We start from the raw sequence: 72,089 nt of genomic DNA on the forward strand, positions 1-72,089 counted from the left end.
TTCTAACTATGCTTTATTAAATCAATTGTTCATATATGTAATCATGTCATATAAGTCAATAAGTCAAGAAAATATTAATTGATTTTTATTTAACTATCATGTGGTTTAATATGAATGTATAAATGTGAAATTGTTATTTCTAGAATAAAAAACCATGTAAAGAAAATGAATTTTCTAATAAAACATGGATTAATAAATTCACCACGAGCATTAAGTAGACTGTTTAAGCTCATTCAAGAGATGGGCCATAAATGGATGCCTTTAAACTTTTTACACCATATGACATGCTTTTCCCATCAATATTAACATTTTGTAAATTTGAATTCTTAAATAAACTATTTGTACTTAAAATAATCTCATAGAATCCAACAAGACTCAAAAGTTATTTATTGAATTTCATTTAGTTATATGTATTCATATAAGTTTATAAATGTAATTTATTTTTGAAATAAAGCTATTAATGCAAGTAAAGATTTATCTTATATAAAACTATTTAAGATTAATTGATAATCAGCTTTAAGTGGTTTATTCAGGCTACATGAAAAATCAAGTGTCATAGATGAATGCCTTTTAATACATATTTAATCTTCAAAATCAATATCTTAATGATAATTTATTTGTATTTACATTAAGTATTTAATAATTAAAGAACACAGGGACTTATATAAATTTCAACTAAAATACATGAGTTATGTTTCACATTTATTTCTTCCCCATTAAAAATGCTTATCATTTTCTCTTCTTAGTGAAAGTAATGGTCAATCATGATTTTCCATACAATTGGTTGACACTAAATTTACATCGAGACTGTTATTGGTTTTGACAATGTTTACAAGGAGAGATAAATATCCACACTATCATCAACTGTGCTAATATTTGAAAACCCTTGCTTCCACTACTTACAAGAATTCACCACTAAAGTTTCTTGTTTACTTCAATTTGTGACACTGTCCATCATAATGGAATGACTTGAATACCCATTTAAGAAATATCATTAAATGTACTTGGATTTGAGTGGAGATAGATCAATGGTACCTAACCTTCTTTAAATACCTAGATCAACAATGTATAACTTTTATAGTGGATGCCTGCATGCTATGAAGATGAATGATGACCCCCTCATTAGTGCTTCATAAAGGCACAAAGGGACCGTAGGAAATTGAGCACAAGAACATTTTACTAAGGTTTTAGTAGACTAGTCTAAATGCAATGCAAGGGACACCTATCCTTGTTATTTACAATAACATCCTCACAGCACCGTCATTCAATCAACAAATCCCTCGTAGGTTGGGGGAAAGGGGGTTAGAGTTGCCAAACATAAAATTTAAACATTGAGGAATCTAGCATGTTATCCATAACTATAATATCTTTATTTTATGTTTGACATACTAATATGATTTAGCTTAAATCAATTTCTTCTAAGAGTTTGATTTCACACTCCTATTGTGTATTGATACTATTGTACATAACAACTCCATGTTTGACCTATTCATGATCTCTAATTGGTTTGAAATTACTTGCAAATTATTTTAATGTTGAATCAAGTTAATATGGCGATTTACAAAAGAATGAATGTTGTTGAAGGCCTTGTAAGAAAATACTTGCAAACAAAGGTGCTATTCTTACTAAAGAAATTATAATAATTTACTTGATAAATGTTATGTGCAATATTCACTATTCACAATGCATAATTCACTAGTAGGCTAATGAGAAATGTGTCATAGGTAAATGATTTGATATTTTTGAAGCATAAGATATGTGATTTCTCAATCGATAGTTTTCATAAATTTATATGCTTGAATCAATTAATGGTTGTAACTGCAATCATATCATATTGAAAATCAACAAGGTACAAAGTGAGTCATTCATTGTTTACATATAAAATGCACTAATATGAGCGCATAAATGTGATATGTAATTTTTGAGATAAAAATGTATTCTAAATAATTTTGCATTTCTTAAAAAAGCATATATATGATGATAATAATTGATAAGTGGATTATCAAGGTTTGATTAGACACAATCATGGATGAATTATGTCATTGAACTTTTTGAATTGTAAGGCATCTAATTTCATTATTTAAAGTCATTTTTTTGTAAATTCGTATTTTAAATAAACTGAAATCGTCACTTGAGCTAGAATTATATTATTGACTTGTACTTAGTTATGTCCATTAATATGAGTATATAAATGTGATTTATAATATCCATATATTATGATGCATTTTTTTTCGAAAAATAAGTCTTTTAATTTCTTGATAATAAGTATTAAGTTGACTATTTAGGCTAATGGGTGATGGCTCATAAGTGAATACTACTCGTTAAGTTGTAGGGTATTCAATTTTTAACGCATAATTTTGTTTTCATATATTCTTAAATCAACTATTTGTATATGCAATCATCTCATCTCATTTAATTTAATAAGGAATCCATTTATTGACTTTTATTTGTCTATCACGTAATTTATTAACACTGTATTAATCTCATATTGTATTGTTTTGAAACAAAACTCTATGCAAAACAAAATTCTCTTCTTAATAAAACATGGAATAATTAATTAACAAATTATGTGTTAAATGGACCATCTAGACTCATTAAAGAGATGGGTAAAAAATGGTTGTATTTAAACTTTTTGCACCATAGGACATTGATTTTCCAATCCATATTAGCGTTTTGTCATTTTCAATTCTTAAATAGTTTATTTGTGGTTTAAATAATTTCATTATTAGAACCCAATATGACTTGAAGACAAAATCACTGCTGATACTGGACATGAATGGGAAGTTATTTATTGTATTTCATTTAGTTATTTGTATTCATATAAGTTTATAAATGTAATTTATTTTTGATTTCACACTCCTATTGTGTATTGATACTATTACACATAACAACCCCATGTTTGACCCATTCACGATTTCTAATTGGTTTGAGATTACTAAAATTATTTTAATGTTGAATCAAGTTAATATGGCAATTTACAAAAGAATGAATGTTGTTGAAGGCCTTGTAATAAAAAACTTCCAAATTTAATGAAATATGCGTTTAATGTGTAAATGTGAGATTATTAAAAGGTGCCCAATGGTGCCTTCAACCATTTGTTTATAAATGTTGCCTCAAATTTCCTTGTGGGTCCCTTATCCAACTATTTCGACCTCATTTCCCCAAAATGGATTTTTCCTCCAAGGGTGTGTATTCAATGAGGGGTGGCCCCTTTATTCCGCTAATATTGAATTTTTCGATTTCTCCTAAGTTCCACATACAAAAGTGTCTCCAATGCTTAGATTATAGAATTTATCTATGATTAGCACTTCCCCAATAAACTTAGTTAATCATGTTAAATAAAAAAATCCAAATTGGGGATATCACAGTACTCTCCACCAAAAATTTCTTTTCCTCAAGTAATGCCTGAACAAGCACACTTTCTGGTTGTTGATCCCCACTATCACTGGAAAATATTCTAGGGTCCCAGATCTGCCACAAAATCGTCCCCGATGTCTACACTATCCTCTCATGAAGGAATCCCTCAATACTAGGATCCCAAGCCATCCTATCCAACATGAAACTCCCCTTGCTCCATCCACTACCCTACCAAGTGTAATTACCAAAATCCCTCTACATACGATCAATGAGTAGGAAATCATGATAATTTGGCACGATATCCAACCCCTCACTAAGCGGACCTACCAAGTAGTCCATCTCATACACTCTAAGAGTAAACTCTTGAAGATACCACCCAATCCATATGGAGCTAAAGTCTTGATCACATGATCTTCTCTAGATATTAGCTTGCTAATCAAACTTCGATGATAATGAAGTTATCGACATCATCAATACCTCATTAAATCACAATCGAATATCTAAATGATTTCCCCATGTAGTAGCAAGCTCATCCTTAAAGGTCATTGAGTCGTGAAGTATTTTGTTTCTCGGATCCCCTACTAGTCTCAAAAGGGTGCCACCATGCTGGCACTCCGCCACTCTGACTATGACATACTCCCCATCGTGGCTAGTTTCTTCCCTCCTCTCTCGGGACCTGATGGTGAAAAATTTATAAATGCCAAGCTCATCCTTTCGAGGCATCTCCATGATGTCAATGATTAACGATGCATTATCAACCTTGGTCTTGAGCAACAACCGGTTAAATATGACTCGCCATAGAGTGGATGTCTCATTGATCCCCCATGTTTCAAATCCAAGGTGAACTAGATCACCCTCTTCCATGTCTCTGATCATCACAAAGTGGACAAATCTGTCAGCTGACTGACTCCCCCGATCCCATAACAATATTCGTTGCGACATAGTCGTGATGACTATTGGAACCCTCCTGTTCCATACCATTTCCCTCTTTATGTAATAAATTTATAAACTCCAAATTTCATGAATCAATGAGGTGAACTCAAAATTTCCCTGTGCCTACCATGCCACATTATGAAATCTTTGATCTTGCATCCTAAAAGCGTACCTTGATACTACTTGGCATGGAACATGTGCCTATAGATGATGTCTATCATCCACTGCACCTCATGCTAATATAATGCCTCAGATTGTCTCACTGAAAGTGCATCATGCAACACCTTCAAAACCATCCCCCCAAGTGTGAGCCCAGGGGTGTAACATATGCTACCTCGGCAATAAACCATGCCATCCATGAGCATGTATGTGTCGGCTAATGCACCAACCAAATGTCTCAACTAGAGAGTCTCCCTATGTCTATGACACATTGTCCCTCATCCATCTCCATAGGGTGGGCCTTTCATGTCTCGCTTCCTATAATGAGAGCATCAAAGGGCAACAACCAAAGTCCCTGTGACTATAAGCAATATCAAAGAGTAATAGATGGGGATGTCCCCAAGGGTATGACCAAGAGTCTGCCAGGATATTGGAGAGTAACCCTATGGAAGTTCCTCCCTTCACCTTATATCTTTTGATAACCCAATCGAAGACCTATCTCTGTTGAAAATTTTGTCCTTGTATGTTGTTATAAACATTTTTGTGCCTTGCATCACTGAGCATGAAATGTCAATATTCAAGGGATCCAAAGTCCCTAAACATGTTGTTCCTACCCCTAGAGGAACAAGGCCAACAAACCACAACAATTCACATAAGTTCTCCACCTGAAAACACTCAAAAACAGGCCAATTCTGGATCATGTCAACTGCTCCACTGAGCATTTGCATTGAATGTCAACTGCTCCACTGTCTACCTGCGTTGAATGTCAACTGCAGTAAAGGCTACCTGCGCTGAGCATAACTGGACAAGTGGCAGGCTCATTTCTCAATGTGTCAATGCCTAGGAAGCTTCCAAAATGACACTTGAATCAGGGAATTCGACTGGTGATGAGTAAGAAGTTCCAAATCTTCGAGTGGAAGCAAGAACCTCCAAGTGGACTCAAGAACTGAAGAGGGAGAGGACACTAGTCAGTTTCATACCAGCCTCAAGCTGACTCATCCTCTCTCTAAAACTCCTATATATAGATCTCTCTCCATGAGGTCAAGGAGGCTGGAATGTTGTGATTGCAAAGAATTGCTGTTGGTTTGTGGTGGGATCATTGGGTGTTTATGCTTTGAAAGGGACTGAACAAGGAATTCCATTCTGCTGGGAAGGAGATGCTGGGTTGGAACCCTATGGGTTGTATCTCTTCTAGAACCTTGTTTATCAATCAATAAAGCTTCTTGGTTCTTTCCTATATGCTGGTGTATTTTGTATGATTTGCATTAGTATATTTGGTTTACTTCTAATCCTGAATCATTTATGAATATGTATATTTGCCTTTGTGTTGTGTCCTTCTCTTGTCGCAAGTAGTTGTTCTCTTGTCACAGGTAGCTGTTCTCTTGTGATCTCGTGGGAATCAAGTAGCTGTTCTCTTGAGCAAGCGAGGAGGCAAGTAGCTGTGGACACCCAAAGAGGAGAGGATCTAGATCGAGGGACAACCGGAAGATAACGGTAAGTCTACCAATCTCCTCTCTTTCATATTTCATAAAGGAAGAAATCGAAGTGGCTGTATTCGTTTGTTGCTAAGGTACTGTCACACCTTAGGTGGATAGGATCGTCCTGCATAGGCATTTTTCCCCACAACAAATTGGCGACTCCACTGGGGACATTTGTTTTAGTCATTTTGTTTGTGTTTACATCATTTTTTGCTTCATAGACTTACAACAACAATCGAACTGCTTCTGCAAAGTAGAATGTTGCTGCCTTGATCCTTCATTGGATTTTGTCTATGATATGAACAATGGACTCACAAATGACTTGATGATCCTTTGTGATAGTCTTTAGTACCCTCTCAAAGCATCCCTTTGTTTATACCTTGCTTGTGTTTCTGATTTGGCCTGAAACAGTTGATTTCTGAGCATTTTATGACCCGGAACCCAAGAGAAACGAGAGTTTCTCCTTTAGTGCGACTGCTGTGAAGGCATTCTGCATTTCAGCACAGGTCCCGTGAAGGCTACCTGCACTGAATGTCAAAACCACAGTGTTGAGGTTGCACTGAACCAGTTTTGCCTTGTGCAGCTGGGGTTCTCTGCTGTCTTTTGCCCTGTTTTGATCTCTGTTTTTGTAGCCTTTAACCAGCATAGGTACCAGCCTGATAACCCCTTTTCTTTTCTTGAATTCCACCTCATTTTTGTACAAAAATACTGTAAGTGTTTTTATGTGTTTGTGGCGTCATTTACAGTTTTCCTTTACATGAGTAAAGTAATCATCCTATAGCCCTTGATTCAGATCTGATTGATTGATTGATTGTGATCTTAGGAGAGAGTTCATTGGCTGTTTGCAGTTTGATAATACATTTGCTTTTGCTTATTGGTTTGAGTTTGTCACTTTTGAATGTCAAAAAAAGTATTAATTTCAAAAATCGCAAAGTGATTGTAATATCTTCTACCCTTGTTGATTTTGAAAAAAGTAAACTTGTTTGTTTCAGTCATTTAAAAGAAAATTCAAAATTGTACAAAAAGCTTTCTTTGTAGGCATTTATACTAAGAAAGTGGAAAACAAACACCTGCATTGTGCATTTGCATTTTGATAAGTTTGCATGCTTGGTTTAGGAAGAGTGCATTAGAGTGTGCGGATTTCTCTTTGAGAAAAGATAGTCGCTCTCTTTTCCCTTAGTAGCTATGATTTTCAAAGTTGAAAGATTGTAAAGCTTGCTTATCATCTTAGACTGCATTTAGGAATTTGTACCATACATCTCGTGGTGATCCTGAAAGACAAAATTTAAAAAGATCAACTTAAAATAAACTGAATTAACCTAACAACGCTTTGCAACATAACGCACAACATAGAGGTCTAGGCTAGAGACGTGTTCCGGCGTCGTTAAGCCTAGTGACTGTCGATCTCGTAGAAGGTGGGTGGTTCCTCCTGAGGGATGATAGCACTAGTACGGATTTGTGCTCCCACGTACCGTCGCGTATATATTGGGAGACCCCTATAGGCATATATCCTTTATCCTTAGGAAGCTGTGTCGGCCGCCCTACTGATCGCAATGCAGTGAACACAACATTCATGAAGATCGACCACCCGTATCGTAAAAAGTATTCTGTGGTTTTGCGAAAAGTTTGGCACACCCTCTGCCTAGATCTCCAGAGCAGTTTCTTTTGGCCTTTTTCAGACTCTATAACAGAAAACGTCCATCCGAGCATTTTTCACTTCGGGCTCGTTAAAACATCGAAGGAGACTAGAGTCATCTTTAGCTTTTTCTCGACTCTTTAAAACTGAAAAAACAAGTTGTGTCTAAAGCGTCGTTAACAATTTATTTTAAACGGAACAATCACCCTTTATTCCTACGTTGATCTTCGAAGTTAGTCTACCTTCATCACAAAGTTCTTGTATAATCGCTAGGAAATCTTTTGGATAGACTAAATATATCTGAACAACCGTCGACATCCAGGACTGTGTCATCCGACACAGCAGCGGCAGAGCCTCCTGCTGCTACTCCAACGATGTTCGCTGGTATACCATCTATCCCGGAAAATTGTCAACAACAAGCTGGAGTCCAATCAAAGACTGTTTCGACGACATGGTTAGTTCCTATTTCTTCATCCAGATTATCATCTGGTATTTCTTATGTTGAAACTCAACAACTTGATCCAATGTGTCTTCAAAGGCCAATCTACCCTTTAAGCACTGGATTGCCACCATATGGAGGGCAGTATGCCTTTTCATTGTTCCCCCCCAGAGAACAACCATATGGGAGTTTACAACAAAGTTCAGGTCAAACTGGAATTACATCCAACAGATGGGTACCAATGCTGCCTCAGCAACCAAGGGTTGCATATTCAATGCAACCAGTCCACCCTATGTCGAATGTTGCAACTATACCTGGCATGTTGATTGCGTCGCAAGTACAAGCGCTACCTGTTGTATGTCAACCCCAAGCTTCTCAGGTTGCCATACAACAGCCCCTTGTCTCGACAACTCAATCACAACCTCCGGTTAGTGCCTCCTTATCTGGAGCGACTCAGGCTCAAACAAGTACTATGACTCCTCATCTTGGTCAATCATCCAGTATTGGATGACAACAAATGGTCCAACAACCGGAGCTGGTTCAAACTCAACAATCGCAATTCCAGCAATCATATCAAGGACCCGAGCAACAAGTCTTTGTAAGTGATGGGCAACCGTATAATAACAATTATGCCCATCAAACTTGTCAAAGTTGCCAGCATCAAATACATTATGCTGGTATGCAAAGACCCACTGCTCAGGCGATTCCATCTTATCCTGGGTATGCTCCGCCTAACCTGAATCAACAGTTGCCCTTTGTAGCAACTCTAAAATTACCAGATCTAAACCGGCTGACGAATGATCCAATTGCTTATGTCCCTTGGTGGCCAGCGATTCCGAATAAACTTCCATCGGAAATTCCTAAATTCAATGGAAATCCAGGTGAAGACCCATCGAATCACGTCATGACTTTTCATCTGTGGTGTTCGTCGAAAACCCTGAACGATGATTCGATAAGGCTTCGCCTTTTTCAGAGGACATTGACGGGTCCAGCGGCTAAATGGTATATTGAATTACCTAGAGCCTCTTTCGACAATTTCAGTTCCCTAGCCACGACTTTCTTAACCCATTTTCAATTACCGATAAGGTATGAAACTGGAACAAAAATCTTAACCAACTTCAAGCAGACGACGGCCACACATATATCCGATCATATACATGAGTGGCGTCGTCGTCGCAGGATGGTAAAGACTTACGTTCCAGATCAGCTGTTAGCTGAATGGTTTATAAAGTAGTTACTTCCTGCCATAATGGAAGATGTGGCCAAGGGGGGAGTCGTAATAGAGGAGCAAGTTATTGCTCGTGCACAATATCTAGACTTAGTATATACTCAGTCCAGCACGCTCTATGATAAAATACCTGATGCCCCTAGACCAAAATTTTCAATTCCTCATCCTCCTAAATCAAATAGTGACTCTCATGTCGGCGATGGCGTGATTGACGCAACAGACATGAAATCGACAAAGGCTATATCTAAAAAGGCCCGTATGATTTCCGGTCAAAATGCAAATGAGGAACTTCTTGCCTCGGAAGTAAGTGCCATGTCGGATGACAAGGGAAAAATACTGAAGCAACCAGGGGGCAAGGAGAAAAAGAAAGGGAGAAAAAGGAAACCCCCTACGGGGTGTCATATATGCGATGAGGATCATTGGACAACAGATTGTCCATACAAAGCTGAGCTTAAAAAATTCTTTAAGAGTTCGAAAACCTCAGCTGTGTTGACTGATCCGTTTCCAAGCCCGAGAACCGAACTGGTTGCTAATCAAAATTCTTCCCAATCCCAAGAGCTTATGTTGTCTGTATCAAAGCAGCAAAATGATACTTTGGCGAGGAATAAGGATTACAGGAATCCAAAGCTGTCGAACAAAAAGGCTAATGAACAACCTAGTAGTTCGACAACAACTTTGACCGAAGTTGTGCCACCCATCGTCTCTGAGCCAATGATAAAGTCGCAAAAGGGATCAGTACACAAATCAACATTTAATCCTTGTGCAAAAATAGCACAGATAGAGGACCTGGCCCAATCGCCGTCCATTATGTCGACACTTGAGGTACCGCAAAATTGCTTCTCCCAAGAGCAAGCTTTATTATCAGCAATAGGTGGAATTGACCCAATGGATTCCAATCTTGTGGCCTTTGATCATAAAGGATATGACCCTCAGTTACCAGCTCAACTAGCTTTCCTTATTCAAGTGAAAGCCCTCAACAAAGCTGTTCATCAAACAATTATTGATGAGGGGGCATCTACATCCATTATGTCGATGAGTTGCTGGAAAACTTTAGGATCTCCAACCTTGTCGAGGTCTACGATGATGTTAAAAGCATTCGACGGAAGGAGATATACCCCATATGGTATACTAAATAACTTGAAAGTTGAACTAGAGGGAAAAATGGTAGAAATAGATGTTGAAGTCATCGATGGGAATCTTGATTACAACATCCTACTAGGAAGACCATGGATATATGCCATGGCAGCTGTTGTGTCGACCTATTTTAGGAAGATTGCATTTCCCTTCCAAGGAGGAATTACAATCGTTGACCAACAAACATTTCTCCCCAACAATTCGCAAGTTACGGGAAGCATTCCAATGATCCATGGAAGGAATCATTCGCTCCAAAATATCGGAGTAGGTCTCCTAAAAGACCCTGCCTTAATGGGTACTTTTGCCCTACCACCTCCGAGTAATCTGGCGGAAGTGGCCACAGTGGAATATGAAACCTTCTACATCTAATGGATTTGGATGCCGAGGATGGTTCTTATCTCGTGTCAACCTCGTTAAAAAATGAAACAAGGAGTCATGAGGATAGTTCTTTTACTATGTCAACCTCATTAAAAAATGAAACAAATCCCCTTTTCGAATCTCAAAGGTAAACCTTCATTCCAACCACCAAGTTGAATGCAATGAAGCTTGGGGGGCATGCACCTTGATTTGCGTTATTATGCTGGGGGCATGAAAACTTATCATCGAGCAGTTTTACCATGGAATTTATGCTCGTTAAAAAATAGAAAAGCGAGATCCGAGTAGTTTTAGCACATAGTTCATGCTCGTTAAAAAATAAACATAAGATTGAGCAGTGTTTTGCCGCATTCGAGCTCGTTAAAAAATGAACCCATCCCGGTAAATAACCATTAAGAATGTAACCTGATCAACCATAAAAGCCTTGGTCGTGTTTGTGTACTGTCACCTCCACTTTTCATTTGGCTGATCGTTTACCTCCATTTGATTGTTTACCCATTTTGAGGAACAGCTGCGAAGAGTGATTTCACCTAGCCATCCTTGTGACACTGCCGTGATTGGAAAATTCCAACCTGTACCTGGAATCAGCTGCTAACGCTGTTCATCACTCGTTCATCAAAAGACGAGTCTTCTTTAAGCTCTTTTCAATTGACTCATAAATAATGAAAAGATTGCCGAGTTTTGGCCTTCCAGCTCGTTAAACGACCGAAAGAGCTATCCCTCCTCTAGATTTTAATCTTTTTTGGACCTGGGGGATTATTGCACAAAAAGATCGAGCGCTTGTTTTGTTCGGCTCGTTAAAACTATCGAAAACTCATCCCTTTCATATTGTTTTATACTTTTTTGGACTTAAGGGATTAGATGACGAAAAAGGAATTTTGGAGTTAACTTTATCTACCTTTTCAGACTCTCTAAAAATGAAAAGGGCTGAGTTTTCCTTGTTGTTAGACTCGTTAAAATCACTAAATAGCGAAAAACTTGTCTTTAGACGAGAACGAGTTTCACTATCGCTAGGCTCGTTAAAACATAGCGATGGGCTTGCCCGAAGGGCAAGTTATAGAACAAGCATATGTTATCCTCCTCAAGCTTGACAAAAATAAAGAGGTACTGGTCAGAAATGACTGGGGAAAAATTGGGAAAAAATCCAGAAAGCTTCGATGGTAGCAGGTCGCTCTTGAACATGACACTTTTCCTCCGTACCACCATCGGGTTGGGTTGTTTCATTCACCGGTCACATCACCATGGTCTCGCCATACCATCCATACTTGGGGTAATGCTACCAATCCATCGCATCAGTGTTGCCATATGTTCAAGAGAAGTCGTTCAAAAAGAGTCAACCGGGTCCCATCCACTGCCATACATTATCCTTAATCCATTCATGACCGCCACCCTGAATCATATGTCACAGATTGTTTTCACCTCTATTAAAATCATTAGCTCTGTTCCATGTCACTGATGTGGGATTCATTAAGGCCCTCCTTTGACGGATCGCTTCTTGTCGACATCAGCTCATTATCCAAGAAGTTGATCTAGGAACAACCCCTTCAGTACTTTGAAGCTTGCATGCCTCAATGGCAAGTTTCTCACTTCCGGCGACAGGTATACATCAATGACCTTCGACCAGAAGATTTTGCGTGGTGTTCGACGCCAAGTCCTTTATTCTCACCACGTGAATTGTACTACAGTACCTTGAGGGTCATTATCATTATCGGTGATTCCTCTCGCGCTTGTTATCGGTTTACATCATTGACCGGTAATCAAGCGATGTCTTTCCCTGTTCGACTTCAGCGCAATTCTCACATGGATCGACTTGTACTTAGAGTGAAGATCGAACGAGTTTGAAGACCCCGGATATAGTTTAATCCATCCGGGCTGCGATATATATTCAGGAAAATAAATACATTTGACATGTACATCATTGCAGCAGATGATCATCCTACTCAAAGGATGATAGTTTCGCCAGAATTATCAGTCTACCATCAGACGATCGTCTGTTCTATGTACTAAAATGTATTTATAAAGCTGAGCATGGGAATGCCCGCCTCAGCTAGATCATGAAAGCAGTATGAATCATAATGTATTGTATTGTATCTTATTACAGGTCTCCTCTCAGCGAATGGATGAACTTCGGACCCTCTTGGATAAAGCATTTCACCCGATAAACGGCCTCATACTTTAGGGGGCAACTGTTATAGACATTTTTGTGCCTTGCATCATTGAGCATGAAATTTCAATAATCAAGGGATCCAAAGTCCCTAAACATGTTGTTCCTACCCCTAGAGGAACAAGGCCAACAAACCACAGCAATTCACATAAGTTCTCCACTTGAAAACACTCAAAAATAGGCCAATTCTGGATCATGTCAACTGCTCCACTGAGCATCTACGCTGAATGTCAACTGCTCTACTGTCTACCTGCGTTGAATGTCAACTGCAACAAAGGCTACCTGCGTTGAGCGTAACTGGACAAGTGGCAGGCTCATTTCTGAATGTGTCAATGCCCAGGTGTTGCAGGGAAAAGTATCCGACTCGGATGACCCTATCCCACTCTAAGGGTGACAGTTCCTTAGCAACAACTGTAAAACAAACTACTTAAGGTTTACTTCTTTATGAAAGCAAAAGAGAATGGAGAAAGCACTAACCGTTGCCTTGCGCTTAATGTCGAATCCAAACTCTTCTCTTTGGCTGCTTGCTCCTAGCTCTTTGTCTTTCTGCTCGCCCAGCTACAATGAGATCCTGCAAAACAACAAAGGAGGAAACTACAAGAGGCATGCAATCATAACTGGTTCATGGATTAGTGTAAACCAAACATGCAATCATCACAATATATAATTGAAACAAGAGCACATAGAAGAACCTCAATAGCTTTTATTAATGTAGAAGAAAAGGTTCTGAGAGTATTACAACCATTGAAGGCTCCAACCCAGTAACACCTCCCAGCAGAAAGAATCTCTCTTCTTCACCTCTCTCAAACAATCACCCAATAACTCGAGAATGAAACCAACAGCATATCATTACTTTGCACAAAATTCCAGCCTCCTGAGCTCATAGGAGAGAGCTCAATATATAGATGAATTGAGAAAGGATGAGTCAGCTTGCAACTGATGTGTAGCTGCCTTGTGTCCTCTCTCTCTTCAGTTAATCTTTAGTTGATCTTCAGTTCTTGAGTCCACTTGGAGAACCTTGCTTCCACTTGGAGAAACAGAGCCTCTGACTCATCACAAGGCGAAATCCCTGATCCAAGTGTCATTTTTGGAAGATTCCAAAGCAATGACTCATTGTGCCACTTGTCCCATCCCGCTCAGCGCAGGTGGCCTTCGTTCCACTTGCTTTGCAACGCAGGTACACCATGGAGCAACTGAGTTTCACCGCAGAAACCTAGTGGAGCACCTGCTTTGATTTCAGGATTGCTTGTTTTTGAGTGTTTTCAGTTGGAGAACTGATCTGAGAGCTGTTGGTTTGCTGACCTTGTTCCTTTAGGGGTAGGAACATCATGTTTAGGGAACTTTGGATCCCTTGGATTATTGACAATTCATGCTTGTTGCTGTAAGGCACAAAATTGTCTATAACAGATGCCCCCTAAAGTATGAGGTCGTTTATCGGGTGAAATGCTTTATTGAGAGGATCCGAAGTTCATTCAATCTGCTGAGAAGTGTCCCTTAATAAGATACAATACAATACATTATTTTTTCATACATTTTCATGATCTAGCTGAGGCGGGCATTCCCATGCTTAGCTTTATAAATACATTTCGGTACATAGAACAGACGATCGTCTGATTGTAGACTGATAATTCTCTGCTGAAATTATCATCCTTTGAGAAGGATGATCATCTCCTGTAATGATGTACATATCAAATGTCTTTATGTCCTGAATATATATCGCAGCCCGGATGGATGAAACTAGATCCGGGGTCTTCAATCTCTTCCGATCTTTACTCGATGTACAAGTCGATCCATGTGAGAATTTCTTGAAGTCGAACATGGAAAGACATCGCTTGATTACCGGTCAATGATGTAAACTGTTAACAAGCGCGAGAGGAATCACCGATAAGGATGATGACCCTCAAGGTACGGCAGTACAATCCACATGGTGGGAAATAAAGGACTTGGCGTCGACCACCATGCAAAATCTTCTGGTCGAAGGTCATTGATGTATACCTGTCGCCGGAAGCGAGAAACTTGCCATTGAGGCATGCAAGCTTCAAAGTACTGAGGGGGGTGTTCCTAGATCAACTCCTTGGATAATGAGCTGATGTCGACAAGGAGCGATCCGTCAAAGGAGGGCCTTAATGAATCCCACATCAGTGACACGGAACGGAGCTAGTGATTGTGATGAGGTGAAAACAAACTGTGATGTATGATTCATGGTGGCGGTCATGAAGTGGATGAAGGATAATGTATGGCAGTGGGTGGAACACGGTTGACTCTTTTACAGAACCACATCTCTTGAACATATAACGACACTAATGTGATGGATTGGTAGCGTTACCCCAATTGCGGATGGTGTAGCGAGGACCATGGTTATGAGACCGGTGAATGAAACAACCCAACCCAATGTGATACGGAGAACAAAGTGTCATGTTCAAGAGCGACTTGCTACCATTAATGCTGTGAGGTTCTCCCAATTTTTCCCCAGTCATTGCTGACCAGTACCTCTTTATTTTTTTCAAGCTTGAGGAGGATAACATATGCTTGTTCTATAACATGCCCTTCGGGCAAGCCCATCACTATGTTTTAACGAGCCTAGCGATAGGGAAACTCGTTCTCGTCTAAAGACAAGTTTGTCGCTATTTAATCATTTTAACGAGTCTAACGACAAAGAAAACTCGGTCCTTTTCATTTTTAGAGAGTCTGAAAAGGTACGAAAAGTTAACTCCACAATTCCTTTTTCGTCTTCTAATCCCTTAAGTCCGAAAAAGTATAAAACCATACAGAAGGGATGAATTTTCGATTTCTTTAACGAGCCGAACAAGACAAGCGCTCGATCTTTTTGTGCAATAATCCCTCAGGTCCAAAAAGATTAAAATCTAAAGGAGGGATGGCTCTTCTTGTCCTTTAACGAGCTGTAAGGCCAAAACTCGGCAAACTTTTCATATTTTATGAGTCAGTGAAAAGAGCTCAAAGAAGACTCGTCTTTTGAGGAACGAGTGATGAACAGGGATAGCAACAGATTCCAGGTACAGGTTGGAATTCTCCAATCACGGCAGTGTCACAAGGATGGCTAAGTGAAATCACTCTTCGTAGCTGTTCCTCAAAATGGGTAAACACACATATGGAGGTGAACGATTGGCCAAATGAACGGATGGAGGTGATGGCATATAAACACGACCAGGGGTTTTTAATATGGCTTTCAAAGGTTACATTTCTCCAGGTTATTTACCAGTTCATTTTTTCTGGATGAGCTTGAACTGCTAGGGAAAGATTGCTCACAACTTGTGTTTATTTTTTAACGAGCATGAACTCTGTACAAAACTGCTCGATTCTTGCGTTTATTTTTTAACGAGCATGAACATTGCTAAAACTGCTCGATTATACCAGTCTTAATACAAGGAATGCCTTAGGTGAGGTAATCCTATTTAAGGAGCGATACCTCACTAATTACTCCAATTTGGCAGGTTTTAACTTTTGCCCTTCATCCTTTCTTTATGCAAGCTGGAAACGGCTAATCCTACGAGTTTAACGGGTTAGACCTACAGGTTTAAAGGGAGGACCTAAAAATTTAAAAAATAAATAGTCGTCCCGTGCTTGCACTCCAAAAGGTTTGCATGCCCCCAGGTATAAAGTATAATTTCAAGGCTCTTCTTCTCCTCTGTCTCACCTCTGTTTTTCTACTTGTCGTCTTGCTATATTTTTAACGATACTTGTCTTCTCGTTATTTTTCGGTGCCGACGGTACTTGTCTTCCCATCAGTTCACTTTTTGATTTTTGCAAGATCGCAACAGATAAAACATTGGTGTTACGGAGGGAGGTCCTCTTACTTATTATCCGAAAAATGGCTTTGTTTGCTGCCGCAAACTAAACTCTCTTTTCGGCGATGTCTATCATTAGGTTGCTAAGGATGGTGACTACTTGTTACAGCAATTTCCTCCCTTTCTTTGAAGACTGCCCCTACTTCTCTTTTAAAACATATTGTTTTAATGGGTGAGGCTTGACATTCAAAGATGGTGCCTTCTTGCTGCCACAAATAAATCCCCTCCTTAGGAGAGCCCACTTCTTTAGACAAAGGGAGCGATTCTTCCGCTTCTACATAACTTTGACAAAAGAATTTTATCCTAGAACAACCCTCTCTTCCTTTTTCGGACGGGGTACGGACTAGTCCATTCTTCTGCGGAAATTAACTTTATACCTAAGGTTTTCTCTGCCCAAGGCAGGCCAGGGTGCATGCCCCCTGGGTCCCAGTTCTTCTCTTCTCGAATTACTCGCATTCATCGGGAAGTAGAACCGGGGGCGGTGGCATTCCTTGAGTGAATAGACCGTTAAGGGATGGTATTTGACTATTTGCAATGCGTGATCCTGGAAATGAAAGTTGGTCTACGAGCTTGACCATTCTTCCTTCGTGCGGAAAACACATGACTCTAAAGAGCGAGGACACTATTGCCTCCATGCAATATATATAGTCTCGTCCAAGGAGTAAGTTATAAACCAAGGGTCCTTGGATGACCATGATGTTCATATGAACTGTCTTCCCTTTCAATGTAACTGGAACATTGGGGAGAATCCCTAACGGGTGACTGGTTCCTTTATCAAAACCTGATAGATTTCTCATCTCAGGTAGAAGCGCCGGGCAACCCAGTGCTTTCCAAGCAACAGAGGAAAGGATACTCACAGATGCCCCTTCATCAATGATAGTTCCAGCCATCACCATTCTGTAGATTTGGACTATGATTCTGAATGGGATACTGGCTGGTAACCGGGGTCTGCCTAGTTGATTCCAATCAAAGGATACAACTAGGTTGCTTGGTGGTGGGAGCGAATATACGGCCGGATACGACCCTGACGATGTTCCTTCCTACGATAAAGGAATGGGCGCATTGCCCTGATGCTCATCAGAGTCTGTGCTGATGAAAAGAATATGGACGGTGTCATCCTTATCCTCTTCAGTGAGGGTGTCATTTGAAGATGGGTCTTCAATGACGGAGTCATTGGATGATGAAACCTATGAAGGAAGAACCGGGTCAACTGCCGTTTCGCCCTTCAGACTTTCGTCTGGTCTGGATTCAGCAGGTTCATTCTCAATGACCGACACTTCAGCCGACCACTTGAGCGGGTCAGCTGGATTTTCAACTATCGAGGGATTAGGCGCGAGTTTTTGGTATCCAGGAGGAAGTCGTAACGGTGAAACCGGGCGATCTTCCAAAACTCTCTTTGCCTCATCTAAGAATGGACATTTGTGGATGGCGTGATCGCCTTCACACAATATACAGGGTGATCTTGGTCTCCCTCTTCGTCCTTCACTCTCGCTAGTTGATGGACTGTAATCAACATGACTACCAGAGGTTGATGCTACCAGATTGTGCAACCTTGGGGACCAGTCCCTTAGTATTCGGGGAATACAAGGACAATCACGAAGGAAGTGAGCCCCTTTGCAAATGACACATGGCGATTTAGGCCCGGTCGGTGCAGTGTGTGGGTTTTTGTCAGCTGTCTTTTGCTTGCCCCCAGTCGCCTTCGCCATAGGCTCCTTCTGCTTCTTTTCTCTCTTCTTCTTTTCCTTCTTCTCCATGGGAGGCTGACTTTTGCCGGCTCTACCTTGTGAAGATGAAGGATGAGAGGAAGAATTGTAAGAAGTGGAAGGCTGGTGGGTAGCTCTAGATTGGTCTGACTGTTGATTCGACTGCTCAGGATTAGTGGCGATCTGGACTACATTAGTTGAAAAGAGCCATACAGGTAGGCCAATTGTCAATCCTCGAAGTGACAATGTTGCCATATGAGGCGCACCAACATCTCCCCAAGAGGAGAAGGGATTTGGACTTCCGCCAAGGTTACTTCCTTGGTTGGTGGGCTCCATACTTTTCAACTGGAAGATCAACGTGGGAATAACAGGTGATTATGTTCCGCTTAAAATAAATTTTATTAACGACGCTTTTAGACACAAACTTGCTTTTTCATGTTTTAAGAGTCGAGAAAAAGCTAAAGATGACTCTAGTCGCCTTCGATGTTTTAACGAGCCCGAAGTGACAAATGCTCGGATGGACTTTTTCAGTTATAGAGTTTGAAAAAGGCCAAAAGAAACTTCTCTGGAGTTCTAGGCAGAGGGTGTGCCAAACTTTTCGCGAAACCACAGAATACGTTTTACGGTACGGGTGGTCGATCTTCGTGAATGCTGTGTTCACTGCATCGCGATCAGTAGGGCAGTCGACACGGCTTCCTATGGATAAAGGATAATTGCCTATAGGGGTCTCCCAATATATACGCGACGGTATGTGGGAGCACAAGTCCGTATTAGTGCCACCGACTCTCAGGAGGAATCACCCACCTTCGTAGAGATCGACAGTCACTATGTTTAACGACGCTGGAACACGTCTCTACCTAGACCTCTATGTGTTTGCGTTATGTTACAAAGCGTTTTTATGTAAATTGGATTTATTTTAATGTTGATCTTGCTTAACAGTTTGCCTTTAAGGATCACCACGAGATGTATATAACAAATTCCTGAATGCAATCTAAGATGAGAAGCAAACTTTTCAATCTTTCAACTTTGAAAACCTTAACTACTGAGGGAAAAGAAAGGCAAATCTTTTCACACAGATCATAGAGCACACACTAGATGCAAATTTTTTCTAAATCGTCAAACAAACAGTCAAATGCAAAATGCACAATGCATGTATTTTCTTTTCCCTTTCTTAATGTTGATGGATTACAAAAAAGAAAGTGGTTATATAACTTTGATTTCGATTTAGAGCGAAAACAAACAAGTTTGTCCAAAATCAAAAGACACCTTAAGATTCACTTGCTTAATCACTGGAAATGCATGAAATCAAACCATACTGACGAAAGTAAAATGACTAATCAGCTATGGACAGCAAAGAAGCTAACTCTTTAGACCAGCAAAATGCCTAACACAGGTTCAGATCTAAGAGGCCAAAAGCAAGACTAGTTTACTCTTCGTTATGGGAAATTGTAAATGAGTAAGAAATACAAAGAACAAGTACAATTTCATTATATAACAGAGGCAGAATGATGGCAAGTAATATTGGTTTCAGAACAAGTACAAGACTGACACTTAGCAGCAAATCTAAGTGAAAACAGGCAAGAGAAAGGAGGAAACCCCAAATGCACTAGGCAAATTTGGGCCAACGCAGGCTCTGCACAGCCAAACTGGCTCTCAGCACAGGTAGCCCCTTCGGGACCTGCGTTGCAAAGCAGGTAGCCTGTGTACTACCTGCTTTGGAAAACGAGAATTGCATTTTCACAGTTTCCGGGTCCTAATTTTCTCAAAAATGCACGGTTTTTGCTCAAATCAGAGACATTCAGTCAAGCACACTCAAAGGGATGATCAAGATGGTGCAAAGCTATCACTAAGAGCTTACAAGGATCTTTGTAGATCAGCTCTTCAAATCATGAACTTGCTCAGAAATGAGCCAGAGTAGCTGCCCTCTACTTCGCTTTTGATATAGTCAAAAGCTTTTCGATTTGGTACTCTTCGGTTCAGGAAATGAATAGCAAAAATACTAAAAACACAATCAAACGGATACGATCCCTAGCGGAGTCGCCAGTTTGTTGTAGGGAAAAGTATCCGACTCGGATGACCCTATCCCACTCTAAGGGTGACAGTTCCTTAGCAACAACTGTAAAACAAACTACTTAAGGTTTACTTCTTTATGAAAGCAAAAGAGAATGGAGAAAGCACTAACCGTTGCCTTGCGCTTAATGTCGAATCCAAACTCTTCTCTTTGGCCGCTTGCTCCTAGCTCTTTGTCTTTCTGCTCGCCCAGCTACAATGAGATCCTGCAAAACAACAAAGGAGGAAACTACAAGAGGCATGCAATCATAACTGGTTCATGGATTAGTGTAAACCAAACATGCAATCATCACAATATATAATTGAAACAAGAGCACATAGAAGAACCTCAATAGCTTTTATTAATGTAGAAGAAAAGGTTCTGAGAGTATTACAACCATTGAAGGCTCCAACCCAGCAACACCTCCCAGCAGAAAGAATCGCTCTTCTTCACCTCTCTCAAACAATCACCCAATAACTCGAGAATGAAACCAACAGCATATCATTACTTTGCACAAAATTCCAGCCTCCTGAGCTCATAGGAGAGAGCTCAATATATAAATGAATTGAGAAAGGATGAGTCAGCTTGCAACTGATGTGTAGCTGCCTTGTGTCCTCTCTCTCTTCAGTTAATCTTTAGTTGATCTTCAGTTCTTGAGTCCACTTGGAGAACCTTGCTTCCACTTGGAGAAACAGAGCCTCTGACTCATCACAAGGCGAAATCCCTGATCCAAGTGTCATTTTTGGAAGATTCCAAAGCAATGAATCATTGTGCCACTTGTCCCATCCCGCTCAGCGCAGGTGGCCTTTGTTCCACTTGCTTTGCAACGCAGGTACACCATGGAGCAACTGAGTTTCAGCGCAGAAACCTAGTGGAGCACCTGCTTTGATTTCAGGATTGCTTGTTTTTGAGTGTTTTCAGGTGGAGAACTGATCTGAGAGCCGTTGGTTTGCTGACCTTGTTCCTCTAGGGGTAGGAACATCATGTTTAGGGAACTTTGGATCCCTTGGATTATTGACAATTCATGCTTGTTGCTGTAAGGCACAAAATTGTCTATAACACCAGGAAGCTTCCAAAATGACACTTGAATCAGGGAATTCGACTGGTGATGAGTAAGAAGTTCCAAATCTCCAAGTGGAAGCAAGAACCTTCAAGTGGACTCAAGAACTGAAGAGGGAGAGGACACTAGTCAGTTTCATACCAGCCTCAAGCTGACTCATCCTCTCTCCAAAACTCCTATATATAGATCTCTCTCCATGAGGTCAAGGAGGCTGGAATGTTGTGATTGCAAAGAATTGATGTTGGTTTGTGGTGGGATCATTGGGTGTTTATGCTTTGAAAGGGGCTGAAGAAGGAATTCCATTCTGCTGGGAAGGAGATGCTGGGCTGGAACCCTATGGGTTGTATCTCCTCCTGAACCTTGTTTATCAATCAATAAATCTTCTTGGTTCTTTCCTATATGCTGGTGTATTTTGTATGATTTGCATTAATATATTTGATTTACTTCTAATCTTGAATCATTTATGAATATGTATATTTGCCTTTGTGTTGTGCCCTTCTCTTGTCGCAAGTAGCTGTTCTCTTGTCACAGGTAGCTGTTCTCTTGTGATCTCGTGGGAATCAAGTAGTTGTTCTCTTGAGCAAGCGAGGAGGCAAGTAGCTGTGGACACCCAAAGAGGAGAGGATCTAGATCGAGGGACAACCAGAAGATAACGGTAAGTCTACCAATCTCCTCTCTTTCATATTTCATAAAGGAAGAAACCGAAGTAGCTGTATTCATTTGCTGCTAAGGTACTGTCACACCTTAGGTGGATAGGATCGTCGTGAATAGGCATTTTTTGCCACAAAATATGCTCAACAACATCCCCATCGGTTAAGCGTGAGTTGCTCCTGATGGTAAATATAATGTACATGCTCATAAGTCTGCTTGGAGGCAACACGCTAAGAGCCCAATGTGTCTCACCATATGTCACTTCATACCACCAAGTATCATTGTACTCAATGTGATGTTAGTTTATCGTCCTACTCCACCACATAATCCAACACACTACAACACCCCAAAATGCACCTCCATGTCCACCTGCCAACCGCTATTCAACGTTGGATGCTCCTACACATCCTTGGTGTCATGTCCTAAAGTTGTGATAGTACGCTTCGGTGTGCACCTAACTGACGTCATCACCTCTATAGTCACATGACCTAGTCCTCTGATTAATGTATCTCCATAATCTCGCATAAGTGGATCTCAGCTCCTTATCTTCCATAAGAGATATAACATGTGAATCTTCTAATGTAACTCTAGGGGCATCCCTAAGGTGCTTCTGCTAGAAAACCATTGTGCCCCATATATACATGTGAAGTCCTCCTCTCCATACAAGGAAGTATCTGGTGGCTTGTCGATGCCACCACCTGTCAGAACCTCCTGCCAAGGTACACTGATCATCCTATGCCCTCATAGAAGACCAACATGCCAAGACAACTCATAGAGTCTTCTTGCCCCTCTATCATCTTGACTTGTCAAGGGTGTTTCCAAAAAATATGGTGGGAATATTAAAATTGGGGGCTATTCCAATCATTGTATCCACCATCCTACTTCTACCCTGATTGACCAAATCCATGGAGTGGTGGGGAGCCCCACCTAGGTCCCAAAAATGATACAACACTTGAGCCCCTCTAGAAAACCACGAGCCATGTTGAACTATGCTCTCGACCATGGATGTATCCAAAAACCTAGTCAGCCCTATCAAGCACAAACCAGATAAGTCATGCCACCTAAACCCATGAGAGGTATCACTTAATTCAAGGGTCCCCAAATACGTAGCAAGTCCATCATGCGAGTGTTATGCCCCGCGCAACTCATGTCACCTCATCTCATTGGCCTAGTCAACATATACAATCTGTCTATGTAACTTAGGTACTCTCCCTCCAAGTTGCATAGGTAGGCTAACAATACTACATGCCCCATCTACGTAAGCCCAAAGAGAGCTACTAAATGGAAGTATTGCAATTATGCCGGCTTCCTATGCATCTATCTGCTACACAGGGATGGTAGACCCAAAAGATGATTTCCCATCCTCCTCCATCTTTGACTCAACCAGAGTCCCGAGATACCCCACCACAAATGCCTCAAGCATAACATCCTCATCTATGTCACACTTCTCAAGGTTCTCTCCATGATGATGTATGTAGCTATCATATGGGAACTCTGTCACATATCTGGGTACCTCTGTGCCTACTGGAACCCCGTCAATGGATGGTCTCATGGGCGTGTGTCCAACCATCTCCACCAATGTGTCAATCGGGTCTACCAAAGCAAACTCCCTCAATGGTGGCTCCTGTGTCATGCTATGTGTATCTACATGCTCCTCACAACCCTGTGTGGCCCCAACCTCATGTTTGACCTCATCATTTGTCTCCTAATGTCTAAAACCAGGTCTCCACCATCAAAATCATCTTTGGGTCTAATCCTCTAACTGGGCACATGTACATGATGGTCCAACCCTTGAACTTAATTCTCCTTCTCCTATGCATCCAAGGAATGGGGCATGGAAGGATGGTTAGATGGACCATAAGTGTGGGTTTTGTACTGTTGTGATGTGTGTGTATGTGCTTGCCTTTTATGTTGGTTATGTATTAGTCATTGCATCCCGTATATAATATATTGGTTCTGTGTCACCAATTTTTGGCTCTGTCTCATCACCTCCTCCATTATCATGCTAGCCTCCCCACTGCTGGCCAAGATAATACTATGACATCACTATAATAGTCCTAGCGAATATTTACAATAAATAACAAATCAAGCATAAACATCAAAACCATGAAAATCAAACACATGAATCAGTCCATGAAATTGCACCAAAAACTACTTTGTTGAGCCATTTTATTAATGGAGTGGAGTAAGTACAATAGCACGGAAAATGCACCTGGGATTTCCTCAAGGTAAATTTTGATAGAACCTAGGTGTCAAGTAATAATCTCATTGCTGGAAAGAACTGCTCCTCTAATGCTCTGCGCTATTTCCTAGTAACTACAACTGCTACTTTGAAAGGAGATCAAATAAACCCCACCTCTGGTGCCCATAAAATGATGAAACTTCATCCACAAAATCCTTGACAAGAACCTACCAAAATCCATAAATGTTTGGCCCAATTTGGACTTCCCAAAATTAATCCCCAAAGGCACTATGCAATCCCCAACAATTCTACACTATACGCTGAAAAGATGCAACTGAAAGCCCCACCCCATGAATTAGAAAATTCTGAAAATTTACATTTGGGGTGCTTGTCAAAAGCCTATAAAAATGGAGAAAAATCAAGAAAGTGTTTTCCATGTTTCCAGACATGAAAATTTGACCCTTCAAAAATTGCCCCTCTATGAAATTCAAAATTTGTAAATGTGGTTGATCCTATCAATCTTTGCTCTGCAAAATAGAACAATCCTCCTCTAATGGCCCTCCAAATGAACTCCCAACAAGTCAACTACTAAATCCTTCTATCAAGCATCCCCATAATCAGCTCCACCAATGACTTTGTAATCCATGGAAAAGTCTATGTAAGCCCAACCAAAGAAATATGTCTTGTTGAGAAGGGCGCTCTCAAGTCCCATAAATTCTCTTCCTTCACCTGTAATTTGGATAAGGAATTTCCCAGTAAATGTATAGACTCTAATTTCAATACCCCACTTCACCCAAGGAATGTGCGGTTCTTCTGCATCCATGCTAAAGATAAGGCAAGTTGTACCACTTGAGACTAGTCCCCCAAGTCTCCAAAAAGTCATGAAAATACCTCCCTAGCATGGAACTCATGGTGCACCGAGGAAGAGGGTCAGATTTCCCCTTGGAAACCTCTCGTGCTAAACAACACTTGTGACTCAGCTGAATAGCTATAGAAACAATGTGTAAATTTCAAATTATCAAAAGGTGCCCAATCCTGCCTTCAACCCTCTATTTCTAATTGTTTCCTCACCCTTCCTTGTGGGTCCCTCATCCAAATATTTCAACATCCTTCACACAAAATCCATTTCTCCTTCAAGGGTGGCCACTATATTCCACTAATATGGAAGTTTTCAATTGCTCCTAAGTCTCATGTACCAAAAATTTCTACAATGCTCAGATTACAAAATTTTGCTATAGTTAGCACTTCCCCAATAAACTTAGTTAATATTGTTAAATAAAAAATCAGAATTGGGGATATCACAAATTCCAAATGATTGAGTGCTTTGAATATAGTAAGTCTTCTTAAGCTTGACTTTGTCTCACATTATGTGGATATATCCTATTATCGTGAACATGTATTTCACAGGTATATTAGGTAGTTTCCAGTTGTGGATGGATTGGTTAAGTAATTGGAGTCCCTTGAGATATGGCATGGATGTGTCTAGTTGCAAGACAATATGCGAGGCACCATAAGGTAAGGTAACAAGTGTATTTTTATGTTTATTTATGCACTAACATGTATTTATTGATGGGAGTATGATGCAAGGGATCACATGGAAAAGAGATTGCGATGAAAACATGTAGAAGGCTCAAGATGATATTTTCCTTGGAAGCATTGGTAACCCACATGGATTGAGTCATGGTGTTTGCTGCTAGTCTTATGTTTTTGTTCTTTACACTTTATTTTTGCCTTATTTGTAGTTTTATTATGTCTAGTGCCTGATCATCCCACTTTGTTTGGATTGTCATACTACTTTTGGATTTCATAGTTCTCTTCTTTGCCTCTCAGCCTTGCCTTAATTGTTTTGGGACTCTTGGTAATTGGTTGGGAAAGAAGGAAGTTAGTGGAGCTTGAGAGGAGATGAATGAAATCCAATAGGTGATGTAAGGTCAAGATGAATTTCAGCACATGTATAAGGAAAATTGAAGGCAAGCATATGACAACTAGTCAGATTGGTTGGGTCCATTGAGGTAAATGGACAACATTAGGAAAATACTAAGAAAGGTAAGAGAGTGGGTAAAGTAAATGGATTTCAGGTTTCATATGCCTTGTCTATGTTGGGAACATTTGTTTTAGATGTTGTGCATGTGTAGCACTCATAAAGGGAGCTCTCCTAACCTTGACAATGGGATATCTAGTAATTATGTTGTGATCATGATTATGTTGATGTCTATATGCGTATACATGTATGTATGTATGTATTTCATGTATGAAAGGGTCATCATGGATCATGATTATTCATGCTAATATGTGTGTGTCTGTGTGTGTGTTGTTGTCTGACAAGGTCATTAGGAATCATTATTGCGGAGAAATGATGACATGAAGATGTTCTTTGTTTATTAGGAACAAATAAGAAGAGTAGTCATGAAAACATTATGAGGTTAGTATCATGTAGTTATGAGTTGATATTATGTGATTATATTATTTCTATGTTATGGACAAGCTATACCAAGGGATACTTCAGTGAAATGAAAGCAATGTGGTCTACAGTATGCTGGGATAAACATGGATGGGAGAGAGAAACTGGATGCAAGGTTCCTTGGTAGAGTCAATGTGGTTTTGGATGTGTGGTACTACTGTTACGCATATGTTGTATATGTTGTACTTGTTGCTTATATGATATTGTTCACATGCATTGTTGTGTATATATAGTGTGTGTACATGTTGTTTATGCAATGTTATGTATAGGGTGGTAGAAATGGTGTTATGCGAATATTGCATATGCAGTGTTAGGTGTATGGTCGTACATACATGTGGGATATGGGGTGTTGTTTACATATTTTTTTGTGAGGATGATGGATATGTGGTGTTGTATGCATATGGTATTGTGTGCATGTTGGATATGCAGTGCTATGAACATAGGTGTTATGTATCTGTTGTATATGCATTGATATGTACATATGGTGTTGCGTGGATGTTGTAAATTTGGTACTGTGTGCATATGGTGTTGTTTGCATGATTGTACGTGTTTTTGTGTGCATGTGGTGCCGTTTACATGTTGTACATATTGTGTTATGTGCAAGTGGTGTTGTGTATATGTCGTGCATATGGTGTTGTGTACATGCAGTGTCGTGTACATGTCATGGATGTGGTGGTGTAGGTTTGGCATTGAGTACACATTTTACTAGTGGTACGATGTACATGTAGTGTTGCATACACATTGTGTAGGTGGTGCCGTGTACATGTGATGACATGCACACGTTGTGTAGGTGGTACTGGTGTACATGTGGCATTATGTACATGTTGTACATGTTTTGTTACTATAATCGGGTATTATTTATGTGCATTGCGTAGTCATGGTACCTTGACATGTCTATTCAGTATATTGTACTCTCTATATGTATATGTATTGTGCGGTGGTGTACACCGGTTGTAGGTGCATGTATCTTGTTTTTTTGTACACTCAATGTAGGTGTATGTATTGTGTGGTGGTATATATTGGGTGTAGGCGCATATATTGTGTTGTGTTGTACACTGGGCGTAAGTGTATGTGTTGTGTGTCAAGTGTAGATATATGTATTGCATGGTATTGCATGTCATGTGTGGTTGTATGTGTGTGATGTACACTATGTGTATCTGCACGTGGTTGAGGAGAAGGCACTAGTTGTTTGTCAAGTATCGGAACCAATCGAGTGTGCATACAAAATAAGGAAAAAGGTAGAAGCTAACAAATTATTAAAGGATAAGTATCAATATTTTATTTTAGTTTTATTATGCATACAATTTATGATTATGACTTATGATCGTTATATGTGATTTATGATTATCATTTATGATGATTTCATGTGATTAATAATTTTAATTTATGATGGTTGAGTTTAGTTAACCAAATGTGATATGTTTATACATGATGATTTGATGAAATAGTTAGTTTGACATGTTGTGACATGAAGAAAACTGAATTCCAAGTATAGCTTATTGATAGCCACTGGAGTTATTTCAATTTATTTTCAATCTAATGGAAGTTAGGTGCTTGGTACACGAAAGCATTTATGGGTATTTCATGCTTTTAGCATTTATTTATGAAAACAATGGAAATTAGGAGAAAAGGAAGGTGAAAGGACACACATTGCATGTGAGGAGGAAAATGAAAGAAAATAAAGGAAAATAAAGAAAATATAGGCCTCATTAATAAAAAGGCTTCTCAGAGTTAGTGAGCAAGCCTAGTAAGTTAATTTTTCATGGAGCTCTCTTATATTCTCTCTCTCCTACTCTTCCACACATATTTTTGTTGGAGCACTATTGGAGGTGAACCATGGTACTACTTTTGCCTTGCCTTGCCATTTCCTAAATAGCCATGGTGTTGTGGTTTTATTTTTATTCTTTTCAAGATGGTTCTCATGTTTCCTTTAGCTTGGGTTGAGTTACTATTTTTGGAGCCTTGGTTGGAAAAACACTCTCGATCCCTTGGAGGGTTGAGTTACTAGTCCTATATCCTTGGTTGGACAAATGCTCTCAAGCCCTTAGTGGGTTGAGTACTAGTGATAGAGGGTTTGTTGGAAAAATAATCTAGAGCCCTTGGTGGGTTGAGTTACTAGTTCTGGACCGTTTATTGGACAAACACTCTCGAGCCAAGTATAAGAAGAGGGCTGAGTTACTAGTCGTGGAGCCTTGGTTGGAACAAATTCTCTAAAGCTCTAGAAGGATTTGGTAGAGATTGTTAGCGTCAGTCTTACCAGCCTTCCTCCAGTGATCAAACATGCTCTTGCAAAGTGATTTTAAGGTGTCAAGGTCAAATTTTTTCATCTCATTGAGTCTTCAAGAAAAATTTGGTCACTAGGCATTAGGTCTAGGGTTTGTTTTACTCTTGTCAAAGTTGTCCAAATTTCGGTCCTTTTCACCGTTCAGATGAGTGTGCCATCATTCATAGGGTTGTCATCATCATGTCAAGTTCCAATGGGTCATTTTACGCCTTGCCCATGCTTCACTTGCACCTAGGTAAGGTTCATTTCCCTCTCCTAAGGTTTTGAAGGCAATTTCTCTTGGATGGTCAATTCATCAGCAAAACTTGTATCTTGATGTTCATACACCTTCCCTTATCCTTAATGTACCTTATTAAACATTTCCCATCACTGAGATTCCCATAATTCCTCATTTTCGCAGAAACCCTAGTTTCTTGCTACAACTTGACAATTTTCAAGGCTAGGCCTGTCTTTTTCCCTTTTAGAACACTTCCCCTCACTGAGAGATTACACTTTCCCCTACTTCCTAACATCCCTCGACACTTCCAAAAATTTTCTCAAGAATTTAGAAGCTCCCTATCCCCTTCATTTCGCTTCACTTCGGCAAATCTCTTATTCCACACATCGAGGTAGGTTTTACTAAAATGATGTTTCTGAGCAAGGAAATGATGACTTTTGGAAAACTGGGAGAGATTTTTGTCCAAAATAGGCCAAGGAAGAAAAACCTCCTTCACATTTTACACAGGTGTCATGGTTTTAGAGAAATGTCAAAAATACTATTGCCTCAGGAGAATTGAATGCACCTCTAAAGTGACCTAGGTAAAATCAAGTTTTATCCTAGATTGGTTGGTCAAATGACTTGCTTTATGAGTCAAATGATAACTAGACACAAATATATTTCCAATGAGCTATCATGAGCTCAATTTGGAGTTGAGGAAGGCATACAAAAGTTGACTGCAACAACACTCTGCCTTTAGGCAACCTCATTTGGCACATTTTGACCAATCTTGGGAGATTTCCTTTTTGACAGGGAAAATGAACTCCAAATTGAAAAATTCTAATTGGGTTCGAAATTAGACTCAAGGCCCTTTCCAATGAGCTATCCTACGTCCAATTTTGACACCGCAAAGGCCTCCAAAAGTCGCTTGGAAAAATGCGTGGTGCAATGGGGAGGTGCGACGCACTAGGAGAAATTTTCCAGTGTAAATTTACACTGGTGTGGCGCACTGGGAAGGCACGTCGCATTGGGCTAAAAGGCCTGTAATTCATTGAAATCTTCCTCCAAATTTCAAATTCTTCATTCCACAAGTAGGTAGAGCCTCCATTTTTGTGTTTCATCCAAGTTTGTGCTAGGGTATGGTGGTTGATGGATGCTAATGATTGAAACAAAAATTCAAACCCTATCATTTTGAATTCCTCACATGTAAACTGCTACCTAGGGTTTCAAAACTTGTTTGCCATCAAGGTTACTCTTTTCCATTATTTCTCTTGTCCTTAATTCCTTTTGTTCCTTTACTCCAATGCTCCCCATCCCTTAAAGTTACTAAACCCCTATCCTAAATTCCCTTTCCCAAAACTTTCAAAGGTGAAACCCTAAATCCTATCCCACACATAAAACCCCTCAAACCCTCCTACATTTCCCTAATAAAATTTATCCCAATAGTCCCTAATCCATCACTATTTTTCCCTCCCCTTACTGTCCCTCCTGTCATTTTTTTCTCTTGGTGACAAAGGTCAAGAACATCATCAAAGGCATTACAAGGCAGTGTGACATATCAACTCCTATTTGTCCAAGACAGTTTGTCCACTAGCAGACATGACATTTGATCCATCATATGATCATGAAGAAGAGACACACAATTATTCTCAAACAAAGGTACATGCACCCAAGAGGCCTCATAGAGGTGGCAAACATATTCGAGAATCACCGAGCTGCCCAAAGGAGGAGGGTGGAGTTTACTTCACTTGAGCAGGAGATCAATGTCGATCGACAAATTTGGCTCGAGGGGATCAACATCCACTTAGAGAAACTATTGGCGAAAGAAAACAAGGACAAGTACATGCTCAGGAACATGAAAAACCATTATTGGGCACGAAATCATGTTTGCAAGGCACGAATAAGGAATTTAAAGGCAAAACTATAAAAGGAAATAAGGAAGAAAAAGAGGCAAAGGGAGCTTGATTGTCTTCAGATATTGGACAAAGCCTCTTTAGCCCATCATAACACTTAATGAAGAAGCTCCAGCCCAAATTTCAAGAAATTTGGGACATTTTTGGTAATTTGGCAAATTTTGGTACAAAAAATAGGGTTTTTCTCCCTATGTGTCGTGCCACCTGGTGCGCGCTTTTGCTAAGGAGCTCCAAATTGCAAAAAGTTAACATTCTTGGATTTGGCATGAAAAATCATGACTTCTGGTGCATGGCCAAGAATTTTGGGCAAGTTTTGAGTTCTCAGGAGGTCAAAAGCACTCAAAAAATTACCTCACTGCCCCTATTTTGACACACAGGAAGCAGTCTTGGGAGATTGAAGTTTTGGTGGGGCAAATGACATCCAAATTTAGAAATTTGACTTGGGTTAGAAAGTATACAGGTAGGGATTTCCAACAATCACACTTGGGCTCAATTTGGACTTTAGGAAGTGCATCAAAATCAGCCTCAAAATGGTGTGACGCACAGAGAAAGTGGCAGAGTGGACAGAGGAGTTTTGCTCAATTTTTCATCTTCGAGCTCAGAAATTCAACCAGTTTGACTAGTTTTACTTATTGATGCAATTTTTGATCTATCTTGATGCAATTGGATAAACATGATGTGATTTGGGCACTTATTTACTTGTTCTAGAGTATTCATTCACTAAAAAGTGAAAATTTAATGAATGAATCAGTTTCCTACCTTATAGAGGCAAGTTTTGATTGCCTAGATCTTAGTGCTTTGTTTAGAATTGGTTGAAACAACTCCTAGAATGATGAGCTCAAACCCTAGAGGCAAGGGAATAGGTTTGGCTTGTCTATATTATGTAACTTCAAAGTCATTTTCAGGGTTGGACACTTGGGATTGCTTTGGTATATCATTGTACATTGTATCTCTGCATTTTTGGCTAAGGAAAGACCAGGGTTTTACAACACTGTTTGGGATTTATGTGGCTTTATGTTTTGATGGTGTGCTTCTCTAAGTAAGTGTAGGTTCATTAGTGTTATGTGTGTCAATTTCCTCTCTTTTCTTCTGAATTTGAACAAATGAGTGATTAAGGTGGAATCCATTAACTGTTATGCTCTGCCTTTGAATTTGTTTAAATTTCCATGTTTTCACCTGTTTAAGGAGAATCCTTGAGACTTTCTTGCTCTCCTTAACTCCTCACCAGTCTGATCTATCCATTCACTCATTTAAAATCATCAAAACGATTGCCTTCCTTACCCCAATCAGAACTCTACAAAAACTGTGCCTCGTCCCCGAGCCCAATTTTCCTTTCCCTGTTTCCAACACAAAACCCCCAAAAACTCACAACAAACCCTTGTACTCCATACCTAGCATAAAATTAGCTTTTATTTCGGTCATCTCGAGCCCCGCCGCTTATCTTTTGCCGAGATCGACCTAGAGAGAGCTGTCTCCTCTCCTCGTAGCTACGAGGCTGAGCGTGGTTTGATGTGGACCTAGAACCTTGTTTTTTCAGCCTTAGAAAAATCTAGGCCCTAACATAGTGACGACCGTATTGGGGAAGAAAATGGTTTTCTTGTTGATGTCATTTGATTTATAAGCTACAGACGGAGCCTGAAGTCACGCTAGGTAGCCTTCAAAATGATTTTGCTATGCATCAGCGAAGTAGATAAACGCTACTTCATTTAATCTCCAGTCTAGCTTATAAACGTGACATCTAACTTGAAAATTCCCTCAGTACATGTATCAAGTTCAGATTTGATTATTGATGGTGGAAAACGATCAGACACTGGCAAGGCTGAAATCATTCACCTGGCAATTCTAAATTAGTTTTGAGATCAGATATCAAGACTCCACTGGAGGATGATCGTGACCAGCAAAAACATGAAATGACAATATGGACAGATCAATTATCCAAGTTGGAATTTCATCCAAGAGATTTTGTTCTTTGTTATAAATTATTTCTTCTCTTTTCTCGAGAATGTCAAGAAGTCTTTGCAAAGTATACTATGTTTGAGAAGAGATCCTCGGGGTGCATTTGATTCCTTCCCTTTGCAGCATTGTTCGGGGTTCATGTGGCTTTATGTTTTGATGGTGTGCTTCTCCAAGTAATTGTAATTTCATTAGTGTTATGTGTGTCATTTTCCTCTCTTTTCTTCTCAATTTTAACAAATGAGTGATTAAGGTGCAATCCATTAAATGTTATGCTCTGCCTTTGAATTTGTTTAAATTTCCGTGTTTTCACCTGTTTAAGGAGAATTCTTGAGACTTTCTTGCACTCCTTAACTCCTCACCAGTCTGATCTATCCATTCGCTCACTTAAAAGAATCAAAACAATTTCCTTCCTTGCCCCAATCAGAACTCTGCAGAAACCGTGCCTCATCCCGGAGCCCAGTTTGCCTTTCCCTGTTTCCAACACAAAACCCCCAAAAATTGACAACAAACCCTTATACTTCATAGCTAGCCTAAAATTAGCTTTTATTTCAGTCATCTCGAGCCCCATCGCTTGTCTTTTTCCGAGATCGACCCTGAGAGAGCCCTCTCCTGTCCTCGTAGGGCTACCTACGAGGCTGAGCGTGGTTTGATGTGGACCTAGAACCTTGTATTTTCAGCTTGAGACAAATCTAGGCCCTAACAGAGACCAATATAATGATGTTTTTGAGATTTCTCATTATGAGGTGGAATCATTGTTTGATGGGTAAGGTGGTTTTCCCTCTAGAAGCTCTCAATGGTTTTGATTGGTGTTTTTTATGAGATCCCAAATTCCTGCTTGGAATATTGCAGAAGGTGACAGGCTAAAAGAAATATTTGGTTCAGTCATGTCTATAACTTGGTGGTATGTTGAAGTCATAAACATAGTGACATTTTTCTATGTTTAATAAAATCCATGTTCTTCTCTTACTTTTGTACTTATTTATATGTTAATTTAATGGTTGTTATCTCATTTTTATTTTAATGGTTTTACGTTGGTTATAAGCGGTTGATGTCATGGTTATTTCATGTATTTACTTGTAATTCTTAAAATAATGGATGCAAGAACTAATTGATGTCATAAAATTTTGAGGGACAAGGTGGTTATACTTCTTGTCATGTGTCATAAGAGTTTTCAATCATTAATGCTATGTCCTGTATCCTACAACTATAGATTACATTAGCTTCGAGTGTTTGGGATAATTTCAGTGTTGGTTGGGGATGGTGAGGCCGAGCCTTAGAGTTAGTTTTTGGATTATTAGTCTTGTCATCATGTGTTTAATGGATTTCGAAAGTCAAAACGACTTTTTGGGAGTGGCCTAAACTTTGGGCTTGAAAATTGCCTTGAATCCTAGAAACTAAGACAACTATGCTAGAAATAGTCCCTAGGCTTGCAGGAACATCCATATCTCTATGAAAAGTCAATAAGGACAATTCATGCTAATCCTTTTAGCCAATATATCTTCATAATATAATTCCACATACATTATAAAGCTACAATCCATACCCATATATTAGTACAACCTAGGAAGACATCATCAAATAGAGGTATTGTTTTTAAAGAATTGTCCAAAACATTAATTTTATATTGTTCGCCTTATTTTCACTCTTATATGAATATATAACCAATTGTCTTGAATACTTTATCATGACACTAATGCCTATCTTCAAAAACAAATAATATTTTATTATATGATTGGTCATACCACTGAAAAACTTATTGTTCAAACAAGTCAAATAAATATTGTATATTATAATTTGTTAATTTTTTGTAATTTTATTACCTTATTTAAAAAACAATTCAATTATTTTCTTAAACGGTGTAAAAACGATGTGTTAATATGTTAGTCCAAAATTTCTAATTACACATTAAAAAAATTTGATTCCTTTGAACTCATTTATATATCCATACTAATATTACTACAAAAATATATAAGTATTTCCATACTAATATTATTACAAAAACATTTTAATAAATATTTAGTTTAGAAAATCTTCGGCAAAATCAGGGAGAATTCTATGAGCAGACTTGCGGGGTTGCCATGGGCTCCCCCTTGTCCCCCGTCGTGGCTAATCTCTTCATGGAGGAGTTTGAGTCCAGGGCTCTGCCTCCTCACGCCTCTTACCTAAGCTTTGGAAAAGATTCGTTGATGACACTTGTGTTGTCTGGTCTCATGGTCCTGGCGAGCTGGATCGTTTCTTCTGTCACCTCAATAACCAATCCGCTGCCATTAAATTCACGATGGAAAAAGAAGTTAATGGTTGTCTTTCGTTCTTGGATGTTCTCATTTCTAAGAAAGTGGATGGTTCCTTTTCTCATCAGGTGTATAGAAAGAAGACGCATACTGAGCAATACTTGCATGCGTCTTCGCATCATTTCCCCGCTCAGAAGTTAGGGGTTCTTAGCACGCTTGCCACCCGTGCGGTCAGAATTTCGGATGAGGAGAGCCTGGAAACGAAGAAGGCCCACCTCCTAGAAGTCTTTGAGAAGATTGGTTACAATAGGCGCCTAGGTCAAAAAGCCTTCCTCAGGGCCAAGAAAGAGCCTTCGGTCCGAAGGGTTCCTAATGATCGATTCGCAGGTGTGAACTTTCCTTATATCCAAGGAATCATGGACAGGATTGCGAGGATTCTGAAGAAGTTTGATGTTCCCGCAACTTTTAGACCTCTCAAGACTATCCGTGGCTCCCTCAGGTCTGTGAAAGACCCGATTGACCCTAAGGACATGAAGGGCGTCTATGTCATTCCTTGTTCCTGTGGGACCCCTTATATTGGTGAGACTGGTCGCTCTTTCAATCAGCGGATTAGTGAGCATTCTGCTGACTTAAGGCATGGTAGGGCCAAGTCCTCAGCCCTGGCTGAGCATGCGGAGAAGACTATGTATCATGTATGTATAGAAAAGGCTCAAGTCATTGCCAAAATTGCGCAGTTTCACCATCGCAAATTTAGAGAGGCCCTGGAGATTGAGAAAAGGCCGAACAATCTTAATAGGGATGATGGCTGGAAGATTAGCAGTTGTTGGGTCCGAGCCTTATCTTCCTAGCCTCCTCATTCTCCCTTTTTGTTTTGTCTTAGGGTGTCTGTCTCCCCCCTCCTTTTTTCTTTTAGCAGGTTTGTCCGATTTGTTGGAGTTTTGGGTCTTTATTAAGTTAAATGCTATTGGGCTTTTTTATTAGATTTGATTTTTCCTTTATTTCATTTCTTCTATTATAACCTTAGAATTATGTTTCCTTTTTATACCTTATTAATAATAATACATTTACCTAATAACTTAGTTAACTTCAATATTTTTGGAATAAAGAAATATTGAGTAAATATTGATGATTAATATAAATTGACCATTAAGTTTAAACGATAAATTATGACATACCTACAATATTAGTTATTCTATTGGTAATATACATATAGGTAATGATATAATTACCTAAGGACTTAGTTCCTTTAATATTTTTTGGAATAAAAATATTGATCGATTATTGATTAGTTGACCAATATGTTTTAAGGATGATATTATATCTATTTATTTTTAATTAACAATCTAATTCCCTTATTTAGCTATTTCTAGAAATATTAATTTACTAATTTACTAATTTATTGGTTTGACCAGGAGCTGTTGGAGTCTCTGCACTCTCTATTTATTCAAGCTTTGCCGGTTTGGTTCTTCAACTTGTGATTATGTGATTTTGCCGAAGATTTTCTAAACAATGTTATGGATCACAGAAGTCTAAATTCCTTAATAAATATTTACTATTAAAACAAATAAAATTTTATATGATATATTATAATTTATTAATTCTCTTACCATTTCATTACATTATTAAAAAGACATTTCAATTATTTGCAAAACAAATTATTAATCAAATTCAGAAAATTTTATATGATATGTTACAATTTGTTAATGCTTTTACAATTTCATTACATCATTAAAAGATATTTCAATTACTTGATAAAACAAATTATTAAATCAAATTCAGAATTTTCGAAACTTCACATTTCAAGTTTCAAAAGTGAAATCTCATCGGCATCTTCTAAATCAGAACTATTCAACACTTCGCAACCATAATTTTTAACACCATCATCCTTATTGAATATCCACCACGCATACCTTGCAGAGAGACCGGAATTGAATCCCATAGATTGTACAACAACTAGGAGTATATCGTGCTCATTTATATCCCAACACTTTATCTTAGCACTTAGATATTCACTTCCAAGATATTCAGATTCAGAAACCTTGCGTTCGAGTTTTGCGAGTCTTGGGAGTTGAAGTTTGAAAGGATCAACTTGTTGAGTGTGCTCACTTTTCCGGCATTCAATTTGCCTCCATCCAACGGTCAAGTCGTCCATTGCGTAAATATTTCCAATGGGATAGTTACCCATAGCCTTAATATTATCCATAGCGTTAATATTAATCTTATCAAGAGTATAGTAATATTCTGGGACGTGAGATATTGCACAGAGTGTCCCTGACTTGGAGGATATCATACATCTCCCTCTATCTTCCATAACCAGTTTACTGCGTCCGTGCAACACAGAATGTCTGGGAAAAAAACCCTTGAAACTACGAGCAAAAGCTGTGTTCTCATCGCCTCCAATCACCCACATGTTCCTCTGAAAATCGAAGTGCGTAGGAACTACCCAGTCCATAATATTTACTATATACAACTTTCCTTTCCATGGGACGGCTGTATGATAGCGTGTGAACCACGTTGGATACTGTGGGAGAAGTGACCATCTTTCAGTGTTTACGTCTAACGACAACATTGATGTACCACGTACATGGTGCAACAACACTATCAGCCGATCCCCTACTACTACGTTCATAATCGGTTTCAAAAAAGTATGTGGGAGTTGTTGAATTATTGCGGAAGTATCCAATGCCCGGAAAGCCCTATCGGAATTAAGCTCTGCATTGAGAATGTAACAAAAGGGACCCTCCCAATCAAACTTATTCCACCAAATAATTTTATGTCCGATCACTTGTACAAAGGTTCTTGAGAGGAATCGATCTTCTTCTGTCGGCGACGTATGCGGAATAGTTAAAGACGTGAACTTATGTGGAGGGAAGGGTGACAACCTCTTGTCGCGGATGGCGCACTCGATAAATTTCATTTCACTAACGTCACCGTACTCGATCAAACGGAACAGAAGACTGCATTTTTTTGGCGACGGAGGGCTGCTTCAACCAAATGTCGAAGTCTATTTGCAATAAATCCGGGCCTGGCGTTCGCAATGATGCTCCTTAGACGCCCATCAAGAACTGGAATAATTCGATGGGTTATGAGATCATCGTTCATAAGATTGAAACTTTCCATGGCCGTTGAACTTCCACTAATTTGTCGAAATCTTGGAGGCAGCAGATCCAAAATCTCTTCCGACTCGTGGTCGTCTTCTTTCGCATCGTGGATGTTAGAGGTTTCCATGTTATCACTTATAAGTTATCCCTTGTCCTTGTCGTAAAAAGAATCTCCAATCTGATTGCGAGCGATTAGTATGAAATATATCAAAAATCACCAATATATCTTCTATAGGGTTTTAATATTTGTATCAAGCGGGTCCAGGTCCGTTAAGAAGAACGTGTCGGTTCATGTAACACACCACATGGTGTGCCTTTGCCGGACAAGTCCTTTTAAATTGTGTGCGTTATTTAGTTTAAGTATTAGTTTTTGATATGTGATTTTCTCTATTGACATTATAAATTTGAAGTGGGTTGATATGGTGTAAAGGGAATGCAAACGCAAATCCTGCTTTGTAGGTTTGAGATGTTGCAATTTCTCATCACTGCTCCTGAATTCGCAAGCTAATATTGTGTTATTTTTATGTGACTTCAATTCTAAGCAGATCGTCTTACGGAAAGGGCTCCGCTCGGTGATTTCAACTAGAGGCCGATTTTCTCCTCAGTGAAGATTGGAGGTTGGTAATCCTTCGGATTATATATATCTCCAAAACAAAACCACGGTTGGACGGATTTCCCAAATCCTGAGATTGAATGACTCTTCCTCTAAAACAAAACCACGTTGTACGGATTTTCCATGGCAGTGAATATATACCATGAAACAATGTTACGATAGCTTGGTGTTAGGGGTTCCGATGCATTAATGATCTTTTCTTCATGACTTATTCATGACAAATTCTTGTAGACAAAAACGATTTCTCAAAAGAGGGATTCCGATGGGTTTTTTCTAGTCTCCTCCTCCTTTTGATGATCTTCGCAGAGCGTAAATTGTTGTATTAAGCCGTGCTATTATTTTGAATATATGATCATCGCTTGGGTGCATGCATTGGAGCAGGGTATACATGCTTCCAAATTTCAACAACAAAAACTATCCAGGAAGATGGTTTCATGTGCTTGTTCATGAGAGAGTTGATCATATTATCCTTTAGGAATTCCCTCTTTCTTTGTAATTTTTTCTTTCTTGATCATATTGTCCCTTCTGAATTCTCTTTTTGTTTGTAATTTTTTATGCCTTAGTGGATTTTTCTGGTTTTATCTATTTCCATGAATGCTTAGATTTTACTATCCCTTTTTTATATCTAGGCTTATTACTTATTAATTTACTCATTAGGAGCATATCCTTGGCACTCCTTCTAACTTGAGCTACATATGCCTTAGTAGAAATATTATCTTTGCAAGCATACCCACAAAGTTAAGTTGCCTCAAGAAATTCACGGTGGTTATTGATTGATGTAACATTTTTCTTATAGGTAATTCTCCATTTGAGCTCAAGAAGGTAAGGTTGGAAATTTCAGGTGTCTCAAACTACTCTCTTTTTGGGGTCATTCCCTAGATATTGGTAACATGTTGAGTTTTATTAACTTGTATTTTAGAACAAACTAGTGTTTAGGCCTATTTCCTAAGAAATTGGTAACAAGTGAAATTTAAAAAAATTATGTGTAACTACTTTCCTCGGGAACATTCCCAATAACATATCTAAAATATTGTAGTCTCTCAATGTGCTATAGTTTTCCAACCATCCATTTCAGTCCCCTATTCCTAAAAGCAAGGGAAATCTTAGCTAGTGAACAACTCCACTGAACTATGAATTTTGAATATAAAAAATGCACAAATCTTAGAACTTTGATTCTCTCCAATTTCTTAATCAACACTATTTTAAATATAGAGCTTACCTATATTATCATTGTTTGTAAATAAAAAATAGCTTGGTAGATCTCTAACTCTTTGGTTACAACAAAGGGATGAAACTAACTCTATTTTGTTGACTAAACCCTATTATACTCTTCCCATTCCTCTAGAGTTAGGAAATTCGATCTCTATAAGTAATACTAGCCTTAACAACAATTAATTTAATATGATACATTCTTAGGGAGCTTTGAAATGCCAAATCTCTTAGTGAGATTCAAAATACCTTCCTATAGGGGGCATTAGAAACAACTTCATCAAACTACAAGAACATCATAAAACATATAGTAACAAATATGGTAACTCACAAAATAATTCATTATCATGTAGGGGAATATCCATTGATTGTTTTGGATGCAGATACAAACAACTTGGCATTCCCAAACCTTCAAAAATTATGGAATTCAAGCACCTTTATGGAGTTGGAGTTACATGCACAGAATGTTTTTCTTAATGGAAGTCTTCCTTCCCATATAAATGAGGTAAGTTCATTGCTATCATTAATTCTTAGTGGTGAGAAATTCTTTGAGAAACTTTCCAATGCATTAGTCTCATCACTCTTAATTTGGGAAATATTCATGTCATTGGATTAATTGCCAAAGATTTTGAAGATCACCCACAAAATTAGATATGAGGATTTATCCCTTCCCAAATATCATCATATTCCCAATAGATTGCAATATCTTATTCAAGATTTGTGTAGTATCATGCTCTCTTTGATATGACATGGAATCTACTTTGAGGGCCCATTATAAATGAAATTGGAAATTTCATTTTGGTTGTAGATTTTGGTTTTAGCAATAATAGGTTTACAAGTGACCACATAAATTTATAAATGAAATTGGAAATTTCAATTTGGTTGTAGATTTTGGTTTTAGCAATAATAGGATTACAAGGAATGTGACCACATAACTTTAATGCTTGAAAAATTTGACTACACTAGATCTCTCCCTTACTACCCCATTGCATAGATTCCAATAGGGCTTGAAGATTTTTTGAATATTTAAAGGATGCACTCGAATTAAATTAGTCTACTAGCCAAATTCCTACTACTTTAGGAGGTATTAGTAGGTTGGTGAAGTTGTACTTTATTAGCAATAAACATAAAAAGTCATCAATTTGATGGTTGGATTCCTACAAATTTTTGGAATTTAATGAGCATAACTCATCTTGATGTGGGTAACAGTAAGATTGCAAGTGATTATCCCCTCTTTGTCAAACATCAAAAATATTTTCTCCCTATATGTGTAGCATGATAAGCCTTTTGGAAATGTCCATGGGTTGTTTTTTTTGTTTGTAAACTTGGTAGTACTTTAGCTCTTTGTATTAACTCACCAAAATCAAGTTTTTCCAATTGTTCCACGTGGCTTCAACCTAACCTTAGGAAACCAGGTTGGCCACTTGTAAGTGTTAAAAATTAACCAAACTTTGTATAAGTCTTTCTCTATCAACCTAATAGCATTGTCTATTTTATCTATAACCTAATAGCATTGTCTATTTTATCTATACTGCAAATCAAATAAAAGCTAATCGTAATAAAATAGAAACAAAATCTATCTAGATTGTTGTTTTACTAGTTCGAGGAATGGGCTTGAGCACTAGATCCCGACATCTCACTTCTCTTCATATCTTTGTTTAATCCTTTAGAGTGATAGGTTGTTTAAGTATGTTTGCATCTTAATTGTTTCTATCTCCTTCAAAAGCTCTCCTCTAATTGGATCTTTCTCTTTGGTGTCCTCATGTGCCTGGTGACCTTTGTTTTATGCATGTTCTTTGTTGAGAGTCATGGCCCTTGCCACAACATTCTTCATGACCCAGTATTTCTCAATCATTTGTCTGAAGATGTGCAGTTGGTAGGTGTTGCCAGGTCTTGGACCATGTCTTCCCATTCCTCCATGGGAATATCTTGGTTGGTAATACTGTCATTTAATTTCCATTCTCAACCTGCTATTTGGGCTCTGACCTTAGGTGGGTTCCCTGCCATATAAGCATCAATGAGGGTCTTCATATGCTCTCGTCCAATCTTTCTCCCTCCCTTGCATTGTTCTCTGCTAGAGCTTCCCACCTGCCCTCCTTTCACTTGTACCTTTATTGCTCTTCTTAGTCACTTATTTTCTGTCTCTTCTCATCTTGCATTGTCGCAGTTACCATTGCTTTCTCCTAGTTCGCTTTCCTTTGTGTTCTTTCTGGCCTTCACACTCAACCCAGATTATGATTAAACCTAAAATATTACCATGAGAAGTATATAACACCCAATCTATCTTACATTTAGTTGAGCCATGCTTGGTATCTGGCTATCATTCCCCTGAGCTTCCCCCCCCACCATCTCTTGGTTTTTCTCTTTGCTCACCCTCAATTCTTTTTTTCTGAGGTTAGTCTCTCCTTGTAGACCTTCACACGAAAGGTTTTCCATAGAAAACCTATCAGGAAGACCACTACAGGGGGCTATGTCCCTATTCTGGACATTGCGAGGTATTTTTACCATAGAAAACATATCTGGACAACTATAGGGGAGGACCATGTCCATGTTATGGACTGCACAAGGTAATTTCATTCCATTCTTGCTCCTCTCTAGTTTCTTTAATCTAATTGAACCTCTGCTTTTCCTCTCAGTTTTAGTCACGAAATTCCAGGTAGGTTTCTCAGAGGCCACATTATCCATTTCCTTATCTCCTGAGGTCTCCATGGTGGATTCCTCCCTATTCGGAGCCTAAGGAGCCACCTCACCGGAGTGGAATTCCTCAGACCTTCTCCCTTACCAGACCTTCTCCCTTACCACCTTCGCTCTTCTCTCGCCAGCCTTCCTCCATCTCTTTGTACACCTTCTTCAGGCCAGAATTTTGACTTTTGCTTCTCTCACTCTTTCATCCTCACTCTCTACCCAAGTGGTTTTCCAAGAGATATTGGTTTCAACTCTTTCAGGGTCTAGACCTTTCCGAGTCTCTTTCCCAAATACTATTGAATTCGAAATAACTATAATTCTGTGGTTTAGGAAATGGAGAGAAACATAGTGTCTACAAGAGTTGCCGGAGCTACTCCCCCGTTCATGTTGTCGTCTTGCATTGGCCACCTTTCTCTACTCCTACTCTCGCCCTCACATTCAGCATGCAACTAACATCTATCTCTTTGCCCTTTTGTTTTACCTCCGTTTCCCTAATTCCTTTCAACGCACCTACCACTTGCCCTTCTAATTTACTCGCCACCCTTTTCCTCATTCATCCACCTCAGAATGACGGCCCTCAATCCCTTCCCACTCTGACTCCCATTAACTCCCTCGTGCCTGTGACTACTCGTGCCACGAGTCCTTCTCCATTATCATGCCACTCGCTGGCATCTTTCTGCCTGCTCTCCCTTTGGCTCCCATGCCTTCCTCTCTGCCTTCCTTTCTTGGCTTCACCTACCTCCTCTCGGGCCTTGCTCCATCCCTGCCCTGTCCTTCCACCTTCCCATGCTATTATCCTCTTCCTCCACATCCGAAAGAGATATCTATCCTTGTGCTCGTGTGGATGATACATGTCATCTCCACTTCCCATCGCCGCTGATCCACCTCCTCTTCTATGCCACACCCTGGTCGGGGGCTCTCCTTGTTCTCCTTGCCTTTTTCTAGTATTTACACTAGTTTCTTCATTTCCTCCATTCGTGATAACTCTTCTTCTTTTATATCTATGTTTCTACCTACCTCGTCACATCCCCAATTTTCGAGATTTTCCTCTCCCACGTTGCCCATCCTTCGGACCTATGTTGGGACAATGTATCCTCTCTGTCATATTAGCTTGTTAACCTCTTGGACCACCCATGCAGTCCTCGAGATTTGGCTGATTAATTCTCACTACGTTCCTTGACGTAGCGTCTTCACCATTTCTATTTCCATTTTCAAGTCTCCTTCTAACTATAATCTTTGGAATCGTTCTCTTATTGCAATTTTCAATCTCGTTTTCAGAGCATGAAGCTCTGCTTCATTGTTTGTCTCATTGCTACAGTCCATGGTGTAAACTCTAAGTGTTTTCCCCTTATCATCTCTAAATAATCCTCCCGTACGTGGGGTTCCCTTTTGTACCTCCATGAAAATTAAGTTTGATAAATTATTTCTGAGGCCATTTATAGCAATTTGCAGACTTTGCATTGGGGGTATGGTGCTTCGACCAGGATGTGTTTAGCATAGTAGGTTTCAAGTTTGGGCCTTTCATTATTCTTTCTTCCCATGGATTGCTTTTCCAATCCTCCTCATATCATTCCTCTGCCAGTATTGTCTATCTTATGTTGTGGATTATCTCATTCCATTTTCCTACTTCCTGTTGGCTTGTGGGGGCCTGACCTAGGTTCAGAGTTGATTAGCCAAACAAATTCATGTAATATTAGCCCTTTTGGCAACAGTCTACAGAGCATGGACTGAGGTCTCACCCAAAGTAGTATGGAGGGGTGCTGGGACCAGGTTTCCGCAACCTTGAGATGTATGATCGGTTGATGAAATCCAACTGAGAGTTTCTTCACGCCTATTACTTCGCGCACTTTTGTGACCTTCGTGCCCTGATGTACTTGCCTTCAGGTATCCCTAACTGGGGCCAAGGGGCCGTCGCGCCGCTGAAGAAGTGCTCTGCATTGTTACACCCGAGATCTTACTTATTGTTTTAGCACAGTTAGTTATCTTCGCATAACAAATGTCTTATATTATAATTATTGATTCGACGCATTCATAAGAGCTCGCACAGTAAATAAACACTAAACATGCTATTCATATCAATAATGTATACATAGGAAAAGTTACACAAAAATATGGTAAAATTTCTCTTTATAAATCTTTCCAACAATTACGGACTCAACTCGCCCTACACACTCAGCTGGAGGGGTCTGCGCACTCAGCTGCAGAGCCTTCTCTTACTCTACGACCCAAAAATATGATCTACACTCAACTCAATCACCTAGACTTGTCATCCTTCATCTTCTATCTTCTACTACTATCTTTTACTTAGAGCCTCGCTCTATTTATACAATCACATGGTCCGCGGACCATAGGTAGATCTTACAAGTCAACATTACATTACAAAAACAAGGGCGGACAACCCTGTGACTATATTATGACTTCGCGCTCTATGCCCACAAATCGCAGAGCCTTTACAATGGACTTGGTCAAAACATGGGCTTTAAGCCCCAAAACATGCCTTAGGGGATCTCGCACCCAACAGGCCCCTAACACAAATGTCATGACTCGACCTCAAGTCACTCTGTTGGTGCGGAGATCTTTGTGGGGAGTCCCTGCAACTCTGCTCAAATAGATGCAAGCTCGAGAGCACACTGAGCGGCTACCTATTGAATCTCCTGTACACGTTGTTCCAAGACCGCGGAGTCAAAACTGCTTCCCTGGATCTATTCATGTGTCACCTATATTTGTGTGACCTTGCCTTCAATTTTTGCTATAATGATGAAGGCCTTGTCGATCCAAGGCTGAATGCGTGCCTTCAAGATTGCTTCTTTGTGTCGTTCTGTGTCCACTTTCTCTTTCAGTTCTTTGGCCTGTTGCATTCGCATGAGCCTCTAAGTAAGGGCCACCTTTTGCGCGATCCCTTTCATGTTGTCATATTGCTATTGGAGCTCATGTGCCTCTGTCTCTAGGCATTGCATGTTAGGGTGCTCCTATAGATTGGTGAGGACCTCAAAGGATTCTTCCAATATCCTGGTGCACTCCCTCACTTCACTGCTGATCTCTTCCATCCTTTATGTAATAGCGTTGGTACACTATTCTCTGACTTCTGGAGGAGTGCATGGCTGTACCTTCAGCCACAACTCTGCTATCTGGAGGTTCAACTCCTGCTGAACCTTATCAATTTCATCTCACACCTCACACACCCCTGTTGTTAATCGGTGGATGCACTCTTCTACAAGTGCATCTGTTGGGATGGGTAGCTCATGGACCATCTGAAAGGCTTCTTCCACTACATGTACCATCTACCATTTCTACAACACAACCTCATCACGCTGCAAGCTCAACTTGTCCATGTTGATGTTCTGCTCGTTCAGCACTTGTGACACGTGGCTCTCCCATGCTCACAGTTCTGTAGTGATCCCATCCTACAACACATAGAGCATCTCCAACGGGAGTGCAACCATGTTGATCCTGATACCCTTGATGGAACTAACCATAGGCCCGTCAACCTTATTTGGTGTGACTAGTGCCCGTTCTGGTAGCACTATTATGTTGGTTTTTAGAGTGTGTAGCATTTTCTCTGCTGTAGCTATCCCTACTGCGAGGCTGGTTGAAACAGGACCAACCTACAGAGTACACACTTGCCACTCCTGAAGCTATGCTCGGAGGGCCCCAACACAATCTAATTCTCTTTCACAAAACTTTGGAGGGTCTTGGTGGTGATGTCACCCACTATTTCACCTATGTCGTGCAGATCACCATCAGCAAGGGTGATTGGGTCGATCAACAACTTGGATGCTTTCATCTTTTTGAGTGGCCCTGCCCACTCGCTTGGGCATTGGAACTTCAATAGTGTTGACACTAGCTGTGGGTCCACACCGCCCTCTTCTTCCTCTATTTCCATTTCCTTTTCCTACTCATGTGAAGGCGACTTCTGGCCCTCGCGCACCTTCTCTGTTGCCTCCTGTGTTGCTACTGCCTATGCAGTGTCATGTGCCTCTTATGCTTTTTTTGCCACTTCTTCCTTCTTTCTCTTTTCTGCCAACTGCACCATGCACAGTTTGGTCTCCTCTTTCTTCTTCTGCGGACTAGACTTCTCCATCACAGTGATGTCTAGGCCATGCCACTCTAGCCGCCATGTCTCTAGTACATCGAAAATTACATCATCTATGGCTATCAAGGGTAGCTCACTCCATTTCTTAGTCGAGTCCTTATGCTCTCTGAGATATATGTGGTAGAAGTCTGTTTTAAATTCTGCAAAGGTTTGTAGGCTGTTGTAGATAGTGGGGATAACCATGGCTTGCGGTTAATCCCCATTTTGATGTTAATCTCCATTAACACCCAAAATATCTTGCTATCCTGGATTCGGTGCACATCCTTGGTGGCCCACAGATAAGCATACTTTGCAACCTCTGCAGATCCCTGTCAACATGGGGGAACTGGTCATCCTCAGACTATTCTCCCGCTACTAGCACTATGGATGACAGAAGCCATGCATACTGGAATTTTTTTCCTTATTCTTGTGCCTCACGGTAACTCTCCAGGAACTCCCAGCATAAGAAATCACACTAGTTAAATTGGACCCCCTCCACACATTGTTCAGCCAATGCTACTACTAACATAGGTACATTATCCGCATGGCACTTCTGCATGGCCTTTCCTGCCAGCATCTAGGTCACCACTTTAACTGCTTTGTTGTTGATACTGGATACAGCATAGTTCCTGTTCTTCTTTTCCCGTTTGTATTTTGCTTTCATGGCCTCCGCGATGGCCATATTACCACCCTTTTCGTCCAAAATATCACTAGGGTCTACTCCTTTACATGGGAGCCGAGTAATGCGATGGATTAAGTGGTCTATGATGGGGATAGGCTCCGCCAACCATAAGCACCCATCACGAACCAGGCAGAGCAACTGCCTGATGATGAAGATTGATATTGGGGTGCGTTGGTAGTGCGACACCCTTAGGAGGTTCAACAATCCTGCTTTTTCAACTTCGCTTAACCACCTCTGCGACTATGATTCTATAACCCCTACCGCAGTGTTTTGTTTTGGCTTCATGAGTTGCGCATTCGCTAGGTGGGGAAATTTCGTGTGGTCAGCAAGATCCCAATCTTCAAACATCAAGGTTGGCAATCATCCCAAGTGCGTGCCTTCAAAAATAATATCATCCAGGAGGAGCGAGGTCTACAACGAGCTTTTAGTCTTATCAAGTTCCTTGGGTACACTTGCTTTCCCCTTCCATGGAGGAATGTACATGTGTAACTTGGTTGGAGGGTGCCCAACCTCAGTTTCTACCTCCATTCCCTCATCCTCGTCTTCTTCAGTTCTGAGGTCTTATAGGTATTCCTCCTTGTCGGTTTCCACGTTAACAACTTTTCCTTTATCCTCTATCCTTAATCTAGTGTGCATCGGATTTCACGGGGACACACACATTGGAATCATCAGCTATTTGTCCTTCTTTGGCCTCAGTGTGCATGGTGGTTTATGGATTTCTTCCACAATCCCAACGCCTTCAGGGGTGTCTTCCACAACTAGGGCCTGCCCGGCCTCTTGAGTGGTTCTCTACAATTTCCCTAGCTTCCTTAGATGTTGCCATATTCCTTGTCCAGAAAGCTCTCACTCGCTCAATGAAGGGCTCAATCAACACTCGTCCCAGGGAAAATAGGTATGAGTTCATAATACGTGGGGCATACAATATCTCAATTTACAAATGACCAAGTGTTGTTTGCTAGGTAGCGTCGTGTAATTTATAGTGCCTTTTGAATTTGAATTTGACCGTTCCCCCAAATTTGATTCATTAATTCTCCCTTGGCAGTAGATTTTCCCAAATCTTTTCCATAAAGTTCATCTTAAATGCTTGCCTCCCACTCCATTTGGTCTTAACTCAAGTATCACATTATGAATAGTGACTCCAATGGTAATCTTCCAGCCAACCTGCGTGGCAGCGCAAGCCCCCTTGCACGGTCGCGAACCTTGTGACACTTTACTCCTGCGTGCAGCTCTAACATCGCACAGCCTCCGGGCAGAGTAGTTTATAGTCCCATGCCTCCTTTCAACTACCTGGAGCGCTAAGATTGTATTTTCCACGGCTAGTTAGTCGGTTGTGCCACCTGTGTAATGTGCCAACAATCCTCCAACAATTTTTCTGGAAAGCATCCACCTTTCAGTGTTACCGTCTGTGTCCCGCACATTCTCATATGCAGTGAGCCACCATAGTTGCTATGTTTAGTAATATGTTGTTCAATCGAAGGCACTAGGATGATCAAGTCTCAACAATAGTCCCCAAACTTACGAACGTGATCGTGTGCACCCTGTCTTATCACCCTGGTCTTTTTATTGAGAAAATCTTCCTTTATCCCGTCCTCAAGCTTCTTGACTTCTGCTTCCACCAGAGTTCTTTTCTCCCTTAATCGCATCTTTTCTTTCATATGTTCTTGGAGCCTAAGAGCATTTTACAGAATGTTTTCCTTAGGTTCCAAGCGTTCTTCTTCAATTTATTCTAACCATGTAATCCCCTCTTCTGGGGCACTGCGACCCTTCATGTCCCATGACACTACTATGCAGTGACTAGGCCTGTAGTAGTTCATTGGGAGTACAACGTTTACTCCACAACCCATCCTAGAAGGCAATTGTCCCATCAGTTTCTTGCACGTCAACCTGTAAGCCCATAGGACTATCAGTATGCGCAAGTCCCAATTACTTCGGTGCATGTGACATGCCTTGTTCAATGCTCTGCACACTTCGCTAAATGCTTCCATATGGATAACCCTCTGCGCGATCATCTATTTTCACTTTTTTGCTTCAATTTCAGGATCTTTCTAGAACATGGTGCCCCCAACACCTGCTCATCGACTGGATCCCTCAACGCGAAGTTCGCGTGCATCTGCGTAGGTTGTTTTCCATATGCTCGTACCCACCTGGACAGATGCATGTTTGGACCATCCCATCAATGGTTTTCATATGTTGATCACACTATAGGCTTCCCAAAAAGTTTCTCCTACATGTGTGCTAGTCTCCAAAGCTTCCTTGGTGTGTACCCCACCATCTTGCGGGCGTAGTGCATAATGCCCAATTCAAATCCTCGAAGCATTGTTGTTCCGACACTTCTCTTTCAAATATGTTCAGGAAGTCATCTATCTCGCTTATCCCATCATACATGGGTGATACGTAGCGGAGTTATCTTGTCATCATGTTACAGTTCAGCATGGTTACCACGTGTAACCGGTTCTGCCATCATTCTATCTCCTCGTCAGAATTTGATGTATAGGAGCTTTTGCGCTCCCATGAGATTCAACCATCGGTGGCTGAATTTACCCAATATTGCTCGTGCGTGGTTATCTTGTAGATGAAATCTAAATCATTTTCATTTTCATAGTCACGCACGGGCTCTATGTAACGTGATCCTTTTGCAGGGTCCAAAGGTACAATTATGCGCAGGGCCTTTTTCTCAAAAATCATCTTGTGCTTCTTCACATTTATCACCCCATTCATGTCAGTGGCCTGATAAATTCCTAAAAGTGTTGGGTAGGGATTGCTGTCATCAACAATCTTTATTACTTTAAAATCTGCCAGCATCCTTGCTCCTTCATTGTCAACGGTGATTCCCTGCAATCTTCCCATATGTGGGATCTTTTTTTGGTTCATCATTCGCAGTTGCATAGGAGACCATTGTAGCATAGGCCTTCCCATATGCTCCCATGTCTGTTTCGGAAGAACGTTCGTACCCAATCATAGGTCCAGAATGACTTGGTTCATCTCATATTCCCCAATCTGTGCAGTCAGTCTCATTTCTCTTCATGTCCTCATTGCATGCTTTACAATCTTCCAAACTGTGAATGGTCCTCTTGTTGCGATCCCATCACATCTGTTTATCAGTTCCTACAGTCCTTTTATAGCCTTTCTATTGCGCAGCAACTTCATGCACGTTTCCAGGAACATTGTGAGCATTGAGGGGTCCATTTACAGCTTCAGTTTGCCTATGCTTCCTGAAGTGGAGGCATCAATGAAACTCTCCCTACCTTCCATGAAGGTTTCCTTAGCATGCTCCAAATCAAACTTTGGTTCTTTCGTTCAAGCCTTGTCAACTAAAGTACTTTCCTCAGGTTTCTTACCTTTGTCATCTCTTGTCATAATTCCACTTTGGAGCACAATGTTTATAATAGGGTGTTTCTCATGCAGCTTAGACCTCAACATTTGTAGGTTCTGAGTCGGGGGAGGTTGGAGTGCTCCCTTGTCGTGCAACCTTGCTATTAGTGTGGGAAAATCCTCCATATCATGGTCAAACAATGTACAATATAGAAATCATGGACAGGGAGGATTCATACAATCATAGGCATAACGTTGTGTCCCTCCACAATTGTAACATATTAGCTGTCCACGACCTCTTCCAGGCCCTCCTCCACCTTGACCTCGTTTGTGGCCCTGAAATCGGGTTCACGCCATCCCTGCGTTCTGGTCAAGGGGCCATGTTTCGGCCTGAGCTTTGTAAGTAGGAGCCCTATCCATGATCAGCTCATAGCTTCTATAGGTGTGCTCATCATGTCCTACTGACCTATAGAAGTTATAGAACAATTGCTGCAAATTTTGTGTGTACTTTTCTAACAAATGGTAGTTGTTTGTAGCATGCTTTCCCCCTATTTGACAAATCACACAACATAATACTGGTGTTGCGCTAGGTCCTACCTGTGCCTGTGGTGTCAATGGAATTGGTCCTCCTCCCATGAGGTAATTCTTGAACACTGGGTAGTGGTCCTTGTCATGTCCCTTACCCTTACACTTTACGAACCACACTTCTCCATGCACCTCCGGGCGAACTGTTCAGTCTTGTTTTAGACTTTGCATCTCAAGGCATAAGTTTTTCAACTGCGCATGGATCTACTGAACTCATAGGTTAGGATCATGTATTAGGGTCTCATACAGCCTCATTGTGGTCTCTAATGCTTCGGCTTGAGTTGCTAACCTTTGTTGTGATAGCACATTCCTTAGATGCAGTGCTAGTGATACTACAAACCATGTGCGACATTGTCCATCTATCAAAGTCATGTTGGCTTTGCGAATCATACATTTCAGCCTTTGATACAACTCCCAAGGAGTCTCACCTAGTAGCATCATGATTTCTTTGAACCCAATTATCAACTACGCTTCTGACTTCGACCTATTAAATTCCTTAGTTAGCACAGCTTGAACCTCTGCAATTCCTGCATTTAGATGGTTGCTTGAGTGCTTAATATACCAAGTTAGTGCACGATCCTGCAAGGCAGTAACTAATGTAGATTTCTTGATAGCATCATATGTCACTCCCTATGCTTCCCATACAACTTTTACTATGAACCAAAAGTGGTCCGGATCTTCATTCCAACTCCTTTGAACACAGGTAACATTATCGAGCTTGCCATATTAAAATGTGGTGGTGGTGGAGGTGGTGTGGGTGAGGACGGAGGTGATAATGGGGAAACTGGTGGTGGTGTGGGTGGGGGTGTTATAGGTGAAATCCTTTGCCTTATCAATTTGATTGTGCTGCGTAGAGATACATGCATGAGCTCTTCCTCATCCCCTTGTGGAGGTGAGATCAAGGGGCTAGTTTCTAGTTCCGTACTTCCTTCGTTTCTATAGATTCTTCCACTCTGCATAGCCCCGAACATCAATGTAATCACATAATCCATTTTTCACACAATAACATTTTAATCCAAGTGTTTAAAGACTTAACGTACTTACCTTGTGGTCCTTTGAAGAAGCATTGCTCTGCCTCGCAGTAGCTGACAGAAGTATCTACCGTGAATTCAGTAATTAATCCCCCTATATTTTCGATCAAGCCAGTGATCAATAACACCCGTGATCTTATCCTCTGATGCTTCCAACCTATGCACCAATTCAGGGATCCACACAATAGGACTGTCTAGTTTGTACCTCCCTTGGCTATCTTCTAGCTTCAGGATCAACTCGTATAACTCTGCAGGGAAATATGCGAAGAAAATTTCGTGGATATCTGTGTATAGGTAGCAGTTTAACCACCTTTCTTTTGTTATTCATAGATTCCTATTCCCGTGCACTACGAACTCGTGGATTTTTCTATTAATCAAGCCTTCGATTTCCTTTTTAGTTCAATTCCAGTGATGCAACATCATACATCACTATGCAAATTCTGGTTTCGACAATGGAACAATTTGTTGTATTGTTGGGGCGTAACCCAGGTTTGGAGTTAATTAGTCAAAAAAATCCCTATACTATTGGCCCTTTCAACAACAGTCCATGGAGCGCAGACTTAGGTCTCACCCGAAGTAGTATGGGGGGGTGTTGGAACCAGGTTTCTACACCCTTGAGATGTTTGAGCAGTTCACGCGATCCAACTAAGAGTTTCTTTGAGATATTTACTTCGTACACTTCCCTGACCTTCACATCCTCATGTACATGCCCTCGTGCAACCCTAACCTGGGCCAAGGGACCTTCGCACTGCTAAAGCAATGCTCTACATTGTTATCCCCGACATCTTACTTATTATTTTGGCACAGTTAGTTATCTTTGCATAACATATGTCTTATATTATAATTATTCATTCAACACATTCATAAGAGTTCGCGCAGTAAATAAATAGTAAACATGCTATTCATATCAATAATGCATACACAGGAAAAGTTAAAAAGAAATATGGTAAAACTTCTCTTTATTAATCTTTCCAATGGTTACAGACTCAACCCACCCTACGCACTCTACTGCAGGGGTCCACGCACTCGGCTGCAGACTACTAGGTGTCTGTGCACTCAGCTGCAAATCCTTTTCTTACTAGATGACCCAAACATATGATCTACACTCGACTCAATCTCCTAGACTCGTCATCCTTCATCTTCTATATTCTACTACTATCTTTTACTTAGAGGCTCTCTCTATTTATACAATCCCATGGTCCACGGACCATGGGTAGATCTTACAACATTAGATTAAAAAAACAAGGGAGGACAACCTTGTGACTATATTATGACTTCGTGCTCCGCGCCCCCAAATCTCGGAGCCTTTACAAGGGACTTGGTCAAAGCTTGGGATTTAAGCCCCAAAACATGCCTTAGGAGATCCTGCGCCCTACACTTCAGTTCCTCTTTCTTATTTGAAGATTAGGTTATTTCTTTCCTTCCATATTTCCCACAGGATGAACCCTAATGAAATTCTCCAGGCTCGGTTCAGGATTTTGTTTTGGTAAGGATTTTCTTGCCACTTATCTATTGTTGTATTTAGGTTGTTTGGATTACCATCAATAACTCCGAAGAGTTGATTATTTTTTTCCATAGGTTATCATTGTATCTCCATGTATTGGTCATGTTCTCCATTGTTTATGGTTGTTCTTTACATAAGTTTCATATCAAGGGTCCTTGCAGCCCTTTTTTTTGCAATTGATCCCATGTAAATTGTAAGTGCGTGCCCATTGCGAAGGATCCACATGAAGAAGGTGACCTTCGGCCATGTCTTTTCTTACCATATGCTTTCCCAAATATATCTCTCTTAACGCAAGAGACTTTTTGCTTGTATTTGATAACCCTCTTTAATTGTGAACATCCCTTTAATCCTGTAACCCCATCTTAGTATGTATGGCACTTCTGCTTTTGCATTTTTCTAGGTTGCCATTTCATTTTCATATAACTTCCACTGGTGTTTTTCTGTTGCATCTAGAAAGTCCTGTTTTTGTTTCCACTTTCTCTAGTATTCTCTAGGTTCTATGCTCTAGAATTTTTTAACTGTTTTTCCCCATGTATGTTGGTATATTCGTGGACTTCTTCAAGCTCAGGCCTTCTGATTAGTTTTTCTCTTTGTTTCCATGCTTCTTCGGAGAAATTGGCTTTGTAACCTCCTCTTATCTACCAGAAACTATGGTTTCTGATCAAATTTATATTATCTGATGTTAGGTTCCATATTGATGAACCTTTCGTGTTGTCTTGGAGTCTCAGCTTTCCTTCTGTTGATCTAGGCATGTCATCCTTCCTCTTCCATAAATATTTCCATAGGTCTACCCCTCCTTGGATCCATCTCCACCATAAATTTTCCCCCATGACCTTATTGATTATATAAGGATCTTGGAGTCCTAGTCCTCCTTCTTTTAGGGGTTTACTGATCTAGTTCCATGATAGGAGAGCCCAATTGTTTCTGTTCTAGGCCCTTGCCATAAAAACTTTTTAAATATGTCTATCATCTTTTGGCATAATATTTTAAGAGTCGCTTGACTAATTAGTTAGTAAATTAGGATAGATTGTAATACTAATCTCAATAATATTATGCAACTTGGCATATTCAGTGCCCTGAAGGTCCAATTTGGCATATTTCTTTGGATTTTTCCCAAAAGGTGTTTCGAGTGTGCCACTCTATTTTGTTGATCATTTAATTGGACTCCTAAGTATTTTGAGGGGAAATTTCCTATTCTGGATCCCAATACTCTTGCTAAGAAATATTGTGAGGGTGATGTTTTGTTGATGAAAAATATATCAAACATCTGTTTTTTTATCCCCATCCTTGAAGCACTAGTGAAGTCTGTGAGAATATCCATTATTTTCCTGCCTTCCTTGAGTGATACCCGTCCATACATTATTATTTCATCTACAAATTACTGGTGAGTTAATGGTAGATCATTCCCCCATAGTCTAAGGACAGTGTACTGTTCACTTCGAAATTTCGCCTTCATGTCCCTTCCGAGGCCTTCCACAAACATGATGAAAAGAAGAAGGGGAAAATGGGTCACCTTGCCTCATCCCTCGGGTTGCGTTAAATGCCTCTATCATTGATCCATGGAGTAGAATTGACAAAACTAGAGTTGATAACATCGACATTATCCAGCTTATCCATCTTGCATCAAAGCCGAATGCCTTCAATATTCCTTGTAAATAATCCCAATCTAGTTGATCACGTGCTTTTGACAATTCTAATTTAACCAACATTCGTTTGTTTTTGTTTTGTTTTTAATGAATGAATTGCCTCTTGTGCCACCCCTATGCAGTCTGTTATTTGTCTTCCTTTCACAAACCTTATTTGTTCCTGAGATATCAACCCAGGTAGTATAGGTTTTAAATGATTAACCATAATTGTAGCCATAATTTTGTATATGACATTACAAAGTGCTATTGGTTTGAACCATTGCAGTTATTCTGAATGATCTATCTTTGGAATCAGAACCATCAATGTCAATTCAAGGCAAGGTGCATTCTTTTGGTGAGCCTGGACTCCTCTGCTAGTTTCATTATTTCTTCACCCATGAATGGCCATGTTGCCTAGAAGAATTCAACTATGGATCCATCTAGCCCCGGTGCTTTGTTTCTCGCCATATTCCTAATGAATTCTTCTACCTCTGTTTTATATATTTCTTTTAGTAAGGCCATGCACTGATCTTTGCTCACCAGGTTATGGATGTGCTGTATGATTTTGTTTTTATTCTCCTCCCTTCTTATGTTTGGTTCCATTAGCAACCCTTTGAAGTGTTACACTAACATATTCTCCATGTCTTCATTTTGAGTAAGACAATTGCCTTACTGATCTACTAGGGAAATATCCTATTCTGTTACCTATGATAGATCATTGCTTTGTGAAAAAACGTTGTATTTCGTTCTCCTTCCTTTAACCATTGCATTCTAGATTTCTATTTCCATAGTATTTCTTCTTGTTGTCTCCTTTCCTCCATTTTATTAATCAGGTGCCCTTCCTCCTCTACTATCCCTTCATTTCTTCCTTCGTTGATTATTTTCTACTGTACTTCCTTCATATTTGTTTGGATAAACTCCTATTCCTTCTGTATGTTATTGAATTCATCCTTATTCCATTTCTTTATTTTTCCTTTTGGATCTTTAAGTCTGAGTTGAAAGGTGTGCATCAGGTTTCTCCCTACTATCTTGCTCTCATTCCACCACTCCTTCATTTTTCTATGAGGGTCAGTTCTCTTAGCTAAAATGCCTCAAACCTAAAAGGTCTGTTTCGGTTTCCTTGTTTCATTTCTACTTCAAGTTTAATAGGCTAGTGGTCCAACCCTAGACATGAAAGAATTGATGCCTCGTAGTATACATCTTTTCTAATGAATTGTTTTTTGGCCAATAATTTGTCAATTCGAGAGGCTACTTGTCTGCTCCCTCCCCTTTTATTATTCCATGTATATTTTCCTTTTCTTGTTGGGATGTCTACCAATTTTAGCTCTTCTTGTAAATCTATGAATTTCTCCATTTATGACTCTTCTCTTCAAAGTACCCCTTTTTTCTCCTCTATTGTTGTTATTAAGTTGAAGTCCCTTGCTACCAACGACAAGTTTTGTTCGTGTAGTTGGCTAAACCACTTTATTTGCTAGAGGAAATTTTCCTTTTCCACTAGAATGTGACAGCCGTATACTGCAGAGACTAGGTACCAATGTTTATTTCCTATCGGGCGAAACCACCCCGTGAAGATTCTCTTCATACCTATCTATTACTCCACTACGATCTATGATGGGTTCCACAGTATTGTTATTCCACCCGCGCTACATCTCGCATCTATGGTCATGCATTCATACCTTGGTTTTATTTTACTTGATATTTATTCCATTTTCCCTCCTATAATGTTTGTTCTTGTAGCAGCATGAGTTTAGGTTTTTCTTTTCTTAGTCTCTCAGTTAAATTTCTCTGTTTGCCTCTACTATTGAGGCCTCTTATGTTCCAGGATGTAATTATCATTGCGATACTTCTTTTATTTGTTGGAATACCATTGATAGTGGTACGACGCTGCCTGTATTCACAAACATTTCTCCCATAATCCGTATAGATTCTTGTAGGTTCGTTCGACCTATTTTCTTTTCTCCTTTCATTTTATTTGAATGTTCTTGGCAGTTGTCCTGATGCATCGCCAATTTTTCTGCCATCTCCACCTGTCCCTGTCCCTGTTTAGCTTGATATTGTTGGAATGTTTCTCTATATAGTATTTTCTAGTCTTCTTGTATAAATGTTTCATCTAGGTCTCTCCATTCATTCAATAGTTTCTTCAAAACCTCTTATTTCATGCTTAGTTCCTCTCCCTTGCATGGGTTAATTTCCATTTTGGTGTTATCCAGCTTCTCCCTATCTTCCTTATCCTCTTTCTCTACCAGCTCTCTTTGGGCTTTCCTCTTAGGGTTTGGTTTGTAGGTTTTAACACCATATAGAAATTACCTGCACACGAATTCTAAAACATAGAAAATAAACAATGCGAGAGCATAACACATAAAACACATATACATAGAGATTTTCCCTTGGATCCTAAAACCATGACTACCAGCTTGATTTTTCATTATATTCCTTTTAATGTTACAATACATATCTATATATGCTGAAGCATCCAATACCATGGACCAAAAACCATGGCATCCACCAACCATCGCATCCAAAACCACGGACTGAAAACTGTCACATCCAAAACCATGGACTGGAAACCATAGGTAGGTCTGCCGGACCTAATATAGGGTCCAAAAAAAATCTCGGGGCGCTGCCATTGACCACGTAGAGGGGAGCTACCTACCCCCCTGAAACCCCCCCGCTACATAATCAGTGCAGTGAAGGGGGGCTCCACCCCCCCTCTAAGCCCCAGTTCACTACATAGGTCACTCATGGAAAGAATATTACACAACCCAACATTCTCCCACTTTTTGTTTTCTTTCCGCAGGGGACCATAGGGGATCTTAGTCATTTTTCCAGCCTTGAAATGTCCATTTTGTCTCTACACGAGGAGCACTTCTTAGAGCTCATATATTTTTTCAATGCATCTGCAGTATTCTTCAAAGTGTCCACCTTTACCAACAACACCCTTTTGTCTTCTATCATATCTCTCACAAAGTGATACTGAACATCAATGTGCTTTGTCTTTGAATGATAAGCAGGGTTCTTTGGAAAGAAAATTGCACTTTGGCTGTCACAGTCTATCGTTATAGCTCCCTGTACTAACCCGATACTTGAACACAATCTCTGCAACCAAACTGATTCCTTGCTTGCATGAGAGGTTGCCATGTATTCTACCTCTATAGTTGATAGTGCCACTACAGATTGTTTCTTACTCATCCAACTGACTGCACCTCCAAATAGGTTAAACACATACCCACTTGTAGATCTTCTCTGATCCAAATATCTAGCCCAGTCTGCATCAACAAAGCCATGGATATCCAAAACTCTATCCAATGATGTTCTTCCTTGATAGCACAAACCATAATCACTAGTGCCACACAAATACCTGAAAACTCACTTCACTATTGTCCAATGCTCCTTCCATGGTTTTGAGATAAACCTGCTCAATACTCCCACTGCATGTGCAATGTCTGGTCTAGTACAGACCATTGCATACATCAGGCTAACGACTGCACTTGCATATGGAACATGGGACATATCATCTTCCTCTTCCTGTGTCTTGGGACACTGTTCAACAGATAGCTTTACACCTATAGGAATAGCAACCTTCACCGGTTTACTATCCTTCATATTAAACCTCTACATTATTGTCTCAACATACTTCCTCTGGTTTAACAAGAGCTTCCTCTTTGCCTGATCTCCTTTAATTTCCATGCCCAAAATAGAGTTTGCGACACCAAGATCTTTCATGTCAAATTTGGAGTACAATTGGGTCTTCAAATCCTGGATAATTTCTTTGTCATTTCCAACCACCAACATATCATCCACATACAAGACCAGATAAATAAGACGGTCACCAATTAATTTAAATACACATAGTGATCTGCTTTGCTTATGGTGAAGCCAAGTCCCCGTATAAATGTATCAAATTTCTGATACCACATCCTTGGTGATTGTTTTAACCCATACAAAGACTTATTTAACTTGCATACCAGTTCTTTCTTACCCTTCACTGCAAAGCCTTTAGGTTGCTTCATGTAGATCTCTTGTTTCAGATCCCCATGAAGAAATGTTGTCTTCACATCCTTCTGTTCTACCTCAAAATCAAAAGCAACAACAATAGATAAAAGTAATCTAATAGAAGTTACCTTGGCAACAAGGGAAAAAATATCACCAAAATCAATTCCCGGCACTTGGGGATAACCTTTTTCTACCAACTGAGCTTTGTATTTCTCCACCTTTCCTTCTGCATTTGTCTTCTTCTTGAACACCCATTTGCTGCCAATGTGTTTCCTTCCTGCCGGCAGCTCCACCAAATCCCAAGCCTCATTTTTGTGCAAGGATGTGATTTCATTAACCATGGCCTCTTTCCATAGTTCTCCATCCTATGAATCTACTGCTTCCTTCACAATTTTGGTACCATCATCAATAATAGATAAAGAAAAATTTGAATAGAAAGCAGATGGACTATACCTTTCTGGCTGCCTTCTTTCTCGAACTGATCTTCTTACACCGGGAGTTTGTGGCTCTTCGTCTTCTGATTCCTCCTCTGTTGTAGAGTTTGATTCTTCCTCCTTTACTTCAAACTCTATCTTCTCGAGTTCCTTTGGTTGGACTTCATGTTTAAAAACATCTTTCACCTCTGTGAACACCACATCTCGGTTGTACACAACCTTCCTTGTTGTTGGGTTCGTTTCTCCTTTAGGGCATGTACAAAGGCATCCCCTTGAAGCCAAAACAACTCTGATACCAAATGTAGGTTTTAACCCTCTATAGAAATTACCTGCATATGAATTCTAAAACACAGGAAATAAACAATGCAAGAGCATAACACATAAAACACATACACACAAAGATTTCCCCTGGATCCCAAAACCGGGACTACGAGCTTGATTTTTCATTATATTCCTTTCAATGTTACAATACATATTTATACATCCCGAAGCATCCAATACCATGGACCTAAAACCATCACGTCCAAAACCATGGACTAAAAACCATGGACCAAAAACCACAGGTAAGTCTGCCCAACCTAATATAGGGTCCCCAAAAAAAAATCCCAGGGCACTGCCTTAGACCGCATAGACGGGGCCTACCCACCCCCCTCAAATCCCCCAACTGTGAAATCAACGTAACGAAGGGGGGGCTCCGCGCCCCTCTAACCCCTAGTTCACTACGTAGGTTAGTTGTGAAAAGAATATGATACAACCCAACATGGTTTGCCTTGAATCAAACTTCTCTCCTTTCCTCTTTCTTGATAGTCCATAGTTTGGGCCTCATTTTCTTCTTATTCTTCTCCCTGCAGCACTTCAAAGCTGTTTGTTCTACTTGGATGAGCTTGATATTCTTTTTTCCCTGTGTTAGGGTTCTCTTTTTCTTTTCTTATGTTTATTTTCACTTCTTGAAATCCTTCCTTATCTTCTTGATGTTTCCTCTATTGTTTGTTCATGTTCTCTCCCTCCTCTAGGTTCATTGGACACTGAGTCTAGGGTTTGCTTCCATACCTCTTCATGATATTCTAGTTCCAGTGAGTCTGGTATAGGTTAAGCTATCTTCATGTATACACATATTCTTGAATATGAAGTGTATCATCCTTTTTTTGTTGTTTTTTCTATTTTGACAAATATTCCTATCATGTTTCCAATGCCCTCTAGTATTTATGGGTCACAGAAATCCATTGGGAGACCATATAACTTGACCCAAACCCGTGCTCCGAATTTTTTTTCCTTGTCTGGGTCATGGCATTCTTCCCAGTATCTCATAAACAAACCAACATTATAATGAAATTAAGGACCATTTTCAAATAATTTTTCTTTTTCTTGCAAGTTCAAGAATATTACTGTGAAGAAGCCTCTATCTCTCGACTTGAGCTCGATATGACCTTTGGGCTACCATTTTTTGCTATATCCATTTGCTGAGGTCTTTCTCCATTGACCAGACTTCAATGAACTTACATATTAGCATGTGTTCTTCCATAAAGCTTCTATATCACTCTAGTTTTCTAATCAGAATCATGAATCTCGGCTTCTTGTTCACACATGGTAAAAATTTTCCTCTGCTACCTACCTGCCATCACACCTCGAGGATAGGTCCTAACATTTTGTTGGTATCTCCTGCTAGTTTCAAATTACTTGTATTCTAGTGGGAATCCCCTATCGTTGCGTCTCGGTAGGAGGGGATCTCTCCTTACCCCTTCCTCCTCTGTCATCTTACCTGGTTACCAGCCTCCTGGTTTGCAGCTTTGTAGATTTCATCATATTTTTGGGTCGCAGTTCAATTTAGCTCATGGCTGCCTCACCATTAGGGTTGCAGAGCTAAAAATTCCATGGGTTGTTCTTAGAGGACTCTTCTTGGAGAGTTAAGTTTCCAAAATTGAGATAAAAGGCTTCCAATGGAGATATGGCAACATAACTACTAATATTTAAAACCTTAACTACTTCCACCTACCCAAAAATAAATCCACTAGAAATATACCATCATAGTTGGGTGGGTTTGTGATATTTGTGTATCTAGATACCTTTGGAAATTAGCTCAGTGGGAGAATGCCTAATGAGATATATAATTCATTAACTTAATATTTCTTCATTATTTTAGAAAACTCGCTAGAAGGGATAGTTCCCAAAGGTGGAGAAAGTGATCATGTCATGAGTTTCTATTTACTAAGAAAGAGAGGTCTATGTGGAGGGACATTGTGCTTGAGATACTAATTTGGCAATATAGAAGAATTAAAAAATCTAGTTTTCTCAACACTTTGATTGGTTATAGGAATCTCAAGTGGAAACATTGTTTCTTTATTAAGCTTAACAATTACCATAATGAGGTCAAAAATGCTACGATGGGAGGTTATTTTAGAACTAACAGATGAAAGACAATTCAATGCAACCATGGAATAGAATCTATGTTTTCTTAGCAACAAATCCAAAGAGATTCTTAGCACAAATGTCACCATGTTTGAGAGGTGTCACATTTGATTTACATTAGTGACAATTTTTTGTGTCACGAATAATATTTGTAGGAAAAATGTGTAACTCTTTTGTATATGATCATTGTAGATCATATGAAATATATGTGGATCCCCAAAATATGACTTTCTAAATAATAATTGAGAGCTAGAAGAATGTGGTAGATTACATATGGTAAGAAATGTAAAATCTCAAGTAATAAAATATAAGAGAATGGAAAATTGAAAAAATTTAATGCTAAGTACCACCTTGCATAATATATCGCTGAATTAAATTCATACCTTGATGCATAATGGTGGCCTCGGTGTTTTGAATGCTTAGACATGGAGTATTGTCTCACCATTCTAATATGGATCAAGAAAATGAGTAGTACTTTGATACTCCATTATAAAGAATGGCATATTGTTAAATCACTCCTTAATTTGAAGTGTTATATTGGATAGAATGTTACAAGTATATTATATGTTGAAAAAAAGCCTCACTAAATTCAATTTCTTTTATATGGGAATAACCTTTTGCTACTATCTAAGATTTATATTTCTCTACCTGTTATTCTACATTTAACTTATTTTTAAACACTTATTTTTTTGTAATGGGCTTTCTTCAAGTAGGAAAATTCAGTAGTTCCCAAGCCTTACTCTTTCCTAAGTCTTCTATTTATTCAACATGGCCTTCTTCTAGATTTTTTTATCTTGTGAATCCACTACCTCCTTAATAGTTGTAAGACCTTCACAAATAATAAAGAAGGAAAATTAGAACAAAAGTTAGGGGTATACCTTTTTGTTTCCTTCACTCCCAAATATGCCTCCTTTATAATTATTATGTGGTTCTTATACTTTCAATTAATGTTATTTTGTAAAGTATGCTTCATCATATTTTAATTCAATCTCTATCTTTTATTGTTTTGGCTTTAATAAATACCACATCTTGACTATACATAATATTCTTAGTTTTTACGTTTCAAAGATTATAACCATTATTGTAGCCAATAAAGATACACTTATCAGATTTATTACCAAACATATCCCTACTTTCCATTGGAAAATGTGTTAATTTGCGGAATTGTCAACTTTTCTTGCAATTTTCTCTCATTTTATCACACTTCTTTGTTATTAATGAATGTGAATGTGCCAAAATAAGTTTATTAATGCTAACATAGTTTATTATCATTAACTTCCTTCATTTTTTATGAATTAGGAAGAATTATTGTTGGTTTTCCTCATGCTAGTCATGTGGTTCTCATGAAATTATTGTAATTAGCCTCAGTGGTTAGCAAATGTATGCAACCCTAGGAGAAATTGGAGAGCTTGAGTTTCATTCTTAGGGACGTTGAGATGGTTTTATAATACATAAATCATTCCCAAATTGACTCCATAAGGATCTAATTCATGATTTATAGGACATAAAATTTGTACCACCAATAATTGGGTAGTGAAATTTGGGTGTGATTTCTAGAGAAATCAATAGGGGAATTTTGAGGTAAGAAATGACCCTCCAAACAAAAATGTACTACCAAAATTAACTTTAAAATAACTAATAGGATTCACAATGATGATGTCATCCCCATGGGAGAATATTTTTGAGGGAAAAGAAGAAAACTATTCTTTTAATTATATTTTCTTCTTATCCCTTTACAAGTTTACTTATCCTATTATTTTCCTTATGAGGCCCATATTATACGTCAAGATTCCCCTCATGGAAGATGAATTTTAAAAGTCCATGAAATGGGTTTTGTGTAGAACATCCTCAGTTATGTGACTTTAAAAATGTTTTGTCCAAATATATGTGATTTAAAATATACACACAATTATTTCAGGAGGATCCTTCCTATTACTACTATTGGCAAACTATAATCGAAATGGAGTAACTATTTAGCAAATGAAGTTAATCAAATTTATTCTCCATTGATTTTATGTTATATAGATTATACGTAATCATAAAATGAGTTGTTATCCAATCAATATCTACCAAAGACATGTAAACACAATATTTTGTAATTTTTCCATAACCCTAATAATCCATATTTGGCGGTAATTGGTTCCATTCACCCCTTGTTCCTTTGTATATTTTGTATGGACATATCAAAAGATGATAGATAGTTAGCAGTTATAGATAAATATTGGAGTAGAGTGGTAGGGGGTTACTAAAAAATGGAGTGTGAGTAGCAAGGATTGCTAGTTTAATGGCTATATTGATTTCTACATTTTACAAATCATGGGTGAATTGATTTAATTTTGTACCCTTTCTACAATTTAGAATAATTTAGCTACCTTCCCTTTCAATGTTTATAATTTTGTGGTTTTACTTCCTTCCTCATTTTCATTGCTTCCAAGGTGTGTGGTTTTGTGTGAAGAGTGTGAGCAAGTATAGTTTCCTAATCATTTATCCTACCTTTTAAATGGTTTCATGTGAATTTATTTTTTGCATGAATGATTTACATTCTAAATTAGTGATTTACTTACAGCACGAGTGATTTACTTTCCACATGCACGATTTTCTATTTGCATAAGTGTTCTTGATAGTTATGATGTTCCTACCTTCATTTCCATGTTGCAAAAATACTATAGGAAGACTGTCTATTCCATTAACATCGTGAATATAATATAGCATCTCAAAGTTTACAAACATCATAGTTGAAATTTTATTTTCAATTCCATCATTGTAGGGGATCAATATAAGTGATTATTAGTGGAGTGAAGGCTGTTGAGAACTTTTACAACTAAACGTGAAAGAATTTGTGTCAAGGAGATAGGAAAACATTCATTATTTTCTTATGCATGAGGGAATAATCGATCCATTCAATGCTTTAACGTTTTTCGGTAAGATCAATTCATTATTTTGAAAGAAAGAGGTAAGAGGAGGTGACAATTTTATAGCTATTTTGTATTCTTTTAAAAAAATATTTATAAAAATTTTGGTTTTCATATAGATGTCTACGTGAAATATATAGAAATTGCAACAAAAAATATTAGAGCAAGTAATGATAGTGCTATAGGAGCTACTAAACTATCAATTTTTATAGATATTGGAACAACCTTTCATGGCATCATGAGAAAATTATAGGGGAAAGTGTTGGTTGGTTGACTTTCATGTTGTCAACTCTATCTTGTTTGCGTGAGGACATGCAAAAGTATGAGCATGGGGAGATTTCTTTCAAAATATGGAATGCACTCCTTCTCTAGTCTGCTATACTAAAAACAAATATAAGGTAAAGAAGGTTAAGAGAAAAGTAGAGATCTAGCTTATGTCACCCATGAGACTGCCAAGGAAAAAGAAAATACTTTTGGTAATTTCTTACTTGTTCACAACATCTTCTTCATATTAAATGCATAAATTTATTAGGATATATCTTCCAAAATATGTGTCATATGCATGTGAAATGTGAAGGGGGAAGCATTGAGGTAATAAGAACAAACCTACAAAATTTCGAGCAAAACTAGTTTACAATTTTTGAGAAATTAAACATTGTCACTTATAGCCATCTTTTTATATCTTGACATTTGTGGATTGGATGGTTGTTCTTATTGATGTGGAGAAGAATTAAAATAGTAATGCCTCGCTACAGAAAGATTCATTAAAGTCTTGTTTTCATTGTGTTAGGAATTGGTTAAGAAAGTTTGAAACTTCCCTATAATAATTTGTTGCGAAGTAGCCGATTTGTTATATTTTGTGATTATAAAATTGTTTTCTATGATTTTTTTTTTTTGTAGAAAAAGACAATACATAATGATAAATATAACCACCAAATATCTCCTTAATTTAAATTGTTGTTTGCATGAAATTCCAATTTCTTTGAATTTGTTACAACTCCATTTATAAATTACCACAACTCACATGATCAGAACTCCACTAGAATTATTAAAATTATACTTCTAAATGAATGTTCTCCATGTAAATTGAACTTAAGGCTCATGCATTATTTACACAAAAAAATTGGTGGAACTAAGAAGGAATAGATATGAAATTGAGTATGGAAATATAAGAGGAATCTACCCACTCATGCACTTGCACTACATTTGATGTCAAAAGTTGGGTTTTTATTGTGGTACCTTTTGCGATAAACGACAAAATTTATCCAATCAGTGCTAACCATTTTTCGTAAAAAAGGTGAATATTTTTTTTCCTAGGGGTAATATGACAAATGGTGAGACTTCCATGGGAGATGAGATTCATGAAACTAAAAAAATACAATGAGGATGTAAAATTGCATACTTGTTGTCAATGAGTTTCCTATTACAACAACGAGGTTAGTTACACTTAAAAAGTTAGGAGACTCTTTCCTTTCCACACTATATTATTTAAATGAGGACATGAGAAGGTGTAGGTGTGGGAGATAGGTTGAGTTGCCAAAATGTCACATTTCTGACCCTTCTAGGCACTCAAATTTAGTCATTTTAATGCATTTCTATACTTATCTATTTCTAGTGTTGTTGTCATTTGTTAGGATATTCCGACACATAGGAAATAATTAAGTATAACATGGTCTAGTGTATAGTGAGGTAAACTATGTTTCTTTAATATGTACTTTTTGTAATTTACAATGACAGTCATGACATGTTCTATACATGAAGTGATCTCACAGTTGATTCTCTAGTCAATATTACCGACACTTGATCTATGGCTTAACACCCAACTCATCCATGATATCTATTTAAAGATCACGGAGGATAATTTTTTCTATGACCATTCATAAGAGAATATAATAACATTTTTATTTCTCTTACATTAATAAATTACCCGAAGTGGACGCATTGGCTGAGGCCGTGAACTATTTCCTTATTTGAGGGTTTGAACCATGTCAAGAATACCGGTGTACTGATATGTGATCTGTTTGTGAGCATTGTCGTTTGGTTTTCTATCTAAAGAACTTACCGTGTAAATTCCTACATGGCATCACATCTATTCAAGGGCTGCATCCATTGGTGATTCAAGTATGAAGCCAGTACAACTGCATCCGACTGTTGTTTCCTAGATCTATTGTTTCTGACCACTTCTGGGCCTAGAGGACTACTCTATTATGTTAGATTCATTTGTTCCAGTGACAAACAACTTTCGTTTCATGCGAAAAGGTTTACGGTAGCCCTAGCTACGTAATTTTAGAGATATGGAGGTATAAAATTCTTATTTGTAGTTATAGTTATTTATCTCTCTCTTTATTTCAGTTTACAGTCCTTTATAAAAAGTATATTATTACCGGATATATACCTTTGATTTCTGTGTATTCTCTTTGCCCCGTGACTCTGTGTGATCTGGGCAAACCAAAAACAAAAATAAAGGGTTTTCCTCATGTGTAGGCTCTTTTCCGCTACCCCTTAGTGTGATCTCGGAAAATTAGAAACATTGAGGAAAATATATAGTTTCCGGCCAAATGTAATTTTAAGTCGTAAGTCTTAGATACTTTTATTTGTTTGTGTGGTTTTCTTTTCGTAGGTAAAAACGGAGTTTCAAGTTAGTACACAACCCAATACTTCAGCAAGCAAAATAAAAAAGCTTCCTTCTTTCAAAAAATTACCAACCTTTTAGACTAGCTCACTTGATCTAAAGTTACTTTATGAGAATAGAGGTCTTGAGTTCAAGTCTTTCCTTTTGTTGAGTTACATTTTAGAAAAACACATGTAACTTATGTTTTAAAATTATTTTATGTAAAAGTGTTCTCACCGATTATAAAAACTGAGTCACTTATAATTCTAAAGTCACTTTATCTTTTATTTAAGCTACAATTTAGTGCATAGTTCATAAAGTACTATTGTAAAAGTGACTTTCACTTATTTATAAAAGTGGGTCACATAAAGTAATTTTTTTTTTTTAAGTGGGCTAATTAGATTAAGTTTTTAAAGGGGGCTTTTTTTGAAATATAACATTATCATCAACTTGCCAACATTCACATGGTTCGTTGGCATATTCAACAACTTTTCTTCAAAAAACCATAAGTTCTTCATCCATAAGTCATTTTGAGAGCTATTCTTTTTAATGAGACTAATTTTTCAAGATATTTCTATTGGAAGACTTAGTTTTGACACATATAGCTTCAATTTATTTTAAAATATAAAGTCCATGCCTAGTTATTCTTGACAGCACCAACTACTTCCAATGGTTGTCCTACATTGTGGATTTACTTAGAAATAAAGGTATTTATAGAATAACCTCAAGCCAAGAGTCTAAACCTCTAGATGAAGATAAGAAAGTCAAATGGGAAAATAAGCAAGATAAAGCGTGTGGGTTGATAGGGATGTCTATTTCTCTAGACCTTACATTCCACATCACATAAATTGATACCCCCGATGAAGCAATGAAAAATATCAACAACATTTTTGGAATTAAAAATGAAATTATAGTTCATAAAATTGAAAATGAGGTGCTTACATTGGACCCTAGTATTTTTTCTTCCATTGAAGAGTTTTTTCCCAAGCTCAAGACCCTTAGACTTCTCTTGCAAGGTGTTAGGGTTAAGAAAGAGTATGGTAGCCTTATCTATTCCATTCTTACTAAGTTAGGACTAGCATACTCTATGTTTGTTTCCACCTTCCATTCTACTAGAGAAGCCTTTATTTCTCAATGACAAGACTACAAGTGCCCCTCTTTTGATCACTTTTGTGATTCTTTAATAAGAGAGAAAGAAAAACTCTTACATCTTGGTATTCTTAATACTAAAAACTCTTTTAAGAGAACCTTAGCAACCCAGTAACAACCAAGTTCGAAGAATTCTAAGAAGTAGCATCCTAAAAAGACTAGTCCTAAACCAATAAAGGGTCCTAAACAATTTCAATCTCACAATGAAAAATCAACTCAAGAAAATGATAAGACAACTAAAAACAAATGAAAGAAGACTGATATACATTGAAACTTTGATAATCATGATGGCCACCTAGAATCCAAATGCTTTAAGAAGATGGATGCCTTGGAAGAAATAATGAAGAAGCATAACATCCATTTGGAACACTTTTCAACTTCAACTTCATCTTCTCGAATAACACTTTTTGCAGATGGTTGTCAAGCATATCGATTTGGTTATGCACTAAATGTATCTTCTTCTTCTCATTCTCATGAGTGGGTCATTGATTCTGGAACTTCTTATCACATGGCCAAAAAAAAAGCCATGATTTCTTCTTTAAATGGTTGTAACACCAAAAATATATATGTTGGTGATGATAGATCTCTTAGTGTTGTAGGGACTGGAACTATTCATCTAGACAATCATCAATTTAATAATGTATTATGCATTCAAACCTTATCATGCAACCTTCTATCTATATATTAGATAACTCATTCAAGTGAAGGTAAAACTATTGAATTTTCACCTCATGATGTGGTAATTAAGGACCTAAGAGACCCTAGACATATTTTAGCTACTAGCATTGCTGATGATTCTACAAGGTTGTATAAGTTTAACAAATTTGGGTAATCAACTCTTCCCTCAATATTTGTTTCTCATAATGATGAAGTGACTGAACTTTGGCATGAGCGATTTGGTTACTGAAACTATCACTCCCTTCAAAATATTTGTAAGGAAAATATGGTGGTAGGCCTTCCTATGGTATCTTGTAGTGATGGTGTTTGTTTTGGATGTGTACTTAGGAAACATCATCTAGATATCTTTGAAAAATGTGCCTCTTGGCACGCCTATACCGCTTTACAACTTGTGCATAGTGATTTATGTGGTCCATTTCTAGTTGTTTCATTCCCTCGCAACAAGTATTCCTTAACTTTCATTGATGAGTTCTCTAGTTGCACTTGGGTATACTTCTTAGGACTTAAGAGTGAAGTATTTAGCATGTTCTTTGACTTTAAGGCCTTTTTTGAGAAAAAATATGGACATCAAATTCTTAATCCAAGATCTGATAATGGTGGAAAATATGTTAACAAAATGTTCATAAACTTTTTCACTGAGCATGGAATTCAATTGCAACATAATGTTCCATACACTCCATAGAAAAATGATGTAGCTAAAAGGAATAATGACACCTGAAAAGAAATGGCTAATTGTATGCTTCAATCAAAATAACTTAGTCTTAATTCTTGGGTAGAAAAAGTTAACTATGTAAATTACACAGTAAATCACATTCCTACTAAGGTTTTAGAAAACATCACTCTAGAAGAAGCATGGAGCTCAATTAACCATATGTAAGTCATTTTTTTTGTTTCTTGAAGTGAAACATGGGCCCATATTCTAGATGAGAAACATAAAACCTTAAAACGTAAGAGTGAAAAATGTATTTTTGTTGGATATTCTAAATATGTCAAAGGATATATAATTATTTAGCCTAAATCAAAAAATGTTATGATTAGAAGAGATATAAAGTTTGCTAAAAATATATCGGCCTATGAGCCTAGTTTGGTAGATGTGCCACCTCTCTCTATCCGTTCTACTTCGGAAAATATTCCTTCTTCAGATGATGACAACAAAAATGAAAATATTCCCCGGCCTTTTTAGGATCCTCCTTCATCTCTTCAGCTTCAAAAATGGGTTCGCACTAGTTAGTATGTATCAGGTGATCTTGTAGGTGATCCTACTGATCAACGTTATATCCATTCTCAGTTCAATAGAGACTCTTCTTTACTAGCTCAAGCTTCCAAAATTATGATCTTGGCACCTCTGCAAAAGCTTCAAGCCATCCAAATTGGGACACCGCTATGAATGATGAATATCGTTCACTATTGGAAAAAGAAACATGGGAGCTTGTTCCTCTTTCAAAAGTACAAAAGCTTGTTAGATGCAAATGGGTTTACGTAACCAAGTTTGGACCAGATGAAAAGGTTGAAAAACATAAATATCGTCTTCTTACTAAGGGTTTTCAAAAGTTGAAGACATTTACTATACGGAAACCTTCTCCCATGTTTCCAAAATGAACTCTATCCGCCTTGCTCTCTCCCTTGCTGTCACTTTCAAATGGGAAGTCCTGCAGATGGATGTTAAATCTTCCTTCTTGCATAAGGACTTTCATGAAGAAATCTATATGGAGCAACCTCATGGATTTATACAAACAAAATTTAGCCTTCTATATTATCTTAAGAAATACCTTTATGGTTTCAAGCAAGCCCCTCAAACATGGTATTCCAAAATTGATAGTTTTATTTTAGATACTGGCTTTTCTAGGTGTCATTCTCATAATAACGTCTACACTAGGAAAGTGGGTAATTTTCTTTCATTCCTGTTCTTTATGTTGATGATCTCATCCTTATTGGTAGTGATCCAAACGTTATAAACCATGTGAATTCCAACCTTAAAAACTAGTTTGGAATGATAGACATAGGACACTTGCATTATTTTCTTTGCCTTCAAGTCTTGTAAGCCAAAGAAGGTATTTCCCTTTGCTAGTCCAAGTATGCCTGTGATCTTCT

This window comes from Pinus tabuliformis, chromosome 3_1 (genome assembly GCF_031772625.1).
Source record: "Pinus tabuliformis cultivar Carrire ecotype Pingquan chromosome 3_1, CPIR1, whole genome shotgun sequence".
Classification (NCBI taxonomy): Eukaryota; Viridiplantae; Streptophyta; class Pinopsida; order Pinales; family Pinaceae; genus Pinus; species Pinus tabuliformis.